Raw genomic sequence first — 68,091 nt, 5'->3', positions numbered from 1 at the left:
TCAAGGCCAACGACGCGCATGCCGCCTTCAGCTCCTGCTGCGTCCCCACGCGCCGCCGGCCCCTCTCTCTGCTCTACTACGACCAGGACAACAACGTCGTCAAGACCGACATCCCCGACATGATCGTGGATGCCTGCGGCTGCACCTAACCCGCTGCCTGGCGCGCACACAGCTGCCTTTGCACTGAGCGATTCCTCCCTCGAACCGGGACAGGACAGAGATTCCCACGCCGAGGCCCCGTTCCCACTGGTCCTGCTGTTGGAATTCACGTCCTTCACGTACATGACTGATTGTGCCGCTGAACCGTGCCATGTCAAGCACCTTCTCTCCGGAAGACGGGTACAGGAATCTCACCCCCCCAGCCAACGGCCTCCTTCCGCCTTTTCCCGAGCCGTCCTGCGGACGCCAGCCAGGGCCCCTTTGCAGCAGTGGGTTCTGCCATGTGAAGACCCACCCTGCAGGGAAATTGGACCGAGCCCCCACAGACCTCAGGGACCGCCAGGGGGAGATGCTGGGTTGGGTCAGAGAGGAGGTCAGTGCTGCCTAGACAAATTCAGACGGGAGGAAAGAAGGCGTAAATTCTTGATGGGGAGAGTAACTAGCCACGGACACAATTTACCAAGGGCCAGGTTGGCTTCGCCATCAGGGACCATTTTGCAATGGGGACTGGATGATTTTCCAAAAGCTCTGCTCTAGGTGGAGATGCTACCCAGGGGCTCAGACGAGACAGTCAGAAGGGGCCTTGGAATCTCTGAGTCTGCGGCTGAGCGGGGCGGGGAACAGGGGGCCACACCACGTCACTTGGCAGTGGCACTAGAGTGACCAGACAGCAAGTGTGAAAAATCGGGACTGGGGGTGGGGGGTAATAGGTCCCTATATAAGAAAAAGCCCTGAATATCGGGACTGTCCCTATAAAATTGGGACATCGGGTCACCCTACTTGGCACCGAATCGGAGCTGCAGCCTGGGACGCCAGCTGGCGCGCGCCGAGTCCTGTGGAACCAGGAGAGCGGTTTGGGGAGAGGGGCGAGCTGGTCCCGACGGGAGGGACGCAGCCCGGCTTCTCTGTCCGTAAGGCGCCCACAGCCCTTTAAGATGTCTGTTCCTCCCTCCCTGAGCACTCAATAAAATGCTGTATCTGTGTGCGCGTGACCTCAGTCAGCTAGCAAGTCCCTCCCCATCCCCACACGCGGATCCCAGTCCTGCCCCAGCCGGTGCCAGGAGCCACCACGCAGCTGCCACAGCTAGCACTGCGCAGCGCCCAGCGGGCACCGGGAGCTGAGCTTGGGGCGGGCCAGCCCCCACCAGCCAGCCATTCCCATCAGGGGCCAGGCAGGCTTGGCCTCACATGCCAGGGCCTGCCCTGCTTCCAGGGGCTACTCAAGAGGCTGCTGCCAGCTCCCCAAGCTGCAGGCTCTTGCTGTCTGCTCCTGGGGCAAGTCTCCTGGGGGGTCGCCTCCCGGGGGGCAGCGCTCGGGACCGTGGGACTGTGGATCCTGGCTCTCTGCAGCCAGCCCGCTGGGGGCGGAGAGGGGGCGTAGCAGGGATGGTCGGAGCCGTTGCCAATCGCTGCTTGCTCAACTTGCGTCCACGCACCCAAACAGCACGCTGAGGGGTGCCAAGCCAGCTGGGGGGCAAAAGTCCTCCCCCGGCTGAGCAAACACGCTCCTTCAATCAGATCTTTTTCCTTTTTTCGGCGAGACGGGGTCTGATCCAACAGCCAAGGCTCCTGAGGACAGCACGCAGCTGGCTCAGGGATGCTCGGCTCTGGCTCTGACACTCGCACACGGTCCCCAAGTGGGGACAACCGGACTGGTCCCCTGCCGAGCTTCCGGCTTGGGGGCCTCTCAGCGTGCCTGGGCTCCGGGCTCCCCGCCTCGGCCCCCAGCTCTCAGCTGAATTTGCCTTCTCCTGGCTGCGGCCCGGCACCGCTCCTGGGGTAGGGGCTGGAGGGTCGAGGGCTCGGAGGGCAGGGGGCAGGACAGCCGGCAGCTCGGGTGTCTAAATCGGGCCGTTCCTCCTGCTGGGAAACCGGGGGTGACCCTGCGTCGACTCCCAAAGCCAAGGCTGAGCTCTGTGCGGAGAACCTCGCTGCCCCCTGGGTCGTGGGCCCCAGCAGATGTAGCTAGGGAAGCGGGGTCTGAGGGCAGCACCGCGGGGCCGACACCAGAGTACGGGGCTGCGTTCCGCTCTCCCCGGCAGTTTCCAATGCGACAGGGCTAGGATATAAGCCACGTTCCGCTCCATCTCGTCCAGATCCTGCTCTTACAGCAGCCTCAGGGCTGCTCTAATTTCTGCCCTGCCCCCGCCCGCTCTGGAACAAAGAATACCCATAATTCAGTGCGTTGCAGCCGTGCCCCTGATCTACCCCATACACCAGGAGCAAGGTTGGTGCAGGGATCTTATGCCGGCTCCACACTGATTCTTAGGGGTCATTTCCCCTCTGTTAAGGCCCCTTTAAGGTGCTGGAGCAGGACAAAGGTTCCTGGATACAATGGAGAATCCAAGCCCCTCGCTGTATTGGAGTCACTCCAGATTTGCACCAGTGTAAGTGAGATGTTATCAGTGTAGCAATTCATCCTGGCTACAGGGGCTGGATGGCAGCTCCTGCTAACATCCCTGTTCCTCCAGAGACCCCTGCAAGGCCAGGATGGAGAATATGGACATTTCTTTACTATTATTACCGGGTGTGTGGAAATGCATGACTCAGTTTCCCCACTCCCTTTGGATTGTCGGCCCCAGGGAAGGAAGGGGTTAATTCCTCCTCGCGGCCAGGATGGGAATGGATGGGCTGCTCGTCCAGGTGGCTGTCTGGGCTGGTCTGACTGAAGAAGAACTGGCCCCACGTGCATGATGGCCCGGACAATAATTGTTAAGGACCGGCCATCAAGGTAGGGTTGCCAACTTTCTAATTGCGCAAAACCGAACACCCGTGCCCCGCCCCTGCCCTGAGGCTCCGCCCCTTCTCTGAGGCCCCCACCCCCACTCACTCCAGCCCCCCTCCCTTCGTCACTTGCTCTCCACCACCCCTCACTCACTTTCACTGTGCTGAGGCAGGGGGTGAGGGCTCCAGCTAGGGTTGCAGGCTCCAGGGTGGGGCCAGAAATGCGGGGTTCAGTGTGCGGGAGGGGGCTCTGGGCTGGGGCAGGGAGTTAGGGTGCGGGAGGGGGTGCGGGCTCTGGGAGGGGGCTCAGAGCTGGGGCAGGGGTTGGGGTGTGGGCACTGGGAGGGAGTTAGGCTGCAGGAGGGAGTTCCGACCTGGGGCATGGGGTTCGGGGTGCAGGTGGGGGTGCGAGGTCTGGGAGGGAGTTAGGATGCAGGAGGGGGGTCCGACCTGGGACAGGGGGTTCGGGTGGGGGTGTGGGGTGTGGGAGGGAGTTAGGGTGCAGGAGGGGGTTCAGACCTGGAGCATGGGGCTGGGGTGCAGGTGGGGGTGTGGGGTCTGGGAGGGAGTTAGGGTGCAGGAGGGGGGTCCGACCTGGGACAGGGGGTTCGGGTGGGGGTGTGGGGTGTGGGAGGGAGTTAGGGTGCAGGAGGGGGTTCAGACCTGGGGCATGGGGCTGGGGTGCAGGTGGGGGTGCGGGGTCTGGGAGGGAGTTAGGGTGCAGGAGGGAGTTCCGACCTGGGGCATGGGGTTCGGGGTGCAGGTGGGGGTGCGGGGTCTGGGAGGGAGTTAGGATGCAGGAGGGGGTTCAGACCTGGAGCATGGGGCTGGGGTGCAGGTGGGGGTATGGGGTCTGGGAGGGAGTTAGGGTGCAGGAGGGGGGTCCGACCTGGGACAGGGGGTTCGGGTGGGGGTGTGGGGTCTGGGAGGGAGTTAGGGTGCAGGAGGGGGTTCAGACCTGGGGCATGGGGCTGGGGTGCAGGTGGGGGTGCGGGGTCTGGGAGGGAGTTAGGGTGCAGGAGGGGGTTCAGACCTGGGGCATGGGGCTGGGGTGCAGGTGGGGGTGCAGGGTCTGGGAGGGAGTTAGGGTGCAGGAGGGGGTTCCAACCTGGGGCATGGGGTTCGGGTGGGGGTGTGGGGTCTGGGAGGGAGTTAGGGTGCAGGAGGGGGGTCTGACCTGGGACAGGGGGTTCGGGGTGCAGGTGGGGGTGCGGGGTCTGGGAGGGAGTTAGGGTGCAGGAGGGGGTTCCGACATGGGGCATGGGGCTGGGGTGTAGGTGGGGGTGTGGGGTCTGGGAGGGAGTTAGGGTGCAGGAGGGGGGTCCGACCTGGGACAGGGGGTTCGGGGTGCAGGTGGGGGTGCGGGGTCTGGGAGGGAGTTAGGGTTCAGGAGGGGGTTCAGACCTGGGGCATGGGGCTGGGGTGCAGGTGGGGGTGCGGGGTCTGGGAGGGAGTTAGGGTTCAGGAGGGGGTTCAGACCTGGGGCATGGGGCTGGGGTGCAGGTGGGGGTGCAGGGTCTGGGAGGGAGTTAGGGTGCAGGAGTGGGTTCCGACATGGGGCATAGGGTTCGGGTGGGGGTGTGGGGTCTGGGAGGGAGTTAGGGTGCAGGAGGGGGTTCCGACCTGGGACAGGGGGTTCGGGGTGCAGGTGGGGGTGCAGGGTCTGGGAGGGAGTTAGGCTGCAGGAGGGGGTTCCGACCTGGGACAGGGGGTTCGGGGTGCAGGTGGGGGTGTGGGGTCTGGGAGGGAGTTAGGGTGCAGGAGGGGGGTCCAACCTGGGACAGGGGGTTTGGGGTGCAGGTGGGGGTGCGGGGTCTGGGAGGGAGTTAGGGTGCAGGAGGGGGGTCCGACCTGGGACAGGGGGTTCGGGGTGTGGGCTCCAGCACCGAGAGGGAGATGAATGCTGGAGGTTTGGCTCAGGGGGGCCGGTGATGCTCCCAGAGCAGACTCTCGGTCCAGCTCTGCTCTGACCAGACAGCCCCTGAAGGCTGGATTCCAGCTGATCAGCTGCAAGTCTCTCCCCCGGGTCTGGGCCCATCCGGGCTCCCCGGAGAGCCAGTAACCCCAGGTGCGAGAGCCCGAGGGCCCCATCTCAGGTCGGTGGAGCTGCGAGGCTCAGCTTTGTAAAAAGCGGAAGATCCCGAACACTCGGTGTCCAGACATGTGTCCCCTGGACGGGGAGAGGGGAGGCGCATGACCCCTTCAGCCCCAAGCCTCTCCGCTGGGGCACGCCTTTGGGCCACGGGCGGCTGGGCGAGCCCAAGAAAGCCCAGTTCCCAGCTGCGGCCGGGGGCAGCTTCTGGCCCCTGACAAGCGGGCTGGGGTCTCCGCCCGGGGTCTGAAGAGGTGACAGCTGGCTTGGGGAAAAGCCGCCTGGGGGGGACGTGCCGCTGTGGACAGAGCACTTTCGAAGTGGGGTGTTTCCTTCCCACTTTCCTGGGTTCACCGTCACTGCAATGAAACATTCCAACCCCTCCCCCACACACAAATTTCCACTCCGTGGACATTTCAACTCTTCATCCCCATTCGAGCCGAAAACTAATTTCGCACATTGGGATCTCCCACGGGCTGGACGTCCCAGCTTCTGACCCATCCCGGCCACCAGCATCGGTGCGCACGGACCCCATCCCTGGTGCCCCCCGGCCCCCAGGCCATGCCAATGTTCCGCAGTTCACTCCCCTAGCGAGAGCTGCGGCCAGCTGCGCCCACAGCCCATGGCAGCCAATCGAAGCCAGATTCCACAATGTTTCCCCCCTTATCTCGCTGGGCCAGGGGCAGGCTGACTTGATAAGGGGGGATGTGTCTGTGCGTGGCGGGTGGGGGGTGGGGGGGCAAAGGTTCCTCCGGCCAGTCGGACACATGGGACCCGTTATGTAATCTTATGGGCTTCCATCCTGGCGGCTTGGCTGTCACACCTGTGCTCCGGGGCCCCTGCCCTGGGGACTCCACACAACAGCTGACCTGGTGCAAAGGTGCTACAGGAGGAGGTGTCCCCCCTACCCCCAGGAAAAAACCCCACGCAGAGGGCCCTGCCCTGCCTCCACAGCAGAAAGTGCTGGGGGCAGGGCAAGGGCAGGAGGGGGCGTGACTGGACCTGCACCCCAAGCAGGGGCCACAATTTACGGCAAAGTTGGCCAGCACCGGGGCCACACCAGCCCCTGAACGGGCAAGGCACAAGCCGGTCCCTGCCCAGGGAGGAAGCTACGGCTTTGAGTCCGTCCCCCATCCCCGCGGACACCCCGATGCAAAGGCCCTGGGAGCGGCACTGGGCCTGTCGCCGGCGGCACCTCTCTAGCACCCCTGGGCGAGAGGGGGAACCCTGCTCCTGTGTCGGAGGCGGCGGCTATGCCGTGCCACTGGGCCCCTGCCCGCTTGCAGGGGGGAAGTTAAAGGGAGTCCAGACGAAGTCAGCAGTCTTCCGCACGCCCACCCAAAGCAGAGGCCTGCGTCGTGGGGAAACCACCACGAGAAGAGATGGCTGCATCTCAGCACCAGAGACAGAACTGCTTTCCCATCCCTCCCGGGCAGGGCACGCTGGAAGGGGCCAACAAGTGGGGGGAGTTCACCTCCCCCACCCCAAGGCTGTACCTGCACTGAGGATATGCAGATTAATCAGGCTGAGATGCTGAGAGCTGGGTGCTGCATAGCCCAGCCTCAGTCCCTGGGGGCAGCCAGTCCAGCCCCCTTTGCCACCCACATCTTTTTAACCAAAGTTCGAATGCCTCTTCCCTTACTGGAGTCAATGGGCTGGGAGTCAGGATGCCCTGGGTTCTATCCCTGGCTCTGCCGCTGACCTCGGCCAAATCACTCCCTTGCCCAGTGCCTTTGGAAAGTGCTCTGGGTGAGAAGTGCAGCGTAAGGGGTGGGTGTCAGGGCGCCAGCCAGAGCGAATAGAAATAGATGGTGGGAAGTTACTGGACCTTGAAATAGGATTCCCACTGCGGAAGAGGAAGCGGCTACCATCCCTCTCCCAGCATCCAGAGTCTCCTCTCTCCGCTGGACTTTCCTCGGCCTCCTTCCTAGATGCCCGAAGCAGCGCTTGACATGGGGTCCTGGCGTGCGTTCTGCAGCCCACCCAGGGAGCCAGGGCGCGCACAGGCCCCGCAGCCAGGAGGCGAGGCATATGGCTGGAGTATTCCTAGCCCTCGCACGCTTCCTGTGCAGAGTGATTCAGAACCAAAGGGGCTGCGTTTGGCTTTACGTGCGAATGAGGAGCTAGAAAGGAAGCTGAAAGCCAGCAGGACGCGGGGATGTTCTGTGTGGGCAGAATCAGTAACAGCAGCAGCAGCCATCTCTGTTTCTGGAGAGCGATCCTGAGGTGTTTTACAAACCGGGATAACCCACCCACCACCAAAAGGCAGCCACCTCTGGGGTTGGGCCTGGCAGCTGTTTGCACCGGGATCCCTCGCCCGGCGCTGAGATGCAGCCACCTCTGGGGTGAGACACAGCAGCTGTTTGTAGAGCTGTTCCACTCCCTGTTGAAATGCAGCTGCCTCTGGGGTGGGGTACAGCAGCCGTTTAAAAGCCTCATACCACCACCCTACAACAGCTTTGGATAAGAAGTAAAGGCAATGCCCATCTCCTGCAGCGGAGGGTAAGGTGTGGCAGCCAGAGCTACTCTCTGCCAAAGGGACCCTGGGGTCTCTAATAACCAAAGGTTATTCCCTCCTCTCTGCCATTCGGCACGTGGGACTACACAGCGCCCCCTAGGGGCAGTGCGCTCCATGCTGACTCTAAGTGGTGGGAAGTGCTATATTTTAAGCCCGTTTTCATTGGGTTCTCAGTAGCAATTTCCCATGTGCAACGTTCCTGGGGCGCCGTTAAAAGTCTGGTTGGCAGCACAGCGGGGCTAAGCCAGGCTGCCTGCCCTGGCTCCATAGGGCTCCCGGAAGCGGCTGGCGTGTCCCTGCGGCCCCTAGGCACAGGGATGATCAGGGAAGCTCTGTGCGCTGCCCCCAGTGCTGGCTCCACAGCCCCCATTGGCCAGGAACAGTGGCCAATGTGAGCTGTGGGGGTGGTGTGCAGAGCCCCCTGGCCCCTGCACCTAGGAGCCTGCCTTAGCCCTGCTGTGCCACCAACTGGGAGCTGCCTGAGGTAAGCGCTGCCTGGCTGGAACCCGAACCGCCTCCCACACAACTCAACCCCCTGCCCCAGGTCAGAACCCCCTCCCACACCCTAACTCCCTCCCGGAGCCTGCACCCCAACCCCCTGCCCCAGCCCTGCGCCCCCTCCTGGCGTCTGCATCCCCCACCTCCTCCCGCACCCAACCTCCTACCCCAGCCCTGCGCCCCCTCCTGCACCCCAAAATCTGGCTTCTATGGGCTGAGCCCTGGCGGGAGACTCCTGGCCCAGCTCGGCTTGGCTCAGTCCAGATCCTAGGCCCAGCCCTGGGGGGAGATGTCACGGAGTCCCCGGGCAATGCTCTGGAACTGCTCCCCACAAAGCCAGTCAGGACTTTGGGGAGCCTCCTCTCCCTCGGAGCAGACTGTCTTCAGGGCAAGAAGCTCACACGGCTTCACCTCCTGGGTCTGACCTTGGAGCATTCAGCATATGCCCCTCTGTGCGCTTCCCACAGCGAGTCCGCCCAGGCGGGGTCCTGGGGAAGCCTACGGGTTCTGCACCCCCCACTTCGCAGTCAGACGTGACTCTCGGCCAGCCAGTAAAACAGAGGTTTATTAGACGACAGGAACATGGTCTAAAACAGAGCTTGTAGGTCCAGCGAACGGGACCCCTCCGCCGGGTCCATTCTGGGGCCCAGCGAGCCAGACACCCACATCTGCCCTCACTTCCCGTCCCCAGCCAGCCCCAAACTGAAACCCCCTCCAGCCCCTCCTTTCTGGCCTTTGTCTCTTTCCCGGGCCAGGAGGTCTCCTGATCTCTTTGTTCACCTTTAGCTATTCCCTTGCAGGGGGGAAGGGCCCCAGCCATTTGTTGCCAGGATACAGAGTGTCGGCCATTTATGCACACTGGAGACTTAAGAAATGCATAGGGGAAACTGAGGCACACACACAGTATTCAGAGGAAACATTAAGAACAGTCCCACTTCGTCACAGGAGACCCCTGGCCCAGCTTGGCTCGGCTCAGTCCAGCTCCTAGGCCCAGCCCTGGGGGGAGACTCCTGGCCCAGCTCGGCTCGGCTCAGCCTGGCTTCTACTGGCCCAGCCCTGAGTCAATGAGCCAAACTGCGACAGGGGACTCTGCTGTCGGTGAGGTCCCTTCACTCTAGCGCCTCGGCTGATCCAGCCTCCTGGGGAGGGTTCAGAACCAACCCAGAGCAAGACCCAGGGGAGGCTGCAGGGCTGATATGGCTCTGGGGGTGGGGTGGAGAATAAACCAGGCTGGGGCCAAACGTCCCCCTGGACTCTGCACTTGGATCCGCGGGGCCGCCACTGGCCTCTCCCCTCTGCCGGGATCTAGACGCTGCCCATCACTCCTGAAGGAGCCTGTGCCAAGATCAACAGCCGCACTGCGAAGGTCCAAGGGCACCCGGTGCCAGCGGCTGGAGCAGGGTCTCCACACAGCGCTGACTTCAGGGGGCGGGGTGGGAATTCCTCACAGCGGCCGGTTTCTACCAGGAAAAGGGCTCGGCTCTAGGCTGGCATCTCGGGGCGATTTCTCACCGTGGGCTGTGGGGGCGGCCGGTCTGGCCCTGGCCACCTGTGCAAAGCGACCGGGCGCTGGAGCCATTATACCCGGAGAGGACAATCCCCAGAGCCCAGCTCCTGGCCCTTCCTGCCTGGGGCCTTTCAGACGAGGCTCCGCGGGGACATTCCTGGCCCCAGGGGGATTTTCCGAAGAAGGGGGAAGGGGCAGAGTTCTCAGCCAAAATCTCCCCTCCTCTGCTCCCGCCCACCCCCGGGGCTTGGCTGGCCAGGTGGGGACGGGGAGGGCGCGCCTGGGGCGATGTCATGGGCTGCCCAGGAGTTCGAAGCCAAGAACCAGCTTTGCGTGAGAGGGGTGGCACAGAGACTGTCCCTGCATGGCCTCTTGGGCCTGGATGCGACAATGCGGCTGCTCTGCCTCAGTTTCCCCACCACCATCTTTGGCCTGCTCCAGCATCGAGGTGATCGGGGCCTTCCGGCCGAGCCTTCTGGGGTAAGAGCTAATCAACACACCGAGCAAAAGACTCTCGGTCCAGCTGGACTTCGCCTCCAGCCCCCTCCCAGCTCGTCCTCTGCCTCACAACTCTCTCCAGGGCTCCACGGCCAGGCCACGCCACTCCTCCGCTCAAGGGCTCCAGCAGGCCCCAGTCCTCTTACGGTCCTTGGTCCAAGCTGGGCTCTTTGCCCCACATGGGCACCCCCAGACCCCCGTCTGCTCTCAGTCCCTCTCTGCCGCTGTCCACTGCAAACGACAGACCTGGGAATAGAACTCAGGAGTCCTGACTCCCAGACCCCTCCCCTCCAGACGCCACTCCCTTCCTCAGGTGGGGGTCTGTCTAATAGGGGGAGGGGCTACAGCTAGCCCCGCCCACCCAGGGCTGGCGCTTCCATTTAGGCGACCTAGGTGGTCGCCTAGGGCAGCAGGATTTGGGGGGCAGCATTTTGCCACCCTCAGCGGCAATTCTGCGGCGGGGGGTCCTTCCGAGCTCCGGGACCTGCCGCCGAAGTGCCCCGAAGACCGGGAGCGTGGCAGGACCCCCGCCTAGGGCGGCAAAAACCCTGGCGCCGCTCCTGCGCCCACCTAGTACCCAGCATCCTTTGCAGCAGCAATCTTCTCAGCCCTGCCGCCTCGGGGAGGGAGTGGCTGCATCCCGACACTGGTGGGGTATCAGGGTGCCCAGCGTGGGAGCTGCCGGAGCCGGAGCCTGCAAGCTGGGGACACAGAGGAGGCGAAATGGGGATCTCCGATGGGCTTGATCCAGCTGGCTCAGGTTCCCCAGTGGCTCCCAGTCCGTGACCAGCTGCCCCAGAGACCCAGCTCCGACGCCGGCTGGCCGAGGTGCCCTGCAAGGCGCGGGGTGTGGCTCCTTGCCAAATCCAGCAGTGGGGAGGCAGGTCCGTAAAATGGGGTTTCATGTGACACCCCCCTGTCCCCAGGGCAGGTCGTTGGGATCCTTCAGACCTAGCTCCGTTAGCTCGACGGCTGCACAGACCCAAAGCCACGCACGGCGCAGCCACTAGAGGGGGACACTGAGCCAACGCTCCGTGGGCTGCCGGGACGTGGCCTCCAGCAGGGGGTGCAATAGAAGGGACCCCAGGGGAGCAGAACGGGGGGCAGCCGGTAAAGCCCCAGAGGAGGGGGGCAGAGACCCGCACGGGACACAAGGCCCAGAGCAGAGAGCTTCGCCCAGGGCCGGGGAGGCTCCCCAGGAGATGGCTAAGCCCCCAGGCCACTGCCCTGCTTCTAATACTGGGCAAGCCCCACACCCACGGGGTCCCTCCGAGGGTAGAGCAGCCCCTGTGGGCGCTAGACGCTGCCGTGCTGGGGGCCAGCCAGAGAGAGGGGACGCGGAGGGCAGAGGTTTCCCTGTGGCTGGGCTCTAGGAGGCTACGCCGGGGATCGAACCGGGGATCGGCAGAGTTAGAAGCACAAGCTGCTGCAGCTTGGATCCTATGGGGGCCTGGCAAAGGCACCCCGTGGGTCCCAGCATGTGCGACACCCCCCACTACTGCTAGGTGGCGCTAGCGCCCCAGGAGACGTGCAGGCCCCCTGGTACCTCCGAGCCAGCCGTGGGCACCGGGGAGCAGGAGGGGGGAGGGTGTGCGGAGCCAGAGGCCGGGGGCTCCATCCTGGTACAAGTGGGCGAGGGGCGACCCTGCGTGGCTCATGCCCCATGGGTGCCAGATGTGGGGCACAGGGGAGCATCACAGCCTGGATGGGGGACAGCCCGGTGGCGGGTGGTCTCCTCTTGCAGCGACCAGGAGGGCAAAGGAAGACGGGGCACTGACCTTGCCGGTTTTATCTGCTCTGGCACTGGGCTAGCTCCCCACACCGCTCCCTGGGGGGGGGGGGGGGGGCGCGACCTGGTCTGTGACCAGATTGAACGGTTCTTGGGCGCGTTCGTTCACAGAACCAGGCCCCAAGGCTCTGGGGGGTTTTAGCACCAAGACCCCCCTAGGATGGACCAGGACTCAGGCCCGGGAGCTCCCCACCCCTTGCCTGGTTTCCGGTGACCTCCCCTCCCACCATGCGCTGTATGGTACTGCAGCCTCCAGCAGGGCCTGCGTCCCATCCCTGTGCACTGGGCTCCCGGCAGGCCTGGCGCTCGGCGCTGGGCGCCCTGGGAGGCAGAGAGTGGCCCTGGTTGGCAGCACCCTCTGTGCCCTCTGCTCTTGCAGGCAAATCCCCGCCTGCCAGGGGCTCCGGCAGGGCCCTGAATGCAGAGAAGCCAGATGCGTGTTTACCATCAGAGAAAGCTGCCAGCCCTGGGGGGTCTGTCTCTCCCCAGCCCAGCAGCGATGGGGGGGTGGCGCTCAGCTCTGAGGGACCCCCGGGGAACGTGGGGGGCTAGGAACATCTTGCAGGGACGGGAGTTGCCCCGCGCGCCCAGGAGAGAAAATGCCCTGCTGTGCTCGCCGCCACGAAGCCATGGCGATGGGCACAGCGGAGCTAACGAGACCGGCTGGCCAGGGCGCAGTCGGGCTCCCTCGTTCAAGCCACACGGGGCCCACGGCAGCGTCGCCTCTGGGATGGGGCCTGCGTGTGCCCGTTGCGGGGCGAACGGGGCGGGGGCTCACTCCTCGGCCCGGCTCCCTGCCTCCCGGCCCCGCAGGACGCGGCCCCGAGGGCCGGGAACCACGAGGGGCAGCCTGTGCCCTGCATGCCCCATTGTGGTGCCAGGCGGGGCGGCGGGCTTTGTTTTCTTGGAACAGTTTGATAAACAACAACCCTGATGCAACGCGAGCCGCCGCGCTCAAAATACTGTACCGACCCTTGCCCTACATTCCCCCCCTGCCCTTTGGCAACGCAGGGCCGCGTGGCTGGGGGGTGGGGGGGCACCCTTGGAGCCAGTTGACCCAGCCCAAGGCCGGCGGGGCCTGGCGCAGACTGGCAGCCCGAGGGCTTGATGACGCCGGAGTCCCAAGGCAGGGGAGGGGGTTAGCACTGGCATCAGGGAGCAGAAACGCGGAGACTGGCGCTGGCCTCGCCACCCCGAGAGGGCCAGGAGCTTTCATCTCAGCCAGGCGCCCCCTGGCCCTGCAGCAGGATCCCGCTCTCACCCTGCAGGGGGCACCCTGCCGGGCGGTGCCGTGGGATTCCCCGCTGCCCCCAATTCTGGTGCACAGAGGGTGCGAAACTCTCCTGGGCCAGCCTGTAACCGCTGCCACCTGCCGGGCCCCCAGGCTGCTGGCTGCCGGGGTCCGGGCTTGGCCTCAGAGCTCACCGGGAAACGCCTTCTTCCGCCTTCCCCAGACTGCGCCCGGGCAGAGCCCAGAGCCAGCTGCAGCCTGTGGCGCCAATACGCAGCCCCCGCCCCTGCTCTCTGCTGGCACCAAGCGCATCCGTCCCATACCGCGCGCTCTGTGCCAAGGCGGCTTTCCCCACGTGCCACGTGCCGGCTTCAGACCCAGCCCCCTCGGGAGGAAGGCCTCGCGCTTTGGCTGGCACCCATCGGTAGCTCGTTAGCGCTGGCTGAGCTTAACGACAGCTTGGCAGCGCCCTGCCCCGGCCCGCTGCTCACTGCCCCCCGATACCACCTCGCAGGAGGCCGTGATTGTCCCAGCTGGAGGGCTTTGCTGCCCTGGGAGTCACACATGCAAACTGCATTTTCCTGGTGGCTGGAGCACCCCAAAGCACCAACTCTGTGTGTGTGTGTGTGTCCCTGTATGCACGGGGGCGGGCGTGTGTCCGTGTGCGCTGCACCAGTTACGAGACACCCCCCACACACACAGGAGCCAGGCAGCAGCGGCAGCCCGGTGCCAAGGGCAGCACGCATGCCCTGGTGGCAGCGCCGTGCCAGGCCTCATTACGCACTGTTGACATTCCTGATCTATTCTGGGAGCGCGGCCCCGGCCTGCCGCAGACTTCGGCCCCGGCCCCGCGGTTGCGTCATGCCACGTGGGTGCTTTTTCCCAGACGGCCTGGTGAACCTGCCGTGTTTACCCTCTGCCCCCGGAGCTCTGTTTCCGAGACTTTGGATGCCAGCGCGTCCCGGTCCGACGGGCAGTGGGGATCAGTCAGGGTCAGTGCGCCTGCCCCTCCTCCCCAGATCCCTGCGCTTGGGATACCCCCAAACCCAGCCTGCGGGGCAAGGAGAGAAGACGTGATCTCACTCGGCAGTGCCCCCGCTGGGAGGTGCCCGAGACCGCCCCACCACAGCCGGCGTGGCAGGAAGGGGGCGCTGTACCTGCCGGTTACTTCCCAGGCTGAGCGGCTTGACTGGGGGAGCAGAAATGGACCCCAAACCCCAGCCGGGCCCGTGCTGAGCCAGGACTCGGGCGTGGCGGGGCCGAATGGGAGTGAGCGGCCTGGCCCCGGATGGTGCAGCCATTCTCTGCAGCTTTCACACGCCGGCAGCTGCCCCCAACCCCGGACAGCTGCCCCCCAGCTCCCCACAGCGTCAGGACCAAGCAAAGGCCACGTGGCAGCTGCAAGGGGCCTCGGCTGCTGCGCACAGCTCCCGGTGTCAGGCCCCGGTGCTGGTAACGTAGCACGTGCCAGCATCAGCGCCCGGAGAGGGAAAGTTACCGCTAATGGGGCAGCGTATCTGGGACTGAGCCGTTTGATGATAAGGGGACTCGGGCAGGCAATCCTGCTGGGGGGTGGGCAGGGCCCGAGCCCCAGCTCCACCGCCCTCCCCCTCCTCTGCCCCCCACTTGGTCTGTTGTGGGGGGGCCCCGTGGATCGAGGGGTGGGGGCTGGCTAGTGAGCAGTGGCCGCTGCTGGCCCCCCCAGGCTGCAGGAGGCAGGCGGAGAAAGGAGAAGCCTGGGAAAGAAGCGTTAACCCCTGTGCCCTCTGCCCCCTCAGTGCCTGAGCGAAGAACGGCAGTGCCAGCTGGCACTGGGCAATGCCCCCGGCCCCTGGAGGAAACACCCAGGGGCGTCGGTGAGCTGCGACGGAACCAGGGGGCCCTTCTCAAAGGTGCCTGCTCTGTGCCCCCCAGCACCTCCCGACTGCCTGGGCAGCGCAACCTTCTCCATTCTTGCATCATGCCCCTTGCCGGGAGCCCTCAGCACCTGTTCCCGGCCGGGGGAGGCAGCACCCCCCAATCCCCCCCAGCCAGCACCCTCCCCCGGGGCCCCAGGTGCCGGCCAATCGCAGCAGGCAGGAGGGCAGGGCCTGCCCCCGTGACTGACAAGTGCCTGGAGCCTGGATGGGCAGCACCTCAAGCCAAGCCCTGAGTCAGGCTTCCTCGGGCGAGCAGCACCCATCTCAGCCCCTGGCACCGGGCAGCGGCCGTGGCGAGCAGCTCCTCGCATGGCAGGGTGACGCAGGGCAGCCCGGGTGTGACAGCAGGAGGCAGACTGGCTGGGCAGAGCTCGGAGACAGATCCTGAGGGCCTGGCACCGTCCCTACCCCCCTGCCGCCCTCGGTTCTAGATGGCGCCTGGCTCCGGTGCACAGCGGGAGAGGAGCGGGCAGCCCCCAGGGGGTTGGTTAGCCCTGGCCGCCCTGGCCCTGCTGTGGGGATCCTCGGTCCAGGGAGGAGGGAAGCCAGGGTGCCCCTCGTGCGGGATGCCCACCCTGGAGCCGGGCACGGAGAGGAGCTTCCTGCTCGAGCTGGCCAAGCGGCAGATCCTGGAGAAGCTGCAACTGAGCGAGAGGCCCAACGTCACCCTGCCGGTGCCCCGCGGAGCCGTCGCCAACGCCCTGCGGCACCTGCATGTGGGCAAAGCCCGGCGGGACGGGCAGCCGGGGCCCTTCGCCCGCTGGGACGGCCCCGACGCCGATGAGCTGGGCTACGAGATCATCAGTTTTGCCAAGACAGGTGGGTGCCGCCGTCGGGGAACCGAGGCAGCGGGGCAGGGGCGGGGCTGGGGGTGAGCCAGGAGCAGGGGTGGGAACAGGCGGGGACGGGGAGCGGGATGGAGCCAGCGGCTCTGCCCCACCAAAGGGAACTTTTCTGATTGCAGGTGGGGAAAACCCGGGGTCCGGAGAGCAGAGAAGGGGGTGAGTGGGGAGACAGGGGGTCTGGGGGGAGGCCCAGGCTGCTCTCAGTACAGACCATGCAGGGGGTGGGGGGAGAGCCACCCCTCATCTGGCTACGAGGACCCCACAGGTTTACCGAGCCCTTCCCTAGGGCTGGATAGTGCCACAGCTCCTGGGTTCTGCGCCCAGCTCTGGGAGGGGAGTGGGGTCTAGTGGTTATAGTCGGGGGGTGGGGGTGGCTGGGACCCAGGACTCCTGGGTTCTGTCCCCAGTTCTGGGAGGGGAATGGGGTCTAGTGGGTTAAGAGCAAGGCTGGGCGTCAGGACTCCTGGGTTCTATCCCCAGCTCTGGGAGGGAAACGGGGTCTAGTGGGTTAAGAGCAAGGCTGGGCGTCAGGACTCCTGGGTTCTATCCCCAGTTCTGGGAGGGGAACGGGGTCTAGTGGGTTAAGACCAAGGCTGGGGTCAGGACTCCTGGGTTCTATCCCCAGTTCTGGGAGGGGAACGGGGTCTAGTGGGTTAAGACCAAGGCGGGGGTCAGGACTCCTGGGTTCTATCCCCAGTTCTGGGAGGGGAACGGGGTCTAGTGGGTTAAGACCAAGGCAGGGGTCAGGACTCCTGGGTTCTATCCCCAGTTCTGGGAGGGGAACGGGGTCTAGTGGGTTAAGACCAAGGCTGGGCGTCAGGACTCCTGGGTTCTATCCCCAGTTCTGGGAGGGGAACGGGGTCTAGTGGGTTAAGACCAAGGCAGGGGTCAGGACTCCTGGGTTCTATCCCCAGTTCTGGGAGGGGAACGGGGTCTAGTGGGTTAAGAGCAAGGTTGGGCGTCAGGACTCCTGGGTTCTATCCCCAGTTCTGGGAGGGGAACGAGGTCTAGTGGGTTAAGACCAAGGCGGGGGTTAGGACTCCTGGGTTCTATCCCCAGCTCTGGGAGAGAAATGGGGTGTGGTGGTTAGCAGCGGTGGCACCAGTGCTCCAAGTGCGTGCCTGGGGCGGCAAGCTGCGGGGGGCGCCCTGCCGGTCCCTGCAAGGGCGGCAGTCAGGCAGCCTTCAGCGGCGTGCCTGCAGGAGGTCCGCCGGTCCTGCGGATTCGGCAGCAATTCGGCGGCGGGTACGCCGAAGCCGCGGGACCAGCGGACCTCCCACAGGCGCGCCGCTGAAGGCTGCCTGCCTGCCATGCTTGGGGCAGCAAAAAAGCTAGAGCCGCCCCTGGTGGTTAGAGCAGGGGGGCTGAGAATCAGGGGGGCTGGGAGTCAGGACTCCTGGGTTCTCCCCCCGGCTCTGGGAGGGAAGTGGGGTGTAGTGGTTAGGGCCGGGGCTGGGAGCCGGGACTCCTGGATTCAAAGCCCAGCTCTTCAGTGACTCACTTTCCCCCTCGGTGAAACTGGCTCCCCGAGGCTGGGATGATCCGTGGATCTCTGACCGGGGGGGGGGGGGGGGCGTGTCTCTGGACCAGGGTGCACTGTGGGCCTGGCAGCTCGGGGGGTAAGGGAGAGATCTGGGCACTGGGACCCCCCCCCCGGCGCTGGCAGGACTGCTGGCATCCCACTGCTCCTGACACACAGGGGAGGGGGCCTCTGGGGCTGGATGGGGGACAAACAGCCCCCCACTGGAATCTATTTCCCAGGGGATCAGCCCCCTCCAGCCCCATGTTTGGGGGGCTGGAGTCATCTGCAAAGCCCTCCCCCTATGGGCCTCTGCTGCCCATCCCCCCACGGGAGGTTCCCAAGGCAGAGACGGGACCCAACACTGTCTCCCAATGCCCCCAACCCCTTGGAGCTGAGCCGGTGGGGGGGTCCTTGCTGTCACTGCCGGGTTCCCCTATGGGCGGCGCTAGAACGCCGCCTCCAGGGAAGGGACACGCCAGAGCTCGGTGGGGGCAGCGGGGCAGAGACAGCGCCCCCCAGTGGACCGGCCGCCCAGGGGTGCCTGGGTCTTGGGGGACTTGGCTGGGTGGAGCAGGGAGCCTGGTGCCAGCTGCGAAGACGGGCATTCCCCGCCTGGCACCGCCCCCCGTTCTCATAGCCCCGCTCTCCCCACAGAGTTCTCCTCGCCGTCCAGCACGGGCCTGCGTTTCCGGTTCAGCCGGGGCAGGGGCCAGGATGTCCACATCCTGCAGGCCCAGCTGTGGCTCTACGTCCAGGCCCCCCGGAGCGGGCTCTCCCCGGTCACGCTGCGGGTCTCCCTGGCGGGGGCGCTGCTGAGCGAGAGGCAACTGGAGGCCCGGGCCAGCGGCTGGCACACCTTCGCCCTCCTGTCTGCGCTCCAGGCCTTCTTCCGCGGGCAGGAGAAGACGCTGAGGCTGGAGCTGGAGTGCCGCGGGTGCCAGGCAAATGCCACGGCCGGGAGCGACGCCGGCGGCTCCCACCAGCCCTTCCTGGTGGCCAAGGCCACGGTGCGGGAGCCAGGGCAGCGGCTGGCCAAACGCAGCCTGCGCTGCGACCAGACCTCCAGCCTGTGCTGCCGCAAAGACTATTACGTGGACTTCCGGGACATCGGGTGGAACGACTGGATCATCAAGCCAGAGGGCTACCAGATCAACTACTGCATGGGCCAGTGCCCGCCCCACGTGGCCAGCAGCCCGGGCATGGCCTCCTCCTCCCACACGGCCGTGCTCAACCTGATCCGGGCACACAACACCCAGACGGGCGGGCAGTCCTGCTGCGTGCCCACACACCGCCGGCCCCTCTCCATCCTCTACTTCGACCGCAACAGCAACATCGTCAAGACCGACATCCCGGACATGATCGTGGACGCCTGTGGCTGCAGCTAGGGGGGCGCGGCTGCCCCTGGAGAGGTGGGGGGTGGGGGGAATCTCCCGGTGCTGCTCAACAGGGTTGGCGCAGACTCTGCCCCGATGCCCTCGGGCGCCGTTCGGGAGACGCGGGTCAGGTATTGTTCTGGACTCTCACTCCCAGGAGGAGGCTGGTTAACGCGATACATCTCTTGGCGTGTGTGTCGGGGGGGGGGGGGGGAGGCAGCTGGCTACACCCTCCCTCCCCCCCAGCACACGCACACATTTCAAGCACAAGTGTGCAAGGAGGAAACCGGGCCAGGTGCCAAGTGGAGGAAAGGTCTTCGGGGCCAACGCCCCGCGGCACACGGCTCGGCCGCCCCAGCCGGGTATTTCTAGAACTGGGTGGAAAATTTTGCCAAACAAAGCGGGTGGGTTTGTCTCACCGAGAACATTTTGATTTTCAGGGGATTGGGCAGAAAACCAGCAATTTCCAGCCGAGAAAAGGAACCTTTGGGCCCAAAATGTCCGGTGTTGAGATTTTCCGTTTCCCAGTTGACCATTTTCCCCAGGTGCTTCCCAAGGGCCGTGGTGGATCTCCCAAACGTGGCGCTTTGCCGGTCGAGCCGGGCTGGTGTCCGCTCCACCAGGGGTTACGCCCGGGGGGTGGCAAGACCCACGTGCAGGAGGAGGCCAGACAAGCCGGGCACGGCTGGGAACAGCCCCTAAGAACGGTCAGTGCTTCGAAAGCCCCAATTGGTCACCCCCAGAAGATTTCCATGGAAAATGGTCTCCCAGGCTCTGGTCCTTTCACCCCTTTCTCGGGGGCTGCAGCCAATCGCTGAGCAGGTCTCTGGGGTCCAGCCAGTTCTTCTCCCAGCCTAGGCCGGGCACGGGACACCGCCCCGTTGACGGAGCTGGGACCCGCTGGGGTGCAGATTCTCTAGCGGGATTTTTCTCATTGCGGTGGCAGTTCTGCTGCCGTGGGACGGACACGTTCAATGCATTGGGGGAGTGTTTACTGTAGGGCACCTCGGGGAGGTGCCAGGGTCGGAGCAGGGCACGGGGTGGTCGGGGAGGGGGAACCTGCCCCCCCGGCTCCCCACCACGCCCTGCTGAGGAGCTTGGTGCCGAGTTTGCCTTTTTGTATTTTCTTTTCGCACTAATGTAAAAAAAAATATTTTATTTTATTTTATTTTATTATTTCGAGCGACGTCTCCAATAAACGGGTGAAAACACGGCGTGTTTGTCCTGAAATTCTCTACGGAGCAGAGACACCAGGATGAGGCTGATGATACAGCCCAACCAGTGCCCCTCAGTCCCGACCCACAGCCCCCTGCTAGCCCAGCCCTCGGCCCCCACATTCCCCAGCTCTGCCAGTGCCCCTCAGTCCTGAGCCGCAGCCCCCTGCTAGCCCAGCCCTGGGCTCCTCACCCCCCAGCTCTGCCAATGCCCCTCACTCCCGACCCGTAGCCCCTGCTAGCCCAGCCCTGGGCTCCCCACACCCCATAGCTCTGCCAGTGCCCCTCACTCCTGACCCGCAGCCCCATAGCGATAGTCCAGTCTAGTCACCTTGGACCAAGGGCTTTAAGCACCACCCAGGCGGCCTGAGGGGAGGGGTTCAGGGCTACTCCAGAGCAGATTCCCAGTTATTCAAGCGGCCCCTCTGTGTTTAGCAGCCCCCCCCAGATCTGCAGCAGGGCCCCCTGTGGCTGAGGGGAGAGCAGGGTCTTTGCTGGGGGTGACGCTACCCCGGGTGGGGGCAGGGGGAATGAGAAGCCGGGAGGTTCCTGGGCCGGTCCCAGGGGGTAAAGCCGGGCATGTGCGCGCTGGGTGCCAGCTCCAGTCCCCAGGGCAGGTCCCTGTAGCCCAGCAAGCATTGGGGGTCGCTAGGGCTTGGGGGTCGGGTAGCTGGGAGTTGGGGGGTCGCTGGGGCTTGGGGGTCGGGGGAGCTGGGCATTGGGGGTCACTGGGGCTTGGGGATCAGGGGAGCTGGGAGTTGGGGGGTCGCTGGGACTTGGGGGTCACTGGGGGTCGGGGGTCGGTGGAACTGGGCATTGGGGGTTGGGGGTCGCTGGGGGTCAGGGGTCGGTGGAACTTGGCATTGGGGGTTGGGGGTTGCTGGGGGTCGGGGGTCGGTGGAACTGGGCATTGGGGGTCAGGGGTCGGGGGAGCTGCATAGAATCAGACGGCCGCCCCCCCTCTCCCCGGCTCTGGTTGTGCCAGCGGCAGCTCAGGGCCGCGTTATCTGGGGCCGAGCCCTGGCTGCTCTCCCGGCCCCGCACCCAGCGCCCGGGCAAAGGGCGACTTTCATCAGCTCCGGGCGGCCCGAACATGCCGGGATCAGCTGGGGATGGAGCCACCCCACCCCCCCAGCCCTCCCCACTAGGAAAGTCCAAGCTGCCCCGGAGTGTTATTCCAGGCGCCCCCCCCCCCCATGCCCTTCACTCCCGACCCACAGCCCCTGCTAGCCCAGCCCTGGGCTCCCCTCCCCCCCAGCCCTGCTGGTGCCCCTGGTGTTTAGTGGCACAGGCCTGGAGGGTGGCCCCCCAGCCGTGTGTGCGTGTGTGGCACAGTGACACGCTGACACACTAACCTACCCCCAGCCTGGCGCGGGGGGGCGGGGGGTGCTGCCCTTAAGACTTTAATCCGCCTCCTCATCCACCCGGTCTGAGCCGCTTTCACTTTCTTAAAGAGACAGCCCGAGCTGCGGGGGAAGGGCTGCTAGCAGGGGTGGGGGCTTCCCCGCTGGGGGAGAAGGCGTGGGAGGCTGGGGGAGGGCGGGGGCCACTGGGGTGTCCGTCTGTCTCTCTGTCCTTGCTGCTGTCTGGCCGGTTCGCGCTCCACCCGCCCCATGGAGGGACCGGTTCTGGGGGTCTGGCGGGCCCAGCCCTGCGGCGCTGTGGGGAAGGTGGCATCGAGCGGGGGTTGGGGTCTGTGCCAGGGGAAGGGGCTGCGGGAAGTGGCCAGTTCTGGGGCAGACGCGGCCTGGCAGCTCGGCCAGGGTCACGCCGGAGCCAATCCAGGCTAAGCCGCTTAGACCTCTCCCGCCCAGAACCTCCCCAGCTGGTGCCAGGCTAGGGCCCGACCCTGCTGGGGCAGGGAGACACCCTGAGCCGGGAGCCCCCGTGCACCCAGGGGCCCTAGGACTTGGCCTACTCCGGCCAGGCAGAGCACCGGGGCCTTAGCTCAGGTCTCCCCCCACCCTGCTCCTTTCCCAGCCGCTGAGACCTGGCGCCCCCTAGGGGCTGAAACCCTCCTTCGTTCCTGCATCTCAGGTGTGCGCGGAGCTGCAGGTGGAAGGGGCGAGAGCTGGGGGCAGCGTTTGGAGAGGATTAGTCCTGGCCCAGCCCTGCTGCCGCACAGACACAGAGTGAGAGACCTGCCCCCGAGAGCTCACAGGGGCCAGGAGGGTAAACTGAGGCACGGAGGCGAGAGGCTCTGGGGGTGAGTGGAAGACCGGGGGAATTACAGACCAGCAGCCTAACTTGGACACCTGGAAAGATACCGGAAGCCATGATAACAAGCAGTTTGCGAGTGTCCAGAGATAACAGCGTTATAAGGAGTCGCCAAACCGCCCTCACTTCCTTCTTGGGTGGGGTTCCTGGCCTGGTGGGTGGGGGAAGCTGCGGACGCGACACAGCTTGATTTGTGGGAGGTTTCGGGCACCGTCCCACGCCAGGTGCACAAGCAGACTGGGGAGATGTGGGCTAGAGGTGACGTTACTGTCCGGTGGGTGCACAACTGGCTGAAAGCCCATCAGACGAGTTCGCTGTCGAACGGGGAGGAGGGCCGGAGAACAGCCCTCGTGTTAGGGGCTGTGATAAAGGGGCTGGTGATCGAGGACAAGAACAACAGGGGAGATGGAGGAAAAGCTGCTGGCCCCCAGGGGGCTGGAGCTCTGGAACGGGCCCCAGGGGAGGCCGGGAATCCCGGTCAGGGCTGATCTAGGCTCACCTGGTCCTGTCTCAGCGCAGGGTCCCTCGGGCAGGCTGTGGGCAGTCACCCGGGAGCAGGAGCCAGTCGCCAGGGGTAGGAGCCCAGGGCAGAGTCAGGTTACCCGGCGAGGGACAAAGGCCGGGACCCCGCAGGAACCGGGGTTGGTGCCGCCAACGCCTGGCCAGGCGGGGTGCTGGGCTCCGGCGCCGAGCGGCCGACTCGTCCCACCCGCCCCCCAGCAGAGTCTCCCAGGGCGGGGGGTGGGGTGTGTGTCACTGCTGGACGTGGCGGCGCTCCGGGGGGGAGAGAGGCTGGGCACTTGCCCCCTCGTCACGGGCCCAGGGACCCCGCTGCTGCCCTGGGGGGGGGAGGGGGAGGGCCTGAGCCCAGGGAGAGGGGAACCCTTCATGCTGCCCAGGGGGCTGGTGAGACAGCAGAGCCCCCCTGCCCGGAGCATTCGGCCCCGGCGCCTGCGGGCAGCACCAAGGGCCTCCCCCAGCTCCTGGCAGCTTCCAGGCAGCCGCTGGGGTATCACCTCAGGGGGCAGGATTGGGCCCACAAGTGCCATGGCTCACAGCAGTGTGTGCATGTGCATGCGTGTGTACATGTGTCTGTGTGTGTGCATGTCCATGTGCGTGTGTGCATGTGTGTGCGTGTGTGTGTCCATGTGCGTGTGTATGTGTGTGTGTGTACGCACATGTGTGTGTGCATGTCCATGTGTGTGTGTGCATGTGCGTGCGTGTGTGTGTGTGCGTCCATGTGCGTGTGTATGTGTGTGTGTACGCGCACGTGTGTGTGTGTGTCCATGTGCGTGTGTGCATGTGCAAGTGTGTGTGTGTGTGTGAGTATGTGTGTGCGCGTGTGTGTGTGTCTGTGTGTGCGTGTGTGTGTTGTGTGTGTGTGTGCTCGTGTGTGTACATGTGCGTTTGCATGTGCGTGTGTGCCTGTGTGTGTGTGTGTGTGCACGTGCGTGTGTGTGTCTGTGTGCGTGTGTGTTGTGTGTAAGTGTGTGTGCTCGTGTGTGTGCGTGTGTGTGTGCATGTGCATGTGTGTGTGCTCGTGTGTGTGCATGTGCGTGTGTGTGCGTGTTTGCACCACTGCCCCCTCCAGGTTCCCATTTGCCCCATCCCAGCGCCAGGGCAGACGAACAGGTGCTGGATCCAAACACACTCAGCCCTCTGCCCGGTGCACATTTAGCTGGTGACCACAAGGGGGCGTCTGCACCTCACTCCCCTGTCAGCAGGGGCAGAGCCGGGGGGGGGGGGGGGGGGGCAGGGCTGGGCTAGCAGGGGCTGCGGGTCGGGAGTGAGGGGCACCGGTAGAGCTGGGGGGGGGGATAGCAGACCCCCAAATGCAGCATGTGACCCCGTCCCGGGGGGGTCATGCCCCCCCCAAACACTCCTGGGGTCGGCCTCTCTCGCCCTCTGGCCCCGCTGGTGGGGCTGGGAAAGTTTCCCTGAACGGAATTTCTGAAATCGGGGGGTGGGGGGTTACCGGGCGGGTGAACGGGGCAGGGTCAGTCCCAGCTCTGGGGTCTGGCCCCCAAGCAGACCCCTCCCGCCGGGAATCCTGCCCCACACTGGCTCTGGCCCGTGATGTCCCCGCCGGGCGAAGGCCGCGCTCCCTGAACCCCCCGCTCCTGCCCCCCGCCTGCCGGGATGGCCCTTTGCCCCGCATTCGGTCGCCACAGCAACAGCCCAGTGGGGGCGGGGCCACCTTGGGCTAAAAATAAACCCCGCAAGGGTGGGTCATTACCCTGGTGCCAGGACTCCTGGGTTCTCTTCCCAGCCCTGGAGGGGAGGGGGGGCCGATCATAGGACTGGGAGCCCGGACTCCTGGGTTCCAGGCCCAGCTTGGACGCAGGCTCCTTGGATGGCCTTACTCTGCCTCAGTTTCCCCACCTGTCCCTGTGGCTGTTTCCCTCCCCCTCAGGCCATCCCACTCGCCTGGGGGCTTGGTCCAGCCCCATGAGTAAGTGAGCAGTACCCCAGCTCCCATGGAGGGGCTGGATGGAGCATGTCCCGGTTGCTGGGAACAGTTTGGCCTTGGCTGGATTGGCAGGTCTGGAGGTGATGGGAATTGCAATCCTCTGCCGGAGTTACCCAAGCGGCAGCTGGCCCCGAATCTCCCCCCACAGCCCCGTGGGAGCCTGACCCCGGCACCTGCTGTTTGCTCACCCTTCACCCAGCAACCCGCAACGTGGCGCTCGACTTTGGCTGGGGCTGGCACGGGCAGCGGTTGCTAGCGCCCTCCTGGGGCCCTGGCCGGCCATGCGTCCGGCCTGCAAACTGGGGTGGGCCCCATGGCGCCCGAACAGCCCCTAGCACCCTGACCCCCCTGGAGCCGGAGCCCCCGTCACATACCCCTCGTGGATTTGGGGGCCCTACTCAGTCCAATGCCCCCAGAGCAGGGGCAGGAGGGAGCTGTGGGCAGGACGCTCCCTGCCACCGAGCAGTGACTCCCAGACCGAGCCCTGAGCAGGCCGCCCGGTTGGCTGGGGAAGGGGTCGGTGTGTCCAGGAACCAAGACCAGCCAGTCTGCAAGGGGCGTTCCCCGGGGGAGCAGGCAAAGCGGGGAGCCCGGTGCCAGCTTGGGGAGGGACGGGCGACCGGAGCCCGGTGCCAGCTCGGGGAGGAAGGGGCGACCGGAGCCCGGTCCCAGCTCGGGAAGGTCTAGGCAGAGTGTTACCTGTCCCAGAGACCCGTGCTCACTTGCGTCACCCCCGCAGCCCCTGCTCCCCCCGGCCTCAGCGCGCTTTATAGGCTCCATGCTTCCCTCCAGTCCAGAGGACCCTGTGCGGAAACGCCCCCTCAGACGGCCTGTGGGGCATCTGCCCCCCCTCCGCATCCTGGGCCCCAGGCTCCCCCCACTCTGGGAAATCCACCAGCAGGCTGGGCCTGGCTCTGCTCTCTGAACGGTGAGGAAGAGTCCTGCCCCACAACGTGCAACAGCCAGCCAGGGGATAGGGAAACTGAGGCACGTGCAGGGGAGTGACAGTCCCTTCCAGTGGGGGGCACCAGCAAGGGGATGGTGGCTCAGCGGCAGGATGGGGCTGGGAGACCAGTGCCCCGTGGTGATGCCAGGCAGCGCGGCCTCACTCCCGTGAGCCCGGCGCCCAGTAGGTAACATCCCCACGCTCGGGGGCTTTCGCAGCACCCTCCATCCTGGGCTCCTCTCAGCAAAGGGACCAGCCGGATATCGGGGGGCCACGCGGCCCCCTGACGCCCTGAGGTCTGGGAGCGAGCGGGGGTGGGGCTGGCACGGCAGCGTTATGGCTGGTCCCAGGTTCCCCGCAGGGCTGGTTGGGTCAGGGGGGCCGGTCCATGCCCAGCCCTGGATGGAGCAGCTGGTATCTGGGTGGGCGAGGGCTGAGGGCAGGGTCACGTTACAGGAGCTGGGTCCTAGATCTGAGCTGCCAGATCTGAGCTCTCAGGCCCTGCCTGGCCCGTTAGCCAGACCCGTTTCCACCCAGTTGCAACGTGTAGTGTAGACGAGACCCGGCCCTGGGCCCTAGCCAAGCTCTCGCCTGGCACAATCCGGGGACGCTAGTTCAGGGCCCAGCTGTACAGCAGCGTCTGGAGGGGAACTGGAGCGGGAGGAGGGTAGCGAGGTTGGATCGGCAGCCTCTAAAATCCCCCGTGCCGGGAATCCCTGATATGGGGAGCACTGGAGGCTGTGTGTGCGTATGCTCTAGGGGTCCCTATGCCCCTTCCAGAGCCCAGGAGTCCTGGCTCCCAACCCGCCCTGCTCTGACCACTAGACCCCACGCCCCTCCCAGAGCTGGGAGAGAACCCAGGAGTCCTGGCTTCCAGCCCCCCCTGCTCTAACCCAGTAGACCCCCCCCTTCCTGTCTCCAACACACCCCACCTGCTGCAACTACCCCCCCCCCCAAACTGGGAGGGTACCTGTGTCCGGAACGTGCATGAGCCTGAACTTGGGCCCTGTCTTCCAGCTCTGGGAGGGGAGTGGGGTCTAGTGGTCAGAGCAGGGCAGGTTGGGAACCAGGACTCCTGGGTTCTATCCCTGGCTGGGGGAGGGGTTAGTGGTTGGAGCGGGGGCAGGGCTGGGAGTCAGGACTCCTGGGTTCTAACCCTGGCTGGGGGATGGAGGGAGGGAGGGGTCTAGTAGTTGGAGTGGGGATAGGGCTGGGAGTCAGGACTCCTGGGTTCTATCCCTGGCTGGGGGAGGGGTTAGTGGTTGGAGCGGGGGCAGGGCTGGGAGTCAGGACTCCTGGGTTCTAACCCTGGCTGGGGGACAGGGGGAGGGGTCTAGTGGTTGGAGTGCGGGAAGGGCTGGGAGTCAGGACTCCTGGGTTCTATCCCTGGCTGGGGGATGGAGGGAGGGAGGGGTCTAGTGGTTGGAGTGGGGACAGGGCTGGGAGTCAGGAATCCTGGGTTCTATCCCTGGCTGGGGGGGGGAGGGAGGGGTCTAGTAGTTGGAGCTGGGGCAGGGCTGGGAGTCAGGACTCCTGGGTTCTATCCCCAGCCTAACTGACCCCACCACAGTCCCCGCTCCAGGTCGTTCCAGGGCTCAGGCTCCTGATCCCATCACAGGCCCTAAAGGAGCCATGTTGGCCCGTCTCCCCTGGGCCAGGAACCTCCCCCCACCCGGATCCCAGGGGGAATCCAGCGACCCCCCCCTGCGGTGAGTGGAGTTATCCGGGGGAGGCTGGCTAGGCCCTGAGGGTGGGGGGCAGGGGAACCGTATGAGGGGGGTTGTGGGGAGCTGGGAGATGGGGGTGAACCATGAGAAGGGAAGGGGGCGTGGAAACCATGGGGGGTGAGCCTTGGGAGAGGTGGGGGGGTAAGTCTTGGGGGTGTTGAGCTGTGGGGGGGTGAGGCTTGGGGGGGGAGAGCTGGGGGGGTGGGCTGGGGGGCAGAGAGCTGTGGGGGGGGAAGAGCTGTGTGGGGGAGCCTTGGGGGGGGAGAGTTGTGGGGGGGGGGGAGCCTTGAGGGGGAGAGATGTGCCCCCAGCTCCCATGGGGAAGTGGGGGCCGGCCAGGCCCAGCTGCACCAGAGCCCCGAGGGGGCGGCCAGGCCCGGAGCAGCAGGTCGGGGTCACCGGCTTTGCGTGTCCGGCCCCTTGGCTGACCCCAGCCCGGCGTTTACAGCCCCAGCGCGCAGGGAGATTGCGTCATCGCCCCGTGACATCACACTACGAGGTGACAACGGCATGACATCACCGCGTGATGTGCCACGGCGACGGGACGGCGCTGTGTGACCCCACGCCATAAGGTGACCTCGCTCACTGGAGCATGACCTTGAGGGCATGACGTCATCACGTGGGCTCTCGGCACCAACCCCACCGAGCGTGACATCATTTCCCTGGGGCCTGACATCATCGTGGGCCCTGTGAGATCATCGCGCCATGGGGTGACAACACCTCACCCGTCCAGCCCGGGCTGGATTCTTGGCTCTCCCGGGCCGGGGCCGGGCACAATCCAGAGCTGGCTCACGTCACGGGCATGTCATAAATGACCCGCGTCTCTGCCAGATTGACAGCCAACAAAAGGGGGGTCCCCCCCAGCCGTAGTCCCCTCCCCTTTCCGAGACCCCCAAAGGAAACAGGGAGTTTAAAGGTCAAATGCAACACCATTTCCTGGGGACCCTTTGCTGGCAGCCCCAGCAGAGAGGCCAGTGAGGGAAGGTGCCTCCCCCGCTCCCTGTCCCCCCAGATGGGGGCCAGCACATTGGCAGGGCTGGGACGTGGGGGGTGGGCAGAGGTTTCCCTGACGCTGCCCCCTCTCGTTGGCCCCCCCCCCCCCGGAAAATCTGCCGTCTCAGCCAGGGGCCCCAAACCTGAGGATTTGGAAAACCTCGGCCCCTGGACAGACCCCGACCGTGCGAACCACTCGCTGGGGACACCCTTTGCCGTGACGCTCGGGGGGGGGGGGGCACCCCAGGCCTCAGAGAACTGGCTCCAACCCACGGCTCCTCTCCACCTGCCAACTCCCCCCGCGGCAGGGAGAAGAGCCCCCTGTTTGCCCCCAAGCCCGTGGAGTCTGAGCCAGTCTGCTGCACGGGGTCCCGGCCGCCCCCCCAGACCCGAGTGGCGCTGTGACCCTGTGCGCCGGGGGCATCGCCCGGAACCGGGAGCCCGGCCAAGCCCCCCGCCCCAGCCTCTTCCTCCCCAGGGTATTTTTTTGGAAGGGTGGGAGGCCTCAGGTTCAGATTTTGCCTCAGGTCTCCCCAAAACTTCTGCGTGGCCCTGATGCCCCCTCCCGCTTTCCTCTTCCCACGAACTCCTCCGTTCCTATACAGCCCCACAGAGCCGGAGGGGTCCGGAGAGCAGCACCTAGGACCCCGAACGGCCTTCTCAGGCCGGGCGGGCAGGCAGAAGGCGTGAAAACGCCCCCCCCCCCCCCCCAGATGGCGCTTGGGTGGGGAAAGTTGTGAGTTTGCAGCAGGGTTTGGCTGCCTGCTGCCTTGTGTGTGTGCGTGTGCATGTGTGTGTGTGTGTGCACAGATCCATCCCAGGTTTTCAAAGTGTCTCTGAAATTGTAGACAGCATGCTGTGTGAATTCAGTTCCTCACACAGAGCTCAGCCCTCCTCCTCCACATTCAGCCTTAAAAGTTTTTCTTAAAAAAAAAAAAAAAGCTTCGCAAAACTGCTCCGCAACTTGAAAGGGGCAAAGAAAGAGAATTTTTTTTTTTTGGTCTGTCCTGACACTTCCCCCAAAGTCCCAGCGCGGCATCAAAGCCCAGCAGCGTTACATTGAGTCGCTCTCCCATGTGGAAAGACTCAAGAAATCATCGGGAAAGTTTCTTAAAGAAAAACAAGACTTCCTTCTCCAAGGTGGTCCCGGGCTGCCGTCTGCAAATGGAATATTTATAACCCGGCCTGCGTCGGGCAGACAAAAATCACATTTTTTTTAACCATTTCTTTTTCTTTTGGTGGATTTCAAGGGAAAAGAAAGATGGGGAAAGTTTTGTGAAGAGGAAGGCTAATGATCTTCGTCGCCACTGATTCGGGTTTTCGTTTTTAATCATTTCTCTGGATGTTACGTTTTTCTCCTGGAAAGAAGCGAAGTGCCCCGAAAAGTGGAATTTCAGCCTCGAGGCACCAAAGGGTGCGATTTTGGGGGAGAAAACATCAAAAAGGAAAAGAAAAGGATCCTTCCCTTGGCGCACGAGTCACCATCCCAGTCCGGCTCCCAAAGGTACGATGCATTTATTTTAAATAACTTTAAAAATAGATAAATTAACTACAGGTTTGAGGGGGAGCAGGAATTTTGCCCAGTTTAACGGTTTCTGGTTCAAGGGGATGGTTTTGCTTATGGGACGCTTTGTCTCAGGACCTGCCGGATGAGTTTAATTTTGGTTTTTTTAAAACCACACAAACCTTTAGAAAGACTTGAGCCTTTTTCGATTCCACAAGATGCGGGAGTAGCTATTCCGGGACACCAAACTTCGGTGCCTACGGGGAAAACACAACTGTAGCTAGAATTCCTAAGTGCCCCCTGGCCAGCAAAACCCGGCTGACTTGACAGTAAATTTCCCTTCATCCAAGTTTAATTTTGCAAAGTTACCAAGTTGCTTCCCCCCCCCCCCTTTTGGCAAAACAATCCAGGAGGCTCCCAACTTCTGGAATTGGATCAGATCCAATAAAATCAGATGGGAGTGGGGGGAGGGGGGGAAAACCACGGCCAATTACTTTGCCAAATTGCAATTTGTCAGGCAGGGATTACGCAGCCCGAACAGGCGCTTTCCCCCCGGCTTTTACTGCCTTTACTTTTCGCACGGCTGCAATTTGTTTTGCTTTGTGAACTTGGCAAAATAATTCCTGGGGTGCGGGGCGGCCTCCCCCTCTGGCCAGGTCTCCGGTGGGTGCCAGTCCATGGAGTTTGGCGGAGGATTTGTTTGGGATTACGCTCTGGAGCGCTCCCACCCCCAGCAGGCCCGGCGGTGGGTGGCTATTGACTGGCTGACACATCCGTCTGTCCCGTTCCCGGGTCACCCAGCGGTGCTGATGTCTTGAGCGGCCCAGAGAGCCCAGTTCCTACAGCTGGCTGGGGGCTCAGATGAGGGTCAGAAAACCCCGGATGGGGGGAAGGGGCCGGTGGAGGGCTCCGAGCGAGGGAAGTGACACTGCGCGGTTCTGTATTGTGATGTGGAGAGACACACGCACGCCTGGTGGCGGAACCGAGATCACCCAAGAAGATCCTGGCGCCCTTGTGCTAGCAGAGCCTGGAGCTGGCTGGGTGGGTGGGCAACGCGGGGACAGACCTGATGGGGAGACAGGTGCCGACAGAAAGTGAATGCAAAGGGCTGCACCTTGTGGATGGGTGGGGAGGCCCCAGTTCTCCGGCCCGTAGTCCAGGAGAAGGGAGCGGTGTGGCTGCCGAGGCCCCTGGGCAGCAGCGCCAGAGTGGGGCACACGTCCGGGGTGGATCGGGCAATGGGGCTGCGGTGATAAACGGGCACCCTTGGGGCAGCCCGTCCATCGCCAGTGGGACTCCCCGATGTGCCGGGAGGCCGCCATCCCGCTCGTTCGTGGCACCCTGTGTCCTGCCAGGAGCCCCGTACAGGTGCCATCTAGCCCCCATCGGTTCCACTGGGCAAGGCCCAGCCCCTCCCCACCCCATCCATAGCCGGGTGGCACCTGGAGAGACGCTGGCCCCCTCCTGCCGCTGCCCACGCCCATGCCCTGCCCGAGGGTCCCTGCAGGCCCGTCTCCAGCCTGACCTCCCTGGTCAGTGGGAGGTGGAGCCCGGGCGTGAACCAGCCGCACCCCTGGGACACGGCTCCGCTGGCAGCGCCCGTTCAGGGTGAGGCCGAGGATTTTGTTCTCCCCAGACGAGCTTCCCAGAAGCCACCGGGAAACATTCCCGGGGGGCGGGAGGTGCCCAGCGATTGCCCCACCCGGGGAATCCTGCTGCCCAGCCCAGAGGCCCTGAGTCTCACTTTGCTGCATCAGCAATTCCTGGGCTTGCCACAGAGACGTGACGGGACTGGGCGGGGAGGGGAGAATCCCTCTGGCGTGGCTCAGGAGTGTGTTAGGTAACGCCTGGAGGTGCCACCCGTGATCGAGGCCCTGATGAGCCAGGCACTGCCCAGACCCTGCCCGAGATCAGGGCCCCGCCGGGCGCTGCCCAGACCCAGCCCGAGATCAGGGCCCTGCCGGGCGCTGCCCAGACCCGGCCCGAGATCCGGGCGCTGCCCAGACCCAGCCCGAGATCAGGGCCCCGCTGGGCGCTGCCCAGACCCGGCCCGAGATCCGGGCGCTGCCCAGACCCAGCCTGAGATCAGGGCCCCGCCGGGCGCTGCCCAGACCGTGCCCGAGATCAGGGCCCCGCCGGGCTCTGCCCAGACCCTGCCCGAGATCAGGGCCCCGCCGGGCGCTGCCCAGACCCAGCCCGAGACCCGGGCACTGCCCAGACCCTGCCCGAGATCAGGGCCCCATCGCGCCGGGCGCTGCACAGACCCTGCCCGATTTCAGGGCCCCGCCAGGCGCTGCCCAGACCCTGCCCGAGATCAGGGCCCTGCCAGGCGCTGCCCAGACCCTGCCCAAGATCAGGGCCCCGTCGCGCCGGGCGCTGCACAGACCCTGCCCGAGATCAGGGCCCTGCCGGGCTGGGCACTGCCCAGACCCTGCCCGAGATCAGGGCCCCGTCGCTCCGGGCACTGCACAGACCCTGCCCGAGATCAGGGCCCTGCCGGGCTGGGCGCTGCATGGACCCTGCCCGAGATCACTACCTACCAACGCTGCCCGAGCGTCTCCACCCTGCCGGGAGCTCACACACCATGGCCCATTCCGCCCTCGGCCTCTCTGCTGAGCCTGGACACAGGGCAGGGGCGCGCGTGGCCTTGCCAGCGCAGACACCGATCTGCCAGGACCCGGGCAGGCCCCGCTGACGCTGGGCGGGCGGGCAGCAAACCTTTAGCGGCGGGGAGCCGGCTCCCACGCGGGTCGTCGTGTCCCCAGGGAGAAGGGTCCGGGGGACGTAACACCAGGCAGCTGATGGGCTCGGGTGCAGCAGCTAACGCAGGGGTGCGGTGTGGACGCTCTGATTTCAGCCTGTACCTGCTGATGCTGGCTGACCCCTCCGTTTGCCCCTGTTTCCCCAAACCTCGGGAGGCCCCGTCTCCATGGGGAAGCCGGGCTGGGACCCCCTAAGAGGTGAATGCAGATGGATCCGGTTACTCCGGCGCAGCCCCGGCGTGCGCGCTGCTTCCCTGAAACCCAAAGCAGGGCGGCGACTCTGAAACGGCTTGAAATTAAACCATGTAGACAAGACCCTTGTTAAACCAGTTCAGACCCTCTGAGCTGAAGTCGCTGAGGAATGGAGTTCCCAGTGTGAGTTCCTGTCCGGGCAGGAATGCACCCAGCCCCTGCCCAGGCTCCCTGGGCGGAGCTGCCACCGGGCTCAGCTCCATGGGCCCCATTTTCAGGGGCCAGAGGTGGGCCCCCTGCTCGGCCATTCCCTGGCGGGCATGACATGTCTGCGCTGCGCCCTTTGGAGAATCCGGGCCCAATGGCGTCCAGGAGCCGGTGGGGCCTGGCCCAACTACCTGCAGGGACGGGGCGGTTATTGCTTTGTGCGTGGGTCCCGGCGGGTCGGGGTTCTTGGCAGTCTGGGCAGGACGGCTGGGCGGGGCTTGGGTGGGGGTGGCTGGGGAGTTTTTAAGGTAAAATGTCAATTTAAAATAATCTCATCGTTTGGACTGAGGAACCTGTAGTTCTTCTGACATTGCAGTAACAGCTGGGGGTGGAAAGGTCATCTGGTGAGTTAGAGCGGGGCCGGGGGGAGGGCGGGTGTGGAGCCAGGACGCCAGGTCTGGGAGGCCAGTAGGGTCTAGTGGGTTAGAGCCGGGGCGGAGGGAGCCCCAGGACGCCTGGGTTCTGCTCACGCCTTCACCGCTGACTCTGGGTGTGAATTTAGACAAGTCCCTTCGCCCCTCTGGGGTCATGACACGGAGCCGGTTGGTCCCTGCAGGTCTTTGGCTGCCAAAGAAGTGGGAGCCGGGGTGGGAGCTGGGTGGGTCCCAGGCTGGGCACAGGGCAGGGGGCCCGGCCCCGTCTGATACAGGTGACCTGGGTGCTGCGCCCTGGGTGCCCGGCGCACCCACAGGGGCGCAAGGACCTTGCCCGACAAGGGCTTCAGGCCGGGGCCACGCAGCTCCGCTCCCGCCCCCACCCCCACCCGCCGTCCGTCTGCGTTTGCTGCTTGTTTATTTGTGCGTCTGGTTCCGTGCGGCTCAGCCCCGGCCCAGCGCTGGCTTCCGTCGGTGAGCAGGGGGCAGCTGGGCCCGGGACCCCCGGCCGTGCGGTGTCTGCAACTCCGGAGCTGCGGGGGAGGCCACCTCTGATCACGGCCCTTCCCGTTGTCTCAGACACGCACGCAGGGCGGCGGCTGGGTCACAGCCTGTGAACGGCCCATGCCTGCCCGTGGCTCAGCCGGGCGGGGTATTTCCACCCCATGCTTGGGACAGTTAGATTCCGGTCAGGAGTGAGGGGCATTGGCAGAGCTGGGGGGAGCCCAGGGCTGGGCTGGCAGGGGCTGCGGGTCGGGAGTGAGGGGCACTGGCAGGGCTGGGCTAGCAGGGGCTGCGGGTCGGGAGTGAGGGGCACCGGCAGGGCTGGGCTGGCAGGGGCTGCGGGTCGGGAGTGAGGGGCACCGGCAGGGCTGGGCTGGCAGGGGCTGTGGGTCGGGAGTGAGGGGCACTGGCAGAGGCGGGCGCCTGGCCCGCTGGCAGTGTGGCACGCTGAGTCGGGCGAGGTTGCCCGCTGCAGAGAAGTCTCCGTGCCGGGCAGTGATTCATCGCGGACACCTTGTAACATGTCGGGGCCACGGGGCGCGAAGGGAGAGGCTGGGAGCTGGAGCCGAGCCCGGAGCTGGAGAATCGTAACTCGATGCCCGCTGGGAGGGTGGGCGGGGGCGGGGAACACCCCACACCTGGTGGCAGCTGGGTGACCTTTTGCATTCAAAGGGGCCCAGCCCCATTGTGCCGTGGGCTCCCAGGCAGCTGCATGGGAACGACTGTCCTTAATTCCCAGGGGCTCCCCGCCAGCCCCTCCAGGGCCTCTCTCCAGCCCTGTTCTCGCTCTGGGGCCTCCTCCTGAATCAGCCGGGAAGGAGGGGGAATGTCCCCTCCGAGTTGGCTTTATGGGCATCTCTGCCCAGCCCCCTCCTGTTGGGGCAGCCGGGACTCCTGGGTTCTCTTGCTGAGTCAGATATGTGGTGTGTCTGTGGGTCTGAAGTCAGTTGCCTGCGCTTTGCCTCAGTTTCCCCAATGCCAGGAGGCTGCAGCGCTGGCTCCCCGGCAGAGGTGAGGGGCTCCCTCCTCCCCGGATCTCAACACTCAGGCCAGGTCTGCACCGAGCAACCCACGGTGATCCCTCGGCGCCGGGCGTTCCGGAGCCGAGCTGGCGACACTGGTCTGCGTGGTTCTGCGGGCTCCCTGGTACTGATCTAGTGGCACCCGGGCTTGGGGCATGGCCGGGAGGCTGGTGTCTAGGGACGTAGGAACGGCCAGGCAGAGTGTTTCCTGGCTCAGACCCAGGGGCCTCAAGCCCAGTTTCTTGTCTCCTCCAGTGGCTTCCTGCAGGAGGCGCTTGTGGGGTGAACTGCCAATAGGGGGGCTTCCTGCCCCAAAGCAGGAGGGGTTTGATCCTTCCCCCAAGCTCCCACCCTTCCCAGCGTCACACTGTCCTTCCCCATCCTCGGTTGCATCCCGCTCTTGTGGCAATGAGTCCCACAAGCTCACCGGGGAAGTAGTTGGGTATTAGATGCGGACAATAAGAAGGGTGATTTGGACCAGTCCAACAGACCACAAACACCAAGAGTCTCTCCCCATTCTCTGGCTCCGAGGAGGATGTGGTCTGGAGCTCCCGAGATCGGTGCTCGTTAGCGGAGAGGGGCGGAGGACCTGCTGACCATAGAGAAACTGGGATATTTATGATGCTCAGTCATAGGGGGAGCTGAGATTTCGGGGTTTGATCCCCACCCCCTTGTCTTCCCTGTGGTGGGAGACACCCATCCCTTTGCCATCATCCCAAGAGACGTGAGGTGTTGTCGCTGCCCCGGTGAAGCTGATTGGCTGCTATGTGACCTTACCTGGATGTCCCGCCTTCAGCAAGGCGGGACTTCCTGGCTCGCCGGCCTGTTGCAAGTCAGGCCCCTCGCCCGTGAGGGTCTGGGGCAAGGGGAGGGGCTACTCTGAGCTAGGTCCCGCCCCAGTGGCCTGGGCCAGCAGGGGCTCCTGGCGGGCGACTCCCAGCCAGGCGGATGCTTAGCCCCACATGTGCAGCGTGGCCGTCTCCACCCTGTGCACCGGGAGGTGGAAAAGTTCCTCCCAGCAGCAGCTTTGTCGTGTCCCCCCAGCCCCCCCCCCCCCGGTGCAAGCTTAGTCGGGGCTGCCATGAATCCCGTGCTGGGGGCCAAAGTAGCCCCCTCCCCGCAGCCCCCGGACCACCTACCAAGAGCCGGCGGCCCTGCCACCTCGCACACTCGGCCTGTGGCTCAGGGCGAGCGCTCCCGGCCCGCCTGGGCTGAGCAGGGCAGCTGGGTGGGCAGGAGCGGAGACCAGACAGGGCAGGAGATTGTCCCGGGGTCCTCTGCACACAGCTCGGCCAGTGCCCCTCACTCCCGACCCGCAGCCCCCTGCTAGCCCAGCCCTGGGCTCCCTCCCCCAGCTCTGCCGGTGCCCCTCACATCTGTCTGAGTCTAGGTCTCTTTCTCTTTCTCTCTCTCTCTGTGTCTGTAGGTCTGTTTGTGTGTGTGTGTGTGTAGGGCTGTGTGTGTAGGGCTGTGTGTGTGTGTGTGTAGGGGTGTCTGTGTATGTGTGTAGGGCTGTGTGTGCATGTGTAGGTCTGGGTGTTTGTGTAGGTCTGTGTCTGTGGGGGGGTGTAGGTCTGGGTGTGCGTGTGTAGGTCTTTGTGTGTGTGTGTAGGTCTGGGTGTGCGTATGTAGGTCTGGGTGTCTGTGTGTGCGTGTGTAGGTCTGGGTGTGTGTAGGTCTGTGTGTGTGTGTGTAGGTCTGGGTGTGTGTGTAGGTCTGGGTTTGGGGGGCTGTGTAGGTCTCTACGTGTGTAGGTCTGTGTGTGTGTAGGTCTCTGTGTGTGTGTGTAGGTCTGGGTATGCGTGTGTAGGTCTGGGTGGTGTATGTCTGTGTGTGCGTGTGTAGGTCTGGGTGTGTGTCTAGGTCTGGGTTTGGGGGGCTGTGTAGGTCTGTGTGTGCGTGTGTAGGTCAGGGTGTGTGTGTAGGTCTGGGTTTGGGGGGCTGTGTAGGTCTGTGTGTGCGTGTGTAGGTCTGGGTGTGTGTAGGTCTGGGTGTGGGGGGCTGTGTAGGTCTCTGTGTGCGTGTGTAGGTCTGGGTGGTGTAGGTCTGTGTGTGCGTGTAGGTCTGGGTTTGGGGGGCTGTGTAGGTCTGTGTGTGCGTGTGTAGGTCTGGGTGTGTGTGTAGGTCTGGGTTTGGGGGGCTGTGTAGGTCTGTGTGTGCGTGTGTAGGTCTGGGTGTGTGTAGGTCTGGGTGTGGGGGGCTGTGTAGGTCTCTGTGTGCGTGTGTAGGTCTGGGTGTGTGTAGGTCTGGGTGTGGGGGGCTGTGTAGGTCTCTGTGTGCGTGTGTAGGTCTGGGTGTGTGTAGGTCTGGGTGTGGGGGGCTGTGTAGGTCTCTGTGTGCGTGTGTAGGTCTGGGTGTGTGTAGGTCTGGGTGTGGGGGGCTGTGTAGGTCTCTGTGTGCGTGTGTAGGTCTGGGTGTGTGTGTAGGTCTGGGTTTGGGGGGCTGTGTAGGTCTGTGTGTGCGTGTGTAGGTCTGGGTGTGTGTGTAGGTCTGGGTTTGGGGGGCTGTGTAGGTCTGTGTGTGCGTGTGTAGGTCTGGGTGTGTGTGTAGGTCTGGGTGTGTGTAGATCTCCGTGGGCGCAGGTCTCGGTGTGCTGCGTGCCCATGTGTCACTGCATGTGGGTGCAAAGCCAGATGTTCCAGCTGTTGGGTGGCCTGGGGGGAGTGAGGGGTGCTGCCCCCAGTTCGGTACCAGCCCACACAGGCCCCCTCACTGGGCGCTGCCAGGAGCTCAGCTGGCCGTCCCCACGTGGGTTTCCCGGCTTGCCCAGGAGGATAATGGAGGGGTGAAGGGCAGGGGGCCGGGGGAAAAGCCCCCTCAGAGCAGTGGGCCCCCCAGAGCAGGGCGTCGCTAGGACAGCGGGGTGCATGGCGGGAGCCCGGGGACTGAACCGGGGCCTCTGGGACAGGGGCCTGAGTCTCCCCATTAAAACAGCTGGGCTCCGCCGCTGGGGCTGGGACAGACTCGTGGGCAGCCCTGTCCCAGCCAGCATGTGGGGCGCTGGCGGCCCCCGACAGCGCCGCAGGTCAGCACGGAGGGGGTTAATGGGGGGCGTTTTCTATGAACGCAGTGGGGAGCCCCGGGGGCTTTGCTGGAGGCGAGTCCAGGGGAAGGTACCTTCAGACACCGACCCGGCCCCAGCCCCGTCCTCGGCTCCCCCAGCCCCCGGGCCAGCGGACCACCTTGGAACCGGGGCCCCGGCCCTCCCCCGGCGCGGGGATCAATCTCCTTTCAGAGCCCCTGAACCTGAAGCAATGGGCTTTGAAGCAGCTGTCTGGCCCGGGCAGATTAGCAGCGTGGATTGAATGAGGCGGGCGGCCCAGCGAGGGGTCAGGCACGGTGGGGGGCTGGGACGGAGGCACAAGGCCCTGTTCGGGGCAGGGAGAGCAGGGGCCGGCCTGGCCCTTCCCGGGGAACCTCGGGGGCTTTCGACCGTAGCGTCCCCCGGGCCCGGCTCACTGGTGATTTCGCTTTTCTCCGTGACCCGAACCCCGGCCGGGGCAGCCTGTGTCTGCATGGGGGGGTCTGCCGCCCATCCGGCCCCAGGGCGAGGGCACGGGCTGGCACAGGAGGGGGGGGAATGGGGCCTTTCCCCTCTGGCTCCCATCCGGCCCCTGGCCGGTTGTTCAGTGACTTCTGGGTGCGGGAAGCCCATGGGGGACCCGGCGAAGTCGTTCTCCAGGGGCTGCCCCCATCCTCCCATCCCTTATGCAACCAGCGTGGCCGGGGAAGGGGCTGGCCGGGTGCGGCTGGCAGGCCGGGCTGTGCTGTGCATGGGGCACGCCCTGGGGGGGGGGCTGGCAGCTCTGGGGCCTGCTCTCCGTGGGGGGGGCGCGAAGGCCGATCCGCGCGGGAGCCGGAGCAGCGGTTTTCCTAAGGCCGCACAGGGTTAAAGCAATCGGGCACTTGGCTGACCCCGGGGTCACGGAGTGGGGGCGGGGGTGGGGGAGCTGTGACTGCTGGGCCAGCAGCCGTCTGGGCCCTGGGGTGGCCAGCAGAACGGCTGGCAGAATTCCCCAAGGAGCTGGCCCCGAACCCCTCCCCCTGTGTCTGGGCAGCGGGGAGTGGGGGGCACGCCATGGGCTATCCACCAACACCCAGCTCCCCCAGACCTGTCACCCCAACACCCAGCCCCACAACCTCTTCACCCCAACACCCAGACCCCCGACTTCTTCACCCCAACACCCAGCCCCCCGACCCCTCACCCCAACACCCAGCCCCACAACCTCTTCACCCCAACACCCAGACCCCCAGCCCCTTCACCCCAATGCCCAGACCCCCTTCTTCACCCCAACACCCAGCCCCCCGACCCCTCACCCCAACACCAAGCCCCACAACCTCTTCACCCCAATGCCCAGACCCCCGACCTCTTCACCCCAACACCCAGCCCCCCGACCCCTCACCTCAAGGCCCAGCCCCCCGACTTCTTCACCCCAACACCCAGCCCCCCCACCCCTCACCCCAACACCAAGCCCCACAACCTCTTCACCCCAATGCCCAGACCCCCGACCTCTTCACCCCAACACCCAGCCCCCCGACCCCTCACCTCAAGGCCCAGACCCCCAGCCCCTTCATCCCGACATCCAGCCCCCTGACCCCTCACCCCAACACCCAGCCCCACAACCTCTTCACCTCAATGCCCAGACCCCCCAGACCTGTCACCCCAACACTCAGCCCCCCAGATCACTGCACACCCTGGCTCAGCATGAGACTTACCCCTTGTCTGTCTGTCCGTCCCCATCCACCCCCCGCCCCTTCTGCATGGGCCCCCACCCCTGGGCTGCTCCTGCCGGGGGGGTCACCGGGGAGCGGCTCTGCCCGGGGGGTCACTGGGGAGCGGCTCAGCCCAGGGGGGGGCACTGGGGAGCGGCTCAGCCCAGGGGGGCACTGGGGAGCGGCTCAGCCGGGGGGGGCACCGGGGAGCGGCTCTGCCCCACCCCGGAGTTCACGGCGCAGCGGCCTGGGCCCTGGGCTGGGTGATGGATTTTGCCTCCCAAGCTGAGCTGCCTCTTTATCGGGCCTGGGATCTCGGCCTAATCCAGCCCTGACGTCGGGTTCCCCCGCAGTGGGGCTAGGGGGCCGTGAGCTCTGCGGGGGCTGGGCCGCGCCAGCTGGAAAAACGCTTCTAGGAGAAGCCCTCAAGCTTCACCCTGGGAGGCAGAGGGAAGGGAGGTGGGGGGGCAGGGCTGGGCTAGGGGGTGGAGGGAGCCCAGGGCTGGGCTAGCAGGGGCTGCGGGTTGGGAGTGAGGGGCACCGGCAGGGCTGGGGGGCGGGGCGGGGCGGGGCAGGGCTAAGGGAGTGGAGGGAGTCCAGGGCTGGGCTAGCAGGGCCTGTGGGTCGGGGCGGGGGTCACGTACACGTTTTGTAACCTGCACTGTTCCCGGACTCTGTAGCCGCCCAGTTTACTCAGCGGCCCAGCGGGGGCGGCCCCAGGAGTTCCCTTCGGGCTCCCTGGTTCCCAACCTACAAGTGAGCGGGGAGGGGCCCCGTCTCCCATTCCCTCCCCCGCCCACCCCGCCAGGCCCTGGGGCTGGAGCAGAGCCGGCCCCCCGCCAGAGCTGAAAGCCCCAGTCCCATTCCCTGCCCCCTCCTGCCCCACTGACAGGGGTCCCAGGCCGGGCAGGCGGGAGGCTGATGTGACGGCTCAGTGCGTCCTTCCGGTTCAAACAGGGGCACAGGGGGCAGGGGTGGGGGGAGTCCCAGGCCCTGAGACTTTTCCTGGGGCTTCTAAGCGTCTGGCGCAGAAGCTGTTGTCCGTAGAGTGGGGAGAAGCATCACCTTCCGTTCAGGGTTTGTTCTGGGGGAGCAGGAGGGACGCCCCCCCAGATATGGAAGGGGCGGCGGGATGGAAACAGAGACCATGGCCAGCCTGGGGCTTCTATCTATCTATCTATCTATCTATCTATCTATCTATCTATCTATCCTCATCCACCCCTTCTATCTATCTATCTATCTATCTATCTATCTATCTATCTATCTATCTATCTATCCTCATCCACCCCTTCTATCTATCTATCTATCTATCTATCTATCTATCTATCTATCTATCTATCTATCTATCCTCATCCACCCCTTCTATCTATCTATCTATCTATCTATCTATCTATCTATCTATCCTCATCCACCCCTTCTATCTATCTATCTATCCCCATACACCCCTTCTATCTATCTATCTATCTATCTATCTATCTATCTATCTATCTATCTATCCTCATCCACCCCTTCTATCTATCTATCTATCCCCATACACCCCTTCTATCTATCTATCTATCTATCTATCTATCTATCCTCATCCACCCCTTCTATCTATCTATCTATCTATCTATCTATCTATCTATCTATCCTCATCCACCCCTTCTATCTATCTATCTATCTATCTATCTATCTATCTATCTATCTATCTATTCTCATCCACCCCTTCTATCTATCTATCTATCTATCTATCTATCTATCTATCTATCTATCTATTCTCATCCACCCCTTCTATCTATCTATCTATCTATCTATCTATCTATCTATCTATCTATCTATCCTCATCCACCCCTTCTATCTATCTATCTATCTATCTATCTATCTATCTATCCCCATACACCCCATCTATCTATCTATCTATCTATCTATCTATCTATCTATCTATCTATCTATCTATCTATCCTCATCCACCCCTTCTATCTATCTATCTATCTATCTATCTATCTATCTATCTATCTATCCCCATACACCCCTTCTATCTATCTATCTATCTATCTATCTATCTATCTATCTATCCCCATACACCCCATCTATCTATCTATCTATCTATCTATCTATCTATCTATCTATCTATCTATCTATCTATCTATCTATCTATCTATCCCCCCACACACCCCCTCTATCTATCTATCTATCCCCACACACCCCCTCTATCTATCTATCTATCTGCATACACCCCCCATCTATCTCCATACATCTCTCTCTTTCTCTCTCTCTCCAGGGTCCTCCGGAAACCCGAGCCAGGGGGTTTGCAGGAGGCCAGCGCCCCTGCCCCCCGTGCCCAGCGAGCGGCGTTTGGGCGGCGAAGGCCAAGGCTTCCCACCAGGCGCTGCAGCCTCTGGCCGCAGCCCGGGTTCTTGGCAGGCGCAGGAGGAATGTGTGTCAGTTTGAGTTTCTTGGCAGGGAAGGTCCCTTCAATCCAGCCTGCGCTTGGCTCTCAAATTTATGCCCATAGGCTGCTACTTGGGTGGGCCGGGGCCGGCTGGGCTGGGAAGGGGGGGGGCTGCGCATGAGGGAGCTGGCTCGTCGTTCCCATTGGCTGCCGGGACGGGAGCTCGTCTCTTCTGCTGCCCCTCCTGCCCCAAATTCTTCCTGCTGGGGGTGGGGGGACCCCCCCGAGCCACATGCTGGGCCCCCCGCTGACAGCCACCGGGGGTGAGCAGCCTTGGGAAGCCAGGGGGTGCTCCCCGGCGTGTCCTGGAGCTGGGGTCCCCCCGCTCTGCTGGGGGAAGCGCGGGGTTAGGCCCAGGCGGGGAGAACATGCCCCCAGCCCCTGCTCCAGCCCAGGCACATGGGGGCGCCTGGAAACTGGCTGCGGGAGGGGACGGCAGAGTGGCCCAATTTCTCTCTGTTCTGTTCAGCAGGACGGTGCCATACTGGCATGTGTGTGGGTGGCCGGGCATGCCATGGACGCTGCTCGGTGTGGAGCGGGGTGAGCTGTGGATGTGGAGTGGCCATCTGCGGGCTGCGAATGTGCATGCAGTGTATGTGCCGTGCACACGTATGCTGTGCATGCAGCTGCATGTGTGTGTGTGTGCTCTGCGTGTGTGCGTTCTGTGTACAGTCTGTGTGACATGCATGTGGCCACATGTGTTGTGTGCACAGTCCGTGTGAGATCCATGTGACTGCATATGTGTGGTGTGTACAGTCTGTGTGGCGTGCATGTCACGTGTGTTGTGTATACAGTCTGTGTGACATGCATGTGGCTTTGGGTGTTGTATGTACAGTCCATGTGGAATGCATGTGACCACATGTGTTGTATGTACAGTTGGTGTGGTATGCATGTGACCCATGTGTTGTGTGTACAGTCTGTGTGACATGCATGTGGCCACATGTGTTGTATGTACAGTTGGTGTGGAATGCATGTGACCACGTGTGTTGTATGTACAGTTGGTGTGGTGTGCATGTGACCATGTGTGTTGTGTGTACAGTCTGTGTGACATGCATGTGGCCACGTGTGTTGTGTGTACAGTCGGTGTGGTGTGCATGTGACCACGTGTGTTGTGTGTACAGTCGGTGTGGTGTGCATGTGACCACGTGTGTTGTATGTACAGTCAGTGTGGTGTGCATGTGACCACGTGTGTTGTGTGTACAGTCTGTGTGACATGCATGTGACCATGTGTGTTGTGTGTATAGTCTGTGTGACATGCATGTGACCACATGTGTTGTGTCTACAGTCTGTGTGGAATGCATGTGATCACGTGTGTTGTGTGTACAGTCCGTGTGGAATGCATGTGACCACGTGTGTTGTGTGTACAGTCTGTGTGGTGTGCATGCCCTTGCTGGGTGGAAGGCGTGTGCACATCCTTATGAGAGGCAGCTGAGGATGAGGATGGTGTGAAGCAGGGTCTTGCCCTGGCCGGCTTCCCCCCCCCCCCCCGGTGTTTCTGCCTCGCTGCGGGTGCCCCCTCCTGTCCGCATGGCTGGTCTGTGCCCCGCGGCCCCGTGCTGCTCGGGGGGGACTGGGCAGGGTGGAGCCGGTTTAGTTGGACAATGAGCCGCCAAAGCCAATGGACGAGGGGCTGAGCAACGGGCCCCAAAACTGCTCCCCGCTGCCCAGTCCCACCCAGGGGCTCCAGCCCTGCCCTGGTGCCTCGGGGGCGGGGGGAGAGAGAAGCCGCCAGCGCAGCGACTCGGAGGGTCCTCTGGTGCCTGGCTTGGAGAGCACGGCTGGTCGCACGGGGTCCACAGGCCCGCGCCCACTGAAGAGGTCTGGGCAGGCTCCTGCTAATTCCCTCCGAAACTCTGCCTGCTGTCCCAGCCCTGGGCTCCCCACCCCCAGCCCTGCCGGTGCCCCTCACCCCCGACCCGCAGCCCCCTGCTGTCCCAGCCCTGGGCTCCCCACCCCCAGCCCTGCCGGTGCCCCTCACCCCCGACCCGCAGCCCCCTGCTAGCCCAGCCCTGGGCTTCCCAACCCAGCTCTGACGGTGCCCCTCACTCCTGACAACGTGGCTCCAGGATCGGGAGTAGCAAGGCCTGTTGAATCGTGGTGGGGCGTGTGCCCGGCTGCAGAGTTGCCACGCATGGCTGTGCCATGCGGTGGAGACCCAGCGTCCGAGGCTGTGCGAACCCCGGCGGGCAGGGCAGGGCAGGGCAATGCAATGGAGCCAGGCCAGGCCGTGTGTTCTGCTGTCGGACGACACCGCGCCGTGCAACGCGAAGGCGGCGCAATCCCCGACGCGGCGATGCGACGCCTTGGGCGGTGCAGCGCCGGGGCCGAGGCAGGCCAAGCAATCCAGCTTCGTTGGTGGCCAGCGACTCGAATGCCGTCCGGTACCGGGTCATGACACACCCGCCGTGCAAACTGCCCCCTGCTGGCGCTCAGTTATTAATGCCTGGGGGGAGCCGGCGCCGCTAATGGGGATTCAGGGGAGGGTTGAAGGCAGCAGCTGTGCCTTGAGCAGGGCCCTGGTGCATCGGTGACCTCCGGGCCCCCACTGCCCCAGCAGCGCCCGCGGACACACCCAGGCCTGGGTAGCTGCACCCCACCCCCCCAGCAATGCCTCCAGCCCAGCTGGGATCTCAGCTTGTCTGCAGCCCCCCCCCCCCTCAGGAATGCCCTATGCCCATCACTCAGCGTCGCCATGGAAACTCCCCTATCTGCTTTCAAAAAGTGCTGTTTGGGGGCGGGACCCAGAGGAGGGGGAAGGAGGGCGGGGCTGGAAGGAAAGGAGTGCACCCCCTCCTGGGGGCAGCTGCCTCCCCCAGCCCTCCCTGCACCAGGGGAGGGGAAGAGCAGGCTTTGAACGCGGGGCTCTGCAAGGCCCCCTGGCCCAGCCCAGCATGGGGGGGACCTGGGGCTGTGCTGAAGGTGCTCGGATTGAACTCGGCGCTGGTGCACGTTAGAACAGGAGTTGCAACAATGGCTGTTCCCAGGCCGTGCTGGGTGACGCCGGCTGAGCCAGAGGCTAATTAACTGGCTTAAAGTATTACACCTCTACCCCGATAGAACGCTGTCCTCGGGAGCCAAAGCATCTTACCGCGTTATATCGAACTTGCTTTGATCCGCCAGAGTGCGCAGCCCCGCCCCCCTGGAGCACTGCTTAACCACGTTATATCCGAATTCGTGTTATATTGGGGTAGAGGTGTATTATATGGTGCAATGCCCGTATCTCACCAGTGCAACGGGCACCAACCCTGCTGCCGGTTTAATGTGGGCCGCTGGTACCAGCTGCTGGGTAATAATGTGCACACATCCCCAGCGTTAGTGAGAGACCCTACAATAACAAACCAGTGTGCACACAGCCCCAGTGTTAGTGAGAGACCCTACAATAATAGAAATGAAATCGTTGCAGGGAGCGCCAGCGATTCGGGGCGGTGCCTCCCCCGCCAGCTCGGCGTTCCTCGCCCTCTTGGTTGTGGTGGGAACCGTGGGGAGCAGCAGCAGCGGGAGGGTGAGGGTCCAGAGGAGGCCGAGGGGGTGCCGAGACTGCAGCGACCCGGGGTGTGACGGCAGCTCATGCGCGTGTACCCGAGCTCGCTGTCACGCGGACGGACCCCACGCCTCAGGGCGGCAGCTGCCACGGCAGAGGGGTTCCCCGTCGCCCGCCCCTGTCACTGTGCTGAGGCCATCAGGGGTTTGCATTGGGGGACCTGGGTTCTATTCCTGACTCTGCCACTTTGGGCACCCCATGTGCCTCAGTTTCCCCACCTGTGTTGGGAGGGTGGTCGTTCTGTTTTGGTGAGGCAGGGTCCGTCGTGCCCTCTGTGTCCGTGCAGCGCCTGGCACAGCACGGAAACCCCCTTTGTGACGGGGTCCCGGGGGCAGGGTGGCACCTCCCCGCGTCTCTGTACCCCAGGCTCCCTGGGGTACCCGAGCATGGGCTGGGGAGGCCGGCAGTGCCCGTTAGGGCTGCCTCCACCCCGTGCCCTGCTCTGAGATCACGTGCCGGCTCCGTGCTGCGGGGGCTCGGGTATTTCCCAGGGTTCCCAGCTGTTCCTGGTGCAGGATGGAGCCATGGTCCCGGGCGCTGGGCTCCGCAGCAGAGCTGGGAGGGGGCTGGTCCCAGGGATCCTGCCCCCGGGAGGCCGGGCAGGGCCGACGCAGCCAGGACGGGGAAGGGGAAGCGGGTGGTAGCAAGGCAGTCTGAGGGAGGAGCCAGGCTGCCCTCCTGGCTCTCATGCCGTGCCCATCCCCCTGGTATCTGGGCACTCACCGGAAAGTGCTTCGATGGGGGGATGGGAATTTGGGGGGAAATGGGGGGAGGGCTCATCTGATCCCATCCAAGCCCCCTATTGTGTGTGTGTGTGTGGGGGGGGAAATGGCACCTACCTGCCCCCCCCCCACGTCCTTCCTGTCATCTGTTTATCCCACAACTCCCTTCCCCAGTGCCCGTCCCCTCTCCCCGCCCCTCATGTGCCCTGATCCCCTGGCAGAGTGTGATCGGCCTGGGGACCAGAGACCAGACAGGGCCCTTCCCCTGCCCCCCAACCCTAGGGGAGCGCCCCCTGGCTCCAGCACACGGGAGCCCATCTCCTGCCTGTCATGGGGACATGACCCCGGTCCTCCTCCCTGCACTACCCCGTGCCTCAGTGTCCCCATCTGTACGATGGGGTGTTGTCAGGTGCTCATGGCGATGAGGGCCGCGCGGGGGCCTCCGCAGGCCTGCCCCGAGCAGTGATAAACGGGTGCGGGCGAGGGGGAGCGTTCGGGGCTGGGGCGGGGGGGGAGATGGTGCCCCATAGGAAGGGCTGGAAGCCTCGCTGGGGGGCACTGAACATTAGCGGAGCCTTGAGCGTCGGTGGGCAGGGCCCCTCGCCCTGAGTGCCTGGACCCAGGGAAGGCCACGGAGCCCCTCGTGCCACTTCCGGCCAGCCTCAGGCACAAATCGTGGTGCCCAGCCTGGGGCTCTGCCCTGCCCAGGGACAGGACGCACCGCAGGCCAGAGTGCGGGGCAGCTTGTCCGGCCCGAGCCGGGCCGGGGGGCAGAGGAGATCATCCCAGGGGCCCTTTTGACCCTAAACGCTGAGAATGGGGATTGCGACGGGGGGAATCCAGCTTGGGGGTCAGGACTCCTGGGTTCTGCTCTGGGAGAGGGGCAGGGTCGACTGGGTTAAAGCAGGGGGTGCGGGACTGGAGGTCAGGACTCCTGGGTTCTATCCCCAGCTCTCCTGCTGCCTCCCCGCTCATGCGGCCGTTTCAGGGGTTCTTTGCGATGCCAGGGGGCGCCGCACAGCCAGAGCCCCGTATGTACGACGTGGGGCCATGGTGACCCGGCCCGTAGATGTGGATCCCGCCGAGGGAAGGGGTGTCCTGGCGCTGTCGGAAAACCACCCTGAGCGGCGGGAGGTGGGTCCACAGCGGGGGTTAGGGCTCGGGGGGGGGTGTCACACCCTGAGGCCCTTAGCTGCCCAGCGGGATGGGACCCATGGCCACCAGCTGCGGGTCTTAGCCCCCCCCCCCGCCCCCGTTTTACTTTGTACTGGACAATAGGGCCGGGCGAGGGCGGGGGCTGGCTGGGGAAGCAGAGGGTGTGGAGCAGCGATCGACTCAATTACTAGACAAACTTTTGAGAGCTGGGCCTGCAAACTCCTGGCCCTCCTTCCGGGGGGGGGGGGGGGGATTCCCCAGGGCTCCCAGCATCCCAGAGCCTCATGCCCCCCCCTCTGGGCAGCTCCCCCAGCTGGTGGGGAGGGGGGTGTGACGAGTGTGCGCCCCTTTCTCTGCCCCAGCCCCCCCCCGAACCTCTCCCTCAGGGAAATGTTACTATTCCTGCTTTCCCGCCCCCCTTCCCATTTCATGACCCCACCCGGCCTTGCCATGTGCCCCATCTCTGAGCGTACCACCCCCATGGTCCCTGCCCCCACCCTCCTGCCTTTGCCCCCCCAAAAAAACCTTTCATGCCCCCAGCAGCCCCCTCGTCTTCCACTCCCCCCCCTCTGGTTTCACACCCCTGCCCTCCCCCCGCCCTATTCTTCCCCGGTGACACGCAGACAAAGCCCCCAGACGAGCTCTCAAAGGGGGAACTGAGGCGTGAGAATCCGCCCCCCCCCCATTGCAAACCAAACCCTTCTTCTTCCCAGCAGGCCGCGGGGCCTGCCCCCCCTTTTGGGGGTGAGCCCCCCCCCCGCTCTCCAGGGAGAGGCTGGAAGGAGCTGAGGGCGCCGACGCCGAATGCCACACACAGACAGCACCCCCCCCCCCCCGCCGCCCCCACACTCCAGCTTGTTCTCATTTCGCGGCCTGTCGCGGCCCAGCTCCGCTCCCAGGCAGGGCCCCGCGCCCGGGTGGGCCAGCCACGGGGAAGGGGCTGCCAAGTGCCGGGCCATGGGGTGCTCGCCCCGCTGGGGAGGAGAGACCCCCCCGCCGTGCCTCAGTTTCCCCCCTTTGGAAATGGGCATGAATGGTCCCGATCTGTGTGTGTGCGTGTATGTGCGCCTGAGCCTCTGTGCACGCATGTGCCTCTGTGTTTGTGTGTGAGAAAGTGTTTGTATGTTTACACATGTGTGCACACGCGTGTGCTGACACATGTCCCTGCCTGTGCGTCTTCAGCCATTAATAACTAGGAAGCAGAGAGAAGCAGCCGCTGGGTCAGACACTGAACTGGGATTTGGGAGACCTGGAATCGCAGCCCAGCTCTGCCTCAGTTTCCCCTCCCACCCTTGCTTAAATGAGCCTGGCAGCTCTGTGGGCCTGGCACCTTCCCATACAGCCCTGCCAGTGGTGCCTGGGGGCTGTGGCCCGGGGCAGCGGGTGGGGTTGGGGGCCATTCTCGGTGAGGCGTTTTGATGGAGTTGGATTGTTTTTCATTACCAAAGCCACACGTCAGACGCCCTGCTTGCAACTTGGCTGGGGGCAGGGGGGTCGGGGGCTGCCCTCGCCCCATGGGGGGGGCTGGTCCCTGGGGTTGTGAAGTCAGCTGGTCCTGGGGACCGGCCGGGGGCTCCCCACGATGCACACTGGCTGGAGCTGAGTCTCAGGAGAGGGACGGGGCTTTTGCCTCAAGGATGTTAGCTCGGATCTGGCCCCAGGGCGAGGGCTTGGCGAGCTCGGGGAGGTGGGGAATGGGACATGGGGGGTTCCCAGCGGGCATGGTGGGGGCTGCTCTGCCTGGGGGCCAAGGTGGGGGGTGCTGCCCCGGGAGCACCAAGCAGGCACCCTGGGGCACTCTGCCCTGCAGGGGGCACCCAGTGGGGGCTCTGCATGGGGGGGCACCCAGCGGGCACTCAGTGGCGCTCTGCGTTGGGGGGGGCGCACAGCGGGGGCTCTGCGTTGGGGGGGCACCCAGCGGGGGCTCTGCGTGGGGGGGGCACCCAGCGGGCACTCAGTGGCGCTCTGCTTTGGGGGGGCGCACAGCGGGGGCTCTGCGTTGGGGGGGCACCCAGCGGGGGCTCTGCGTGGGGGGGGGCATCCAGCGGGCACTTTGCCCTGCAGGGGGCGCACAGCGGCAGGGCCACCCAGAGGATTCAGGGGGCCGGGGGCAAAGCAATTTCGGGGACCCCTTCCATAAAAAAAAGTTGCAATACTATAGAATACTATATTCTCGTGGGGGCCCCCGTGGGGCCTGGGGCAAATTGCCCCACTTGCCCCCCCAGCGGCCCTGCACAGCGGGGGGCTCTGCATTGGGGGGGCGCCCAGCGGGCACTCAGACTGTCTGGAGGCCCCACGAATGGCCTCTTTTGCTCATTTTATTTTGCAACGACCCAGACAGTCCCGTCCTCCCCCCCCCCCCGCAATGTCTGATGCTGACTAATGGGGTGTGGGGAAGAGATCGGGGGGGGGTGAAAAAATCCCCCCCCCCCGATCAAACAGACTCGGTTATTGTGCAGCAGAGAAGTTGCTCTTTCCCGTCACCAGCTGGCTGCCAGCTGCGAAGTCCACTTCCCATCCCCCCGCCTGCTTCCCCCCAGCCCCCCCATCCTCCCCACCCCACACACACCCAGATCTGTCTGCCCCGCCAGGAGGGCGGCCCCAGGCGTTTCTTGGACGCACTTGAAACGCTCGGCCTGGGACGCTGCGAACGCCCCGGCCAGCGGAGGAGAAACAGATGATTTGCCCCACACACGTACGAGGGGAGAAGGGGTCGGGGGGGCGCACAGTGGGCCTGGGGCGGGGGAATGTACCCAGCTTGGCTTGTGGCCCGGACCAGCCCAGCGGGAGCCGGCAGCTCCAAGAACCTGCTCTTCTGGGGGGAAGACCGGGGAGGTGGGGGGGAGGGCAGATCCAGGCGGGTTTGGGGAGCAAGGACCCACTCTCACCTTTCCCCTCCCGGGCAATGGGTCAGACCAGCTGCTGGCCCTGGGCCCCCCTCCCAACCTGTGCTCGGCCGGCTCATCTGCCCCACGCTTGTGCAACGGGGGTCGCTGGGGGTCGCGGAAACATGTAGGATCCACCCTCCAGCCTGTTGGGGGCAGCGGGGCCCTGCTGGGCAGACGTGCTCACGCCCTGCGGTCACAGCCGGGTGCCAGAGGGGCCATCGGGGGGGCACCTCTGCCCGTGTGCTTGGGGATTCCATTGCAGGCCGAGCCGTGTGTCCTAGTCCCTGCACAGCTAGCACCGGATGGGAGATTCCCCTCTAGGGTGTGAGGTTCAATCTGGCGCGTGACAACGGTTCGGGGGGAACATGGAGGCCAGGCTGGGGAGGTCTCGCTGTGCCGGAGTGGAGGGGAGACACCACCCCCCCCGGCCCGCCGCCCTGGAGCAGCTGCCTGGGACACGTCCCGTGGGCAGACTCGCCCGTCAGCAGAAATGGCTGGTAATTGACCCGTGCCGCAGCCTTGGCGTTCGGGCCGGGGGGGCGCACCGGGGCCGGAGCACACGCCTCGCTGTGCCACCGCCTGGCCCGGCCCCAAAGCAAACCCCGCTCTGCGCGATGTCAAAACAACCCCCCCCCCCCCCCCCACAGCCCGAGCGGGCCTGGGAGCGGGCTGGCCAGGAGCTCGGCCATTATCGGCTTCCAAGTCATAACAAACGCCCAGAACACCCACCTCGACGGCCGGCCCCGGGCTGGCTGGGAAAGCAGGAACGCGGGGCCAGGCGCGGGACCCGGAGCCTGCAGCCCCCAGCGCGGCCTGGCTCGCTGGGCTGCGCCGCCGCAGTAATCTCCCTCGCCCGGCTGGGGCCTGGGGCAAGGGCTGGCCCTGTGTTGGGGGGCGTCCTGGGCCTGCTCTCCTGGTTTTATCTCACTCCTGGCTCTTCCCTTTCCCAGGCCGGGGCCGCCTTCCGCCCTGGCCACCCCGGCTCTCCCCTGGCGAGGGGGGCAAGTTCTTACAGACGTCCTGTAAAGCCCGTGGGGATGAGGAGCTGGGTTCGGGGGGGGGGGGGGGCAGCGCAGCTGGATTCCTGCCAGTGGCTCGGCACTTTCAGACCAGGCCTCGCGTGCCAGGAAGTCAGCGCCTGGGCGGTCGTGGGGGAACCGGCCACAGTGTGGCTTTGCCTCCTCGGGCATCGTGGGCCTGGCACCACGGCCAGGTGCCACTGGGATCCCAACTGCACCGTGCCAGGCCTGGCACCGTGGGAAGCCAATCCGGACCGCGCCAGGCCCGGCACCGCGGCCAGGCGCCACGGGGAGCCGATCTGGACCGTGCCGGGCCCGGCACCACGGCCAGGCACCACGGGGAGCCAATCCGGACCGTGCCGGGCCCGGCACCACGGCCAGGTGACACAGGGAGCCGATCCGAACCGTGCCGGGCCCGGCACCACGGGGAGCCGATCTGGACCGTGCCGGGCCCGGCACCACGGCCAGGCACCACGGGGAGCCAATCCGGACCGTGCCGGGCCCGGCACCACGGCCAGGCACCACGGGGAGCCGATCTGGACCGTGCCAGGCCCGGCACCAAGGGGAGCCGATCTGGACCGTGCCGGGCCCGGCACCACGGCCAGGCACCATGGGGAGCCAATCCGGACCGTGCCGGGCCCGGCACCACGGCCAGGCGCCACGGGGAGCCGATCCGGACCGTGCTGGGCCCAGCACCGCGGCCAGGCGCCATGGGGAGCTGATCCGGATGGTGCCGGGCTCTGCACCACGGCCACGCGCCACGGGGAGCCGATCCGGACCATGACGGGCCCGGCACCACGGCCAGGCACCACGGGGAGCCAATCCGGACCATGCCGGGCCCGGCACCACGGCCAGGCGCCACGGGGACTGATCCAGACCGTGCCGGGCCCGGCACCACGGCCAGGCGCCACAGGGAGTGGATCCAGACTGTGCCGGGCCCGGCACCACGGCCACGGGGAGCCGATCCGGACCGTGCCAGGCTCTGGAGCTCAGCACCAGTGCATGGGCCGAAGGAGGGTTAGCAGAGGGGGTGCAGAGGTGGGAGATGGGGAGGGGGTGCAGGAGACTGTGGGTACGGCCGCCGAGCTGGCCTCCCCATTGGGGCGCTGCCCCATCTCTGCAAGCCCCCCCCCTTTCCATGCACCCGAGCAGAGCAGGGGGCACGTGAATCCGACTCAGAGCACAAGGCTGAGACGCCCCGTGGGTGGGTGGGCGCCTTTGTCAGCGCATCTCCGGGTCCGTGCGCCTGGTCACAGGCATTTACTTGTCCAACGGCTCCATTTGCAGGCGTGTGTCTCTGCATTTGCACACGTGTTTTTCCGTGTGTGTGTCTAGGGGTTACTCTGGGCATGCGTGTGGGTTTGGGGGGGGGTTGTGGGTGCAGATCTGTGTGTGTGTGGATCTGGGTCTCGGCGTGGCCTGAGCTGATTGCAGGAGGGCAGCAGGGGAGCCCAGTCCGGCAGAGGCTGCGTGGGGCTCTGGCATCGCTGGAAGAGGCGCGGGGGCTGCCATGAGACTGACACTGTGACAGAGGGATGGGCCCTGTAAGAGACTAGTGGGGCCGGGAGGGGCGGGGGGGCATTTTCCACACCTCCTCCTGCAGAGCCCCCAGGCTGGGGGCGGGGCGTGCCAGGCCGGTGTGGCAAAGCCCAGGGCCAGGAGTCAGGGGTCGCGCTGGACTGGGGCTGGCAAGGGGACAGCAGGATGGGAGAGGCCACGTCAATTCCATCCATGGGTTGCTCAGGGGTCAGGCTGGTGCTGGGGGGTCGACCGTGGTGGCCTCTGGGGCCACAGCTGGGATGGGGCACCTGGCTGAGCCGTGGGGTGACTGAGACAGGGAGGGGGGATGTGTCCCCCCAAGCCCCTTCCCCATCCCACCATGGTGCCTGCTTCAGCTGGTGTGCCCAGCCCCCGTGGCCCCGCCAACCAGGCCCCGTCAGTCTGGGGGGCAGAGGGGGCTCTGGGGTTGGCCCGGGCCGCAGCCTGGCGCCAGGGCTGGTGGCGAGACACCAGCCCCATCCAGGATTGGCGGGCAGGCCTGGCACAGAGCCACAAGGGGGTCCTGCCTTCGCGGGAGACCCCGGCCCTGGAGCATCGGGGAACAGCCGAGGGGCAGATGGAGGGAGGAGAGAGCCAGGGGTTTAACCCCGGGGGGAGGGCAAGTCACCTTGTTGGAGATGGGGCAGGGAAGAGAGGACGGTCCCCCCCACTGGACCCACTGTCCTGGTCCTGCCGGGGTGCTGCCCCCCGTCGGCACCTGGTCCCCCCAGAGATCCCGCGATGGAGGCTTTGCCCTTGCCTGGGAGGAGGGGGCTACCGGGTTGGGGTGCAGATGAGGGGTGAGGAGGCACAGGCCGTGGGGGCTGGGCAGGTGGGCAGCAGGAGGCATCGGCTGCGGGAGGGCTGGGCACCCCCTGCTGGGGCCAGAGGCCGTGGGGATGGGCAGCCCAGAGTCCCTCTGCAGCCATGGCTCCCTCTGCTGGAGACGGGGGGCGTTGCAGGAACAGCATGTGGGTACCCCTGGGCCAGCGGGGAGCGGGTGCCAGGGGCTGGGCAGGGGTGGGCCACACGGGGCCCAGGGACCATGGCTACCCAGCAGGGTAACCAAGGCCCGCCCTCCTCTCCCCCAGGCCTGGCCCCCCGGGAGGTCGGCGGTTCCCCCCGCCCGCCCGGAGCGGATGTGCCCCTGAGCGCGGCCGGGGCCCAACGGACCATGTTCAACCCCAGGAACCCCCCCGGGAGCGGCTACATGGAGCATTGCTACCTGCGCCCCCGGCACGCGCCCGGCCCCGGCCCCGGCCTGGCAGACGGTGAGTCCCGGCCACGCGGCCTCTGCACCCCGGGGCATCGGCACGGTGGTGTGCGGGGACTGGCCGCGGCCCCCGCCCCCTCTGCGCCCCTTTACGGGTCCCACCCTCGGTCTGTCCATCCCCTGCCCCCTTCCACCTGTCCCACCCTCTATCCCTCCATCCCCCGCCCCCTTCCACCTGTCCCACCCTCGGTCTGTCCATCCCCTGCCCCCTTCCACCTGTCCCACCCTCCGTCCGTCCATCACCCGCCCCGCCCCCTTCCACTGGTCCTGCCGTCTGTCCCTCCATCCGCTGCCCCCTTCCACCTGTCCCACCCTCCGTCTGTCCATCCCCCGCCCCCTTCCACCTGTGCCACCCTCCGTCCGTCCATCCCCTGCCCCCTTCCACCTGTCCCACCCTCCGTCCGTCCATCCCCTGCCCCCTTCCACCTGTCCCACCCTCCGTCCGTCCATCCCCTGCACCCTTCCACCTGTCCCACCCTCGGTCTGCCCATCCCCTGCCCCCTTCCACCTGTCCCACCCTCCGTCCCTCCATCCCCTGCCCCCTTCCACTGTCCCACCCTCCGTCCCTCCATCCCCCGCCCCGCCCCCAGCACCAAGCCCTGGAGGGGTGGGGGCGGAGGCTGCCCAGGACTAACGTCCCCCCTTCTCTCCCCCACTTCTTTCCAGGGCTGAGCGACTTCCCCATGTGCCACCAGGCCAACCTGATGGGCAGTCACCATGGGTACGGGCTGGCGCCGGGCAGCGAGCATGCTGGGAATGCCGACGGTAGGTCGGTGCCCGGGGGGATCCGGCTGGCCTTGGGGGCTGGGCTAAGGGGAGGGGTTGCCAGTAGACGCCCCAGCCCACTCTGTGCTCATGCCAGCGGCACCGCCTGTGGGGGACGGGCGACGGGGCCGGAGGGGGCATCGGGGACCAGCGGGCACACGCACACTCAGCCCCGGTTCCCCGTCTCTGTCCGGCCCAGGGTCCCGGTTTTCCACGCCCCGCGGCGCGGCCAAGCTGACCAAGAAGCGGGCGCTGTCCATCTCGCCGCTGTCCGACGCCAGCATCGACCTGCAGACCGTCATCCGCACCTCGCCCAACTCCCTGGTGGCCTTCATCAACTCACGCTGTGCCTCGGCCAGCGGCTCCTATGGGCACCTCTCCATTGGCACCATCAGGTGGGCGCCAGGCGGGCGGGACCCAGAGCTGGCCTGGCCTGAGCCGAGCGGTCGAAAGGCGCTTTGTCAGCCCATCCAGTCCAACTCTCAGAGGCTGAAGCAGCCTGGGTCTCTCCCCGTCTCTGGGAGGGGAGTGGGGTCTAGTGGTTAGAGCAGGGAGGCTGGGAGCCAGGACTCCTGGGTTCTCTCCCCAGCTCTGGGAGGGCAGTGGGGGCTAGTGGTTAGAGCAGGGAGGCTGGGAGCCAGGACTCCTGGGTTCTCTCCCCAGCTCTGGGAGGGCAGTGGGGGCTAGTGGTTAGAGCAGGGAGGCTGGGAGCCAGGACTCCTGGGTTCTCTCCCCAGCTCTGGGAGGGTAGTGGGGGCTAGTGGTTAGAGCAGGGGGGGCTGAGAGCCAGGATTCCTAGGTTCCATCCCCGGCTCTGTCATTGACCCATCTTGTCACCTTTGCCAAGTCCCTTTGCCGCTCTGTGCCTCAGTTTCCCTATGTGTCAGCAATCCTGACTGACATCATGGAGGGGCAAGGGGGGGGCAGGTTAGTGACTGAGTCTCTGCCAAGTGCGGGGAGGGGGCCTGGGGCAGGCTGAGCCCCTCTGCCTCACTGTACACATGGCAGGAGGCCCAAGGCCGGGAGCGATGGGCCCCTCCCCACAGTCTGGGATGGGGGGGACACCTCCGGGGGGGAATCACACTCACTCTCCTTCTGACTTTCAGCCCGTCCCTGGGCTTCCAAAGCCCCATGGCTCACCCGAAGGGGCAAGGGGCAGCGTTCGGCCCTCCCATACCCCCCTGTGGCTCCCATGAACACCTCCCTGGCCGGCCGGGGTTCCTGCATCATCCCCCGCCCCGCGGGACACCGAAGCATTGCCAGGTAAGGGGCCCCCGCCCGGGAGGAGCACCAAGCGCATGACACACAATGGCCACAGGGGGGCAGCGCTGAGAACCGTCCCCACTGGAGTCTGGGGTGTTTAACGAGACAGGCCCCCCGCCCCACCCGCCAGCCCCAGCGAAGGTACCCCGTCCTGGCAGGAGCGGCAGCGCCACGGGCCCCCCTCTGCCCGAGCTCATCACGTTTCTCTCCCCCTCCCAATGCAGATGAAATCAGAGCCCAGCCTGGGCACCAACGGCCTGGAGGACAGATCGGAGGGCGACGTCTCCAGCCCAGCCTCCACGGGGACGCAGGTAACGGGCAGGGTCCGACTCCCCCTCGCCCCCCAGCCAGGCCCGGAGTCCAGCCCCCCAGCATCGGCCACAGCCGCCGCCCCCGGGCTCGCTGCACATGTCGCCTGCGGGCACCCGGGGCCGGCGGCAGGAGGCTGCCCCAAGCTCCCACTGGGCCCAGACACCCAACCCGGCCACGTCGCCCATCACCCACAGGGGGTGCTGCTGGTATGAGCACGGGGGGTGGGGGCTGCCCGCCGGTGACCCCCTCCCCAGGGCCCAGCCTTGCTCGGCTGGCGGGTGCGTGGGCTGAGCCAGCGGTGCCCTCCCTGCCCTAGGACCCGCTGCTGGGGATGCTGGAGCCCCGGGAGGAGCTGGAGAAGGAGGACGGGAAGCAGGAGGCGGAGGCCGTGTACGAGACCAACTGCCACTGGGAGGGGTGCACCAAAGAGTTCGACACCCAGGAGCAGCTGGTGCACGTGAGTCGTGGACGCTGGCTCGGACCCCCCCTCCCCGAGCCTGTCGCGGGATCAACCCCGACCCGCAGCCCCTGCTGGCCCAGCCCTGGGCTTCCCCTTACCCCACAGCTCCCCCGGTGCTCCTCACTCCCGACCCGCAGCCCCCATCCAGCTCAACCCTGGGCTCCCCCCATCCCATCTCTGCCAGTGCCCCTCACTCCCGACCCACAGCCCCAGCCCTGGGCTCCCCCCTACCCCTCAGCTCCCCTGGTGCCCCTCACTCCCGACCCACAGCCCCAGCCCTGGGCTCACCCCTACCCCTCAGCTCCCCCGGTGCCCCTCCCTCCCGACCCGCAGCCCCAGCCCTGGGCTCACCCCTACCCCACAGCTCCCCCGGTGCCCCTCCCTCCCGACCCGCAGCCCCTGCTAGCCTAGCCCTGGGCTCCCCCCAATCCCCAGCTCTGCCAGTGCCCCTCACTCCCGACCTGCAGACCCAGCCCTGGGTTCACAGCTCCCATGGTGCCCCTCACTCCCGACCCACAGCCCCTGCCAGCTCAACCCTGGGCTCCCCCCATCCCAGTTCCGCTGGTACCCCTCAGTCCTGACCCGCAGCCCCAGCCCTGGGCTCCCCCCTACCCCACAGCTCCCCTGGTGCCCCTCACTCCCGACCCGCACCCCCCGGCCTATCACCACCGTGCCCTGAGCCAGCCCCAGAAGCCGTCTCTGCAGAGGCCTGGGGGCCACTGGCTGGCAGCTCCCCCTGACCCGCGCCCTGCTCCACCCCCGCAGCACATTAACAACGAGCACATCCACGGGGAGAAGAAGGAGTTTGTGTGCCACTGGCTGGAGTGCTCGCGGGAGCAGCGGCCCTTCAAGGCGCAGTACATGCTGGTGGTGCACATGCGGCGGCACACAGGCGAGAAGCCTCACAAGTGCACGGTGAGTGTGAGCCGGGCGCAGGCCAGACACGCCAGCCGGGCGGGGGTGGGGGGTGGGACACAACCCCCCTGCACACAGAGCCCCGCCCCCGTGCCAGCCAACCTCCTGCCCATGTCCCATTCCCTTCCCCTGCGCCAGGCCCCCTCCTGCGGCTGGGTCACAGCCGGTGCCCCCTGTGTGCCACACAGCCGCGTGCCATTTCCCTCCCCCACGGGTCGGGCGCAGCCCTGTCTCCCGCGCTGGGAAGGGGCTCTGGGTGCAGATCCTACAGGGGGGGGGGGATCCGTGACTGTGCTCTGGGTGCCGGGGGGGGGGTGTCAGAGTGGGGGTGGGGTCAGCGTGTATGTCCTGGGGGGGGCTCTGGGTGCCCCGCGGGGCGGCAGGGGGTGGGCGTCTCTCTCACGGCTCTCCGCACAGTTCGAGGGCTGTCACAAGGCCTATTCGCGCCTGGAGAACCTCAAGACCCACCTGCGGTCGCACACGGGTGAGAAGCCGTACGTCTGCGAGCATGAGGGCTGCAACAAGGCCTTCTCCAACGCCTCGGACCGCGCCAAGCACCAGAACCGCACCCACTCCAACGAGGTACGCCCCCCCACCCGACATGGTACGGCCCGCTCCCCCCACACCAATGAGGTACACCCCCTCACCCGACACGGTATGGCCCACTCCCCCCACTCCAACGAGGTACACCCCCCACCCGACATGGTACGGCCCGCTCCCCCCACACCAATGAGGTACACCCCCCCACCCGACATGGTACGGCCCGCTCCCCCCACACCAATGAGGTACACCCCCCACCCAACATGGTACGGCCCGTTCCCCCCACTCCAACGAGGTACGCCCCCCCACCCAACATGGTACGGCCCGCTCCCCCCACTCCAACAAGGTACACCCCCCCACCCAACATGGTACAGCGTGCTCTCCCCACTCCAAGGAGGTACACTCCCCCACCCGACATGGTACAGCCCACTCCCCCCACTCCAACAAGGTACATCCCCCCACCCAACATGGTACAGCGTGCTCTCCCCACTCCAAGGAGGTACACTCCCCCACCCGATATGGTACAGCCCACTCCCCCCACTCCAACAAGGTACACCCTCCACCCGACATGGTACGGCCTGCTCCCCCCACTCCAACGAGGTACACCCTGCCACCCGACATGGTATGGCCCACTCCCCCAACTCTAACAAGGCCTGTCCCCCCACATGACATAGTAAACATGGTAAAGCTCACCCCCCCCACCCGACATGGTAAAGCCCACTCCCCCCACTTCAATGAGGTACAGCCCCCATCTGAAATGGTACAGCCCACTCCCCCCACTGCAACGAGGTACACTCCCCCCCCCACCCCAATCCATCATGGTACAGCCTGTTTCCCCCATGCCAACAAGATGCACCCCCACATCAGCCCCCTGCCAAGGAGACACGACCACCCCCCGCCCCGTTACCAGATGTGCCCGTTATTCGGGGGTACGTTCATTGATTAGGGTTACTCTTCGGGGGGGGGGGTGTAATTCTATCAATGTGCTGCTTGTGTCACGTGTGTGTTCATATGGAGCTGTACATCTCCCTTCTGCAAGGCCCCTCCCATTGGAGCTACCATCACACACACACAGTGTGCTCTCCCCCTTGATGAGCAAACCCCACAGGATTTTGGGCGCTGCAGGGATCTGTAGCTTAGGTACGAGGAGCGTTGTTGCAGAGTGAATAGGGAAGCTAAAGCCACAAAAGAGTAAAGTTCAGAGCGAGAGAGAAGCGACCAGCTGAACCATACAAGTTCTTTAGTGACTACTAGTGATAACTACACAAGGGAGCCTAAAGCACCATAACAGTTACATGATTAACGGTTAATCCCTGCGGTAGAAAAGAAAACAGAGCGGGGGGGGGGGGATCTCACCCACTCCATGAGGCTTGAGCTGGTTGGGGGTCCCAGGGACGGTGGGAGCTCAGGGTCTGGAGTGCGGGAGCCAGGCAGAGCCCCCAGCCCGATCAGGCAGGAGATGGAGTCCCAGGGGAACAGATGCAGAGTTTGGGTCCAGGCAGCGGAGCACTGACTTGGGCATAGGTCGGGGGAGTTGTACGGAAACAACAATGGTTCAGGGGAGACACTGGATTTGTTTCTGGGTAAGCTGATGGCTCCAGGGTTTTCTTTAGGCTGGACAACAGGAGCTGGTCACTCTTGGCTATGGGTGGTGGTTTCTTCCAGGGAGCTCCCAATGCAACCAGGAGTCCGGTGGCACCTTAAAGACGAACAGGTTTATTTGGGCATAAGCTTTCGTGGGTAAAACCCACTTCTTCGGATGCGGAGTGAAAGTTACAGCTGCTGGCATGATATACTGACACCCGAAGCGACGGGAGTCACCTCACAAGTGGAGAACCAGTGTTGACAGGGCGGATCCGATCAGGGTGGATGTGGGCCACTCCCAATAAGAGATGAGGAGGCGTCAATTCCAGGAGAGGCAAAGCTGCTTGTGTAATGAGCCAGCCACTCCCAGTCCCTGGTCCAGCAGCGATTGGCCCCAGAGCAAAGCCCGGCCCGGCCCGAGGAGCTCACACTCTGGAGCAAGACCCTCCAGCTGTTCCGGGATTTGCCCCCGGTGCCACGTGGCCGAAGCCAGCCTCACACTTCAGGGGGATTGATCCCCGGCTGCTTCCGCCCACCCCTTCCTTGGGGCCCACAGCCCCTGGCACAGTCAGGCCACTGGGCTAGCTGGACCCTGGGTCTGGCAATGCCTCTGTTCCCGACAGGGCACGTTCCATGCCCTCAGTACGGCCCCCTCCCCGTGTTGGTGCCCGGCTTCCCCAGGGGCTGACACCCCCAGTTTTGGAATCAGGCTGGTGGGTGCCTGTGGTCCTTCCCCAGCGGGCAGCTCGCTGCGCCCAGAGGTGCCCGTGGGGCTGTCTCCCGGGCTGGGCTAACCCCCCCATCTCGCCCCCCCATGCAGAAGCCATACGTCTGCAAGATCCCCGGCTGCACCAAGCGCTACACGGACCCCAGCTCCCTGCGCAAGCACGTCAAGACGGTGCACGGCCCCGACGCCCACGTCACCAAGAAGCATCGGGGCGACACGGTGCTGAGCCGGGCGCTGGCTGCCCCGGGGGGCCCCGCAGACATGAAGCAGGAGAAGGAGGGAGGCTGCCCCGGCGAGAGCAGGAAGGACGAGGGGAAGCTGATGGTGCCCGAGGCCACCTTGGTATGGAGCGGGGTGGGGCAGGCGGGCAAATTGGGCAGAGGGGGCTCCGGGCTGCCACGCTCCAGGACAAGGCCCTGCCATTGGGGGGTTGGATTTTGGGCTGCGGGGGGAGGGAATTCCTCATTGCCTGAGCTGCGGGGGGTTGGCGTGCAGCCAGGGGGTTCCCCGGAGGCTGTGGCTAATGAGGGGCTGGCGCCCCCCCCCCGTTCCCTGTCTCCCCAGAAGCCCCAGCCCAGTCCCGGTGGGCAGTCGTCCTGCAGCAGCGAGCGCTCGCCCCTGGGCAGCGCCAACAACAACGACAGCGGGGTGGAGATGAACGCCAACCCGGGCGGCAGCTTCGAGGACCTGTCCACGCTGGAGGACCCCCCGCCGGGGGAGCCCATGGGCGCCTCGGGGCTCTCGGCCCTGCGCCGCCTGGAGAACCTCCGCATCGACAAGTTCAAGCACCTGCGGAAGCCCCCGCCCGGCAAGGGCCTGAAGCTGCCGGCCATCCCTGGCACCGGTGAGCCCTCGGCCGGGCAGGGCCAGGCCAGCGAGGGCTGGGGCGGGAAACCACCTTGGGCAGGACGGGGGTGCCGGGAGCGGATCAGGGGGCTCAATGGGGGGCGCTTTTCCCTGGCAGTCAGCGCTGGCCCCATTGCCCCAGTGCGGCACTAGGGGGCGCTGTGCTGTAGGGAGCAGGGCGGGGGGACCAGCAGGGGGCACTCTCCCCTGGCAGTCAGCGCTAGCCCCATTGCCCCAGTGTGGCACTAGGGGGCGCTGTGCTGTAGGGAGCAGGGCGGGGGACCAGCAGGGGGCGCTTTTCCCTGGCAGTCAGCGCTGGCCCCATTGCCCCAGTGTGGCACTAGGGGGCGCTGTGCTGTAGGGAGCAGGGCGGGGGACCAGCAGGGGGCGCTCTCCCCCTCAGGCTGTGTTGGTCCCAGTGCCCTAACATGGCACTAGGGGGCGCTGTGCTCCCACAGGTCCTGTCTTACAGATAAGCCATAAACCGGAGCGTCACATTCCCGAGAGCTGCACGAAGCTCGGGGTCCCGGCCACATTCAGAGCTCCGTATTTCTGCTCTGCCCCCCAAACCTCCATGTTCCCTCCCCTGCCATTGCAATGGGACACACCCTCTGCCCCCGGCCCCAGAGGCAGCTGCATTTCGGGCCTGGAGGAGGGATCTTGGTATAAACAGCTGCCATGCCCCACCCCAGAGGTGGCTGCATGGCGCCGGGTGGACAGGCTCGGGGAGGTTCCAGTGAGTGGAGCCAGACGGGGACTGGGGGGGCTTGTGCCTCCGGCAGGGCACAGGGCTGGGGCCAGTGGGGCCAGCCTCCCAGAGGGCCACTAGGGGTCTCTGAGCTGGGACCAGCTCCAGGACACACGGGCTCAGGCCCCCCACTGCCCTGGGAATAAAAGGAAGGGGGGGCAGCCAGCCCCGGGGGGAGGGTGAAGGACCCTGCAACCAGCTTGACGCCAGCTCAGTTACAGAACAAGAGTTTAGATCTGGAACCCCAGACACCTGCAACCCCCCCAGACCCTCCCAGACACCTGCACCCCCCCAGCCCCCTTCCCCTCCAGCCACCTGCAACCCCGCCAGCTACTCCCAACCACCTGCACCCCCCAGCCATCTGCACCCCCCCCAGCCACCCGCAACCACCTGCACCCCCCAGCCATCTGCACCCCCCCAGCCACCTGCAACCCCCACAGCCACCCACAGCCACCTGCAACCCCCCAGCCACCTGCAACCCCCCCAGCCACCCCCAACCACCTGCACCCCCCGACACCTGCAATCCCCCCAGCCACCCCCAACCACCTGCAACCCCCCCAGCTACTCCCAACCACCTGCACCCCCCCGACACCTGCACCCCCCGACACCTGCAATCCCCCCAGCCACCCCCAACCACCTGCACCCCCCAGCCATCTGCACCCCCCCAGCCACCTGCAACCCCCCCAGCCACCCCCAACCACCTGCACCCCCCGACACCTGCAACCCCCCCAGCCACCCCCAACCACCTGCACCCCCCGACACCTGCAATCCCCCCAGCCACCCCCAACCACCTGCAACCCCCCCAGCTACTCCCAACCACCTGCACCCCCCCGACACCTGCACCCCCCGACACCTGCAATCCCCCCAGCCACCCCCAACCACCTGCATCCCCCCAGCCACCTGCAACCCCCCAGCCATCTGCACCCCCCCAGCCACCTGCAACCCCCACAGCCACCCCCAACTACCTGCACCCCCCAACACCTGCAATCCCCCCAGCCACCCCCAGCCACCTGCAACCCCCCAGACACCTGCAACCCCCGACACCTGCAACCCCCCCAGCCACCCCCAACCACCTGCAACCCCCCCAGCTACTCCCAGCCACCTGCACCCCCAACCCCCGCAGCCACCTGCGCCCCCAGCCACCCCCACACACCTGACCCCCTGGCCACCAACATGCACCTGCACCCCCCAGCTGCCCCCGTGCAGCTGCCCCCCAAACCTCAACCTGCAGCCTTGGCTTTTTGCCCAACCCCCCCCGTCCTTCCCCACCCCTCAGGAGCACTGTGCCTGTGCCCTGGGAGCCAGGCCCGTTCCCGCCCCTGCAGTAACCCCCCCTCCCCCTGCCTTTGCAGGCCCCCCCGGGGAGATGCCCAGCCTGTGCGGCCCACCCCCCGCGGTCTCCCACCGCCGCGTCCTGGAGCTGTCCGCCAGCGACCTGGCCTCCGCGCCCCCGCTGAGCGAGCGCCGGGCCAGCACCTCCAGCACCGTCAGCTCGGCCTACACCGTCAGCCGCCGCTCCTCGCTGGCCTCGCCCTACCCGAGGGCCGCCGAGGGGCCGGGGGGGCTCCCCAGCAGCCTGGGCTTGGCCGAGGCCTACGACCCCATCTCCCCCGACGCCTCCCGGCGCTCCAGCGAGGCCAGCCACTGCGGGGGGCTGCCGGGCCTGACGCCGGCCCAGCAGTACCACCTCAAAGCCAAGTACGCCGCGGCCACGGGCGGCCCCCCGCCCACCCCGTTGCCCAGCATGGAGCGGGGGGCCCTGAGTGGCAGGACGGGGTTCCCCGGGGACTACCCGGGCCCAGCCGTGCCGTCCTTCCTGGCCAACGGCTCGCTGCGGCGGCACAGTGCCAACGAGTACCCCGGCTACAGCCTCCACCCGCCCGGCGGCCGGCGGGCCAGTGACCCCGCCCGGACGGCGGCCGAGCCGCACGCCGCGCCCAGCGTGCAGCGCTACAAGAGCGTGGGTAACGTGAGCGCGTCGGCCGTGGGCAGGGCCGGCCTGCAGCCCCTCGGGGGCACCGACCCCAGCCTGCAGCGCCACCTCTTCTCCCCTCGCCCGCCCAGCATCAGCGAGAACGTCTTCCTGGAGAGCGTGGCCATGGAGGGGCCCGGGGAGACCAGCCTGCTGGAGATGGAGCAGTACCTGGGCTACCCGGAGCAGGGCTTCCAGTGCCAGGCGCCGGGCATGGAGCTGCAGGGGGAGGGCGCCTATATCGGTGCCCACAGGACCATGGGGGGCATGCAGCTGAGCCCAGGTGCCCACGGGGAGCTGGAGGGGGGCCTGGGGCAGCCCGATTTCTCGCTCCCCCAGTGCCAGGTGAACCAGCACTTCCAGGGCATGCGCCCACCCGATGCCAGCATCCCGGTGCCCTGGGATGAGGCCGCCCCGGGGAGCCTGGAGATGAACCCCATGGTGCCCAGCCCGGTGGGCAGCCGGCATTGCCACCACCAGTACCCGGCTCCCGGCGCCTGCGAGCCGCAGCCCAAGCACATGGGCATGTGCCATCCGGGCGGGTTCGCCGACGGGCAGCAGTTCGGCGAGCTGCAGATCAAAGCCGAGCTGACCCCCTGCCAGAACGTGCAGCCGCCACCAGCAGCTGCGTTCGGCCAGCCCAGGGCCATGGCGGCCGCCCCCGGCAGCGGGTACCAGGCCGAGCCCCAGCAGGGCTCCTGCTTTGCCATGACCCCCCCGGGCAGGCGGCCCCAGACCCCCATGCTGCAGGTCAAGGAGCTGATGGTGCGGAATTACGTGCAGTCCCAGCAGGCGCTGATGTGGGGGGAGCAGCCGCAGCCCCCCCCAAAGGCCGGGGAGCCCATGATGGGGCTGGGCGGGGTGCCCGGGCACAGCCAGCCCCTGCGGCACCCCCCAGCGCCCCAGGCGTACCTCAGCCCCAAGTATGCCGGCTACCCAGCCAAGCCAGGGCACCCGCTGGGCCCGCCCGAGAACCGGGCCCTGGCCAGCCAGTGCTTCAACCCCGAGCTGGTGCCCCACCCGCCCGGCGGGCCCAAGCCCCCGGCCAGGCAGAACAGCCTGGGCTACATGGGCAGCCCAGGCCAGCCCAGCCCCTCCTGCGAGCCCCTGGAGGCCAGTCCCCGTAGGCTGCTGCGGCTGCCCCCCCTGCACGCCCCGCCCGAGGGCCCCGCCGAGGCGGCCATGCTGTTCTACCCAGGGCAGGGCCCCGTGCAGCCGGGGAAGGCCGCCCAGGGGCACCAGCCGGCCAGCTGCGGGGGCCAGGATCCCGGCAGGCCGTTCGCCCCCGGCCTGGAGAGCCTCAAGCCCGACTCCTTCCCCTACCTGGCATCAGAGGGGCAGGTCTCCAACAGCCTGGACTCGCTGGACCTGGAGAACACGCACCTGGACTTCACGGCCATCCTGGATGACCCGGAGCCCCCGGCCCTGAGCCCCGCCCGGCTGCCCCCGCCCGGGCCCCCCAACATGGCCGTCGGAGACATGAGCTCCATGCTGAGCTCGCTGGCTGGGGAGAGCCACTTCCTCAACACCCTGTCCTAAGGCCCCCGCGCCTCCCCGGGCACCCACCCCCAGCGGGCAGGAGACGCCCGCCTCGACGGGCTGCCCAGCGCCCTAATACGGGACCCCCCACACCCGGGAGAAGGGGCCCCCCGACTGGCCGGTGTCTCACCGTGGGGATGGGACGCTCCTAGCTATTCGGCAGCCACCCATCTGTCCGTCCTTCCATCAGTCCATACGTCCATCCCTCCTTCCATCCATCTTTCCACTCATCCACCCACCCATCTGTCCATCCCTCCCTCCATCCTTCCACCCATCCCTCCTTCCATCTTTCCACTCATCCACCTACCCATCCATCCATCCATCCTTCCACCCATCCACCCACCCATCTGTCCATCCTTCCACCCATCCACCCACCCATCTGTCCATCCCTCCCTCCATCCTTCCACCTCACCCATCCCTCCCTCCATCCTTCCACCCATCCGTCCATCCCTCCCTCCATCCTTCCACCCATCCGTCCATCCCTCCCTCCATCCTTCGACCCATCCCTCCCTCCATCCTTCCACCCATCCGTCCATCCCTCCCTCCATCCTTCCACCCATCCCTCCCTCCATCCTTCCACCCATCTGTCCATCCCTCCCTCCATCCTTCCACCCATCCCTCCCTCCATCCGTCCATCCCTCCCTCCATCCTTCCACCCATCCCTCCCTCCATCCTTCCACCCATCTGTCCATCCCTCCCTCCATCCTTCCACCCATCCCTCCCTCCAGGGACTCCTATGGGCTTTGTGGGAATAGGATTAGCCTCTGCTCCTCTCTGCAGCTGCAGGGCAGCTCCCCCAGGCCCTTAGGGGAGATGCCCTCCACCCCCATCCCACTCCCCTCGGGGGGCCTCGAGTCTTTCCAGGGCAGAAGGGAATAAGCGGCTGCGTGCCCCACCCCAGAGGCAGCTGCATGATCCCCAGGCTGTGGGGCGGGCAGGGCCAATCAACCAGACTGGGAATCTGTAGCCCATTCAACCCCCTGAGATTGCCCTGGGCCGGCGCTCGCCAGGCTGCCCCCATGCCAGTGCCCTGCATGCGTATTCCTTCCACAGACCCCCCCCCCCATCCTATCGCCCCTTCTCTGGGCCAGGGGCTGCTGCAATTTACCCCCCCTTATTCTGCCTCTTCCCCCCCCCCTCCAGTGGCACAGCGGGGGAGGGGCTCACAGCAAAGTCTTAACTGAAAAACCAAAGAAAAATCATTTAAAAAAACCCCCAAACTCACCTAAAAACCCATCGTCTCGTTCGCTGTGTTTGGTCTGAGCAACCGGCGGGCGCTCCCAGCTCCCCCGCCCGCCAGGGGCAGGAGATTGGCTAGACAGGCTGGCGCAGGGAACGGCCCAAACCCCGTCTCCTGGTGCCAGGGGCGGGCCCGGCGCTGGGGCACGGCCCCGTCGCAGCTCTGTACATAGTATATATATGTGTCCGTGGGGTTTTGTACCTGGAAAGCGCCGTTCTTCTCTTTTTGCTAGCAACAAAAAATTCCAATACGAACTAATAATTAAACAAAAAATTCCTCAGGGAAGTGAAATTGTTGTTGATTTCTGTTCCCGGAGCAGGTAGAAGCCAAAGGATCGGGGCCCCGTTGTGCCAGGCGCTGCCCAGACCCTACCCCAGATCAGGGCCCCGTGTTTCTGTCTGTGGCTGTTGGACTTGCCACTCTGCCCCACCCCATCCATTACTGCTAACTGGAGAGGATGGCGCAGCTGGGTCTTGGCCCGGCAGCGGGATTGGCAGGATGGCAGCATTACCATCTCTCACGAGCGTTTTGGAGTCGTGTTTTCCTTAAATCCCCAGCTCCCGGAGTCCAGGGATCAGGGGAGGATCCGGGCTTTCCTTTTCTAGTGGAGAAAACCTGGCCCCCAAAGGCACCGGGGCCAGGCTGTGACTTGCCGGTGCCCAGAGTTTATTTGTTCTGAAAAAAACTCGGGATTTTTAGGCCTTCCACTGCCCGTGTAAGTCCAGGGAATCAGTTGTCGGCGCCTTTTAAATCAGTATCTGGCGTCGGGCAGTGGATCTCACACTGCAGCATCCTGGCAGGCCCATGGGCGTCGGCGTCTCTCTCTCGGTCTCGCTCTCAGACATTGTTCTAGTACAGAGCCCCGACAGGGCTCCCAAGGGAGTTGGCCGAGGATCAGGCCCACCCGCGACTCCGGTCACTTTGAATAACGACTCTGCAGACGCCGTCTCCAGCTTTTGCCATTTGGGTTCGACACTTGCCGGTCGCTCCAGCTCTGAGGCGGAGGTTCTCCCTCGGCTCCGCATCCCGGCC

General features: G+C 65.5%; 3 protein-coding genes across 3 annotated transcripts in view; all 3 read left to right on the top strand.

The window, feature by feature from the left end:
* Positions 1-149, top strand: part of LOC135891874 (inhibin beta C chain-like) — a 5,833-nt gene extending 5,684 nt beyond the window's left edge. Inside the window, exon 2 of the mRNA XM_065419553.1 lies at positions 1-149. This exon is cut by the window's left edge and continues 594 nt beyond it. Within this exon, the coding sequence (XP_065275625.1) occupies positions 1-149 (149 nt within the window).
* A 15,217-nt stretch (positions 150-15,366) lies between these two features.
* LOC135891895 (inhibin beta C chain-like) lies at positions 15,367-18,687 on the top strand. The gene is made up of 2 exons (XM_065419582.1): positions 15,367-15,754; positions 17,957-18,687. Exons 1-2 carry the CDS (start codon positions 15,367-15,369, stop codon positions 18,685-18,687), a joined length of 1,119 nt encoding a protein of 372 aa, XP_065275654.1.
* Positions 18,688-54,049: 35,362 nt separating this feature from the next.
* Positions 54,050-65,819, top strand: GLI1 (GLI family zinc finger 1). Its single transcript, XM_065419425.1, has 11 exons — positions 54,050-54,146; positions 54,815-54,913; positions 55,113-55,308; positions 56,020-56,176; positions 56,401-56,487; positions 56,805-56,945; positions 57,714-57,863; positions 58,281-58,445; positions 60,808-61,056; positions 61,279-61,558; positions 63,661-65,819. Exons 1-11 carry the CDS (start codon positions 54,050-54,052, stop codon positions 65,817-65,819), a joined length of 3,780 nt encoding a protein of 1,259 aa, XP_065275497.1.
* The last annotated feature ends 2,272 nt before the right edge of the window (positions 65,820-68,091 follow it).

Source organism: Emys orbicularis, chromosome 19 (genome assembly GCF_028017835.1).
Source record: "Emys orbicularis isolate rEmyOrb1 chromosome 19, rEmyOrb1.hap1, whole genome shotgun sequence".
Classification (NCBI taxonomy): domain Eukaryota; kingdom Metazoa; phylum Chordata; order Testudines; family Emydidae; genus Emys; species Emys orbicularis.
This window is presented reverse-complemented; position numbering and strand designations above follow the sequence as displayed.

Coding starts and splice junctions, on each gene's coding strand:
- LOC135891895 (XM_065419582.1), top strand. CDS start 15,367: ATGGCGCCTGGCTCCGGTGCACAGCGGGAGAGGAGCGGGCAGCCCCCA. Junction 15,755..17,956: donor CATCAGTTTTGCCAAGACAG/GTGGGTGCCGCC, acceptor CTCTCCCCACAG/AGTTCTCCTCGCCGTCCAGC.
- GLI1 (XM_065419425.1), top strand. CDS start 54,050: ATGTTCAACCCCAGGAACCCCCCCGGGAGCGGCTACATGGAGCATTGC. Junction 54,147..54,814: donor CGGCCCCGGCCTGGCAGACG/GTGAGTCCCGGC, acceptor ACTTCTTTCCAG/GGCTGAGCGACTTCCCCATG. Junction 54,914..55,112: donor GCATGCTGGGAATGCCGACG/GTAGGTCGGTGC, acceptor TGTCCGGCCCAG/GGTCCCGGTTTTCCACGCCC.